Below are 72,089 nucleotides of genomic sequence, written 5' to 3' on the forward strand. Positions count from 1 at the left end.
CTGTGTATCAAGCTTAACATTGTTATGTACTAAAGGTCTCCACTTACCCAGAAGCCACGCATCACCAGCTTGTAGGTTGGTTAATTTCTGCCATATCCCTGATTGCCGGATGACGAAGGAGTCATGAGCACTTCCTGGTAATTTAGCATTCAGGGACAGGATCTGGAGGGAGGCATCACATACCACCATTACATTCAGGGAGTGATAGTGTTTACGGTTTCTAAATATTGCCTCCAGCCGTGCTGGAGGCTGAAGTGGTATGTGAGTACCATCCACAACCCCTATGATGTGTGGGAAGCCAGCTATTTGGTAAAAATTGGCCTTGGCCACACTAAGGGCACCCATATCCAAAGGCATTTTAATAAAATGATGGAGGTGCTTGAAAAGTGCCTCCATCACTGCCCTCAGGATCCGGGAAAAGGAGGATTGGGAGATGCCCGCCACTTATTCCCACCGTTGTTTGAAACGATCCTGAGGCACAGAAATGTAACACCGCCATAAATTGCGTCAGTGGTGGTATTGCTGTTGGACTGTCAATTTGCCGCTCAAGATCACTTTCTATTAATGAGAGAGTGTCTATGATGATTTTGGGAGGTAGACGGTAGCGTCTTAAAACCTCATCATCGGGCATTCCAAAAAGGGTGACACGTGTTCAAAATATCTGGGGCCTTACATGCCTACGATGCCTACGCCTGGGACGAGTTTGAGGTTGGTCGTCTTCCGGGAGCAGGGCCAGAACAATTCGCCCCAGATCTACCTGAAATTCAAAGTTTACAATGTAAGGCTTTTGAGCCACCCCAAAAGTAACATAAAACAACTTAGCTTTATGATACCATCCATAGCTGCTTACATGCCGGGGTATTGTCATGATACGTATAAACTGTAAAAAAGCCAAAAATGAGACATCAAAAATTTAGAGGGTGATTTTTTGTTTGTCAAATTGGTGCAAGCCAACACATAAAATAGGCAAAACACACATTTGGCCATCGATGAAAACGACATTGCACACCGTACGTCAAATAGGGGTCAAATGGACCCCAAAAATGGAAAAGGGAAAAGCAAAACTGGTTTACATGATGAATAAGCCTCGAAAAATGCGTTAATTAGTTCGCAAATGCAAGTCACTACACCAACAGTCAAAAATGCGTTAATTAGTTCGCAAATGCAAGTCACTACACCAACAGTCAAAAATGCGTTAATTAGTTCGCAAATGCAAGTCACTACACCAACAGTCAAAAATGCGTTAATTAGTTCGCAAATGCAAGTCACTACACCAACAGTCAAAAATGCGTTAATTAGTTCGCAAATGCAAGAAAAAAAATGGACTTACCCAACTCGAATATATAAGATTTCCAACAAAAAGGTCTTTGGGTCCGAAAGCCAAAACAAACTAAAATAGATGAAATTAGTGTAAAAAAAAATATATAAAACCAAAAACCAGAAGTAGACACCAATTGGCCACAAATTAGACTGCACAAAACTTACCAAATCAGGAAACGATGGAAAAAAATAAACCAAAAAAATGCGAACGGAAAACCAAAACAACTGTAGCAAAACAAAAAAAAAACAAACTCCGCCAAATCCTCCAACCGCAAACAACCAAATCCAAACAACTTAACCGCCAACAATCCAACAACGCAACCTCGACTCCACACACACCAAGCCATAAATAGTGTTTATTTTCCCGCACAAATTAAGTATGAATCATAGGGACGCACAATCAATGATGCGGCCGCAAACTAAGGACGCATGTATAAATACGTCACGAAATCACATTTAATTTCTGGTTGATTTCATTCTGGAAGCAGAGACATGGCTTCAGACCAGGGAAACAATGGCCAAAAATCCGGCGGTAAGGCCTTCATGCATTTTGTCTCAATGATTCTTTTAAAACATAATATTGTGCAAGTTGTGAAGTGGCTAAATCTGCATATTTACCCAAATAGGTGAGGAGGATGACATGGAAGAGACTGCTGGCCCCAGTCAACCCGCCAAAGCTGCCAAAAAAAAAGGCAGCCACATTTCACAAGCAAGGAGATGGAGGTTTTGATCCAGAAGTGCGTTGACATCCTGCCCCAGGCAGCCAGGAATATGAGCCAAAGCCAGAAGTGGAGAATGTGGGAGGAGGTCGCCGTTGCTGTCAATAGGGTGGGTGATTATGTCCGTCTAGCCCGGGATGTCAAACGGCGGTAAGTAAACACTTTCCCATCCTATAAACAAACCCCATTGTAAAACAAAGGATAATGGTTCCAATTTCATTCCACAGATGGGCAGACTTCAAATATCGTCTCAAGCAAAAACTTGCCGACAGGGCTAGGCATGCAAGGGGGACAGGTGGGGGTCCCACCCCTGTGTCATTGGAGTTGACAGACTTAGAAGAGCTGGCACAGGGGTGTGTGCAGGCTGTGGAGGTGTTTGGCGTGTCCAACATGGATACGGACATGCCAGACTTTGCGGCTCCTCATGTTGGCCAAGGTAAGTCTTGTGATGTCACCAACTCTGAAATGCTATTGTGCCAATATGTAGATTCTAATGTGAGTCTTTTCGCAATTTTCCTAACAGAGACAGAGGCGGATGAGTCTGCTCCAGAGGGGAGCCTTGGCCGCAGAATTTCTGCTGGCTCTGCAGGGGAGGAACCAGTACATCCGGCTGAGGACCCTGCAGAAGCCAGTCCAGGGCGTGCCCCCTCGCAGGCAGTGGGCCTCCTCACAGAACTCAATTTTAAATCGGATTTCCATACGGAGATTCTGCAGAGGATGGACGCCAGTCTGATACGGGTGGCTGAGGCCCTGGAGCAAAATGCTGCGGCCAACGTGACCATTGCTCAGGCCCTGGCGGAAAATACCAGGGCCAACATCCGCATCGCCGATGCCCTGGAGCAGCTCGTTCGCCAGCACATGGTGGAGCCGACCTCCCTTCCTGCCGGAACATCCGGATCCTCCACCTCTGGCACAACATCAGCCAATCCTCCAAATGTGCCTAGCCCTGTGCCTAGTCCAGAGGCCACAACATCTGCCTCTGGACAGGCCAGCCCGATGGCATCCCGGACCCGGTCTGGCGCCCACCCTCACCCAGCCAAACGGGCGAGAAAACGGTGACAGCAATGGCGACTTTGCCCACACTCCTTCTGTGCTTGGCTCATATTCCTTTCTGGTCAAAACTTCCCTCTCCTTTCTTGTGAAATTTTTTTAAATTTGGTATTTACGTTTATGTTACCAGTTATGGCTTTTTTTTTTATTTTAACAAATATCTTTGCCACAAAAAAAAGGCCAAAAAATATTAGGCCAATTTGTTTGTGTTTAAACAATAAATTTAAAACAAAAAACTGACATTGTATTGTGACATTATTGTACAAATGGGTTACATTTAATCCTGGCCCTAAAGGCAAAAACTGACCCTCTTAAAAAAAAAAAAGGCCTCTTTAAGGAACGTTTAAAAAATCACATAGCGATGCAAATTCCACAGTAAACCAAAAAAAAGGGGAGCTAATTAAAACATGATGACATTATTGTTACAATAGGCCATAACCAACAAATTGTGGCCAAAATAAAACACCCAAAATGTACGCTAATTGATTGTGTAATCATGACATTAGCAGCTCTGATTTCCACCTGCGTACGCTTTTGTGCTATCCCAATAAACTGCTTTCCAAACACATACCAAGCCGGTTTTCAATCCAACACTAATTACTTTACTGACCAGCCGCGATTAATCGCAGCACCATCGTTGAGTCCCGGGACGGAGGAGAAGGCCATCGCCAATGTGGTCGAGTAATCCTGACCCAAAGCTGTGCGAGCATTTTGAAGGGAAAGCGGATGTTCCAGTGACGTATGAGACGGTCCGAACACATTTGACGTTCGCATCTGCTAATGTATGTACGCCCCAAAAACGCCTCGGCACGCCTGCGTTTTTTCATCTCCACCCCCGTCAACACCCAAAAAAGCCCTGTTCTGTCAATCACATTTGACATGTCACTTCCTGTACGCTATTTTAGGAACGAGAGAAAAAAAGCTCGCAATCTGCCGTACGCACATGCGCAGTGTAACACCGACGCATGCGCGGTTAGTCAACATCGGAACGCAACGAGCGTACTGTTGTTAACGTGCGGCTCTGAATGAGGGCCTTATTCAATAAGGTATTGTGATTTATGGTTTAATATGACGAGGAAGAGTGTTAGACCGTTTCCCAGAATTGGTAGTTTTGATAATAATGTGTTAGTCAATGTCCGAGATCACATCAGTTTGTTGCGCTCCCGAGACAAAAAGGTCAAATATTTTGAATGTTTAAAATTGTGGCAGCATGAAGGGGATGCGTGGCTTAAAAATGTGCAAGCGACACAAAATAGCGTTGCGAGCGCATTGCCAGAAAATACATCCGCGACGCTAAATTGCAATGCGGGCGAGCCGCAAAATTGCACGCACGTGCTGCAAGGTAGCGTCGTGGAGAGTATTGCCAGCAGTTCACGCTCACCTCCCCCACCTTATGTGGATGGAGGTGCAAGTACAGTTACCAAAAATACCCATAAAAATGTAACAAGCACCTTGTACCCTCTTTTAAGCAACTATAAAGAACATGTTCATGATATGGATGATGAGCCTATTATAATGTCTGCCATTTCCCATGCTGTGCAAATGATAGATGCTGCATCACCACAATCACGGGTGGTGCCGCCATCTCCATCGATAACAGCAAGGGAAGTGTTAACACACTCTGCACCCGTAGAGGAAGTTGTTAATACCATACGTAGAAGCAGCAGATTAAACCCCCAGCCAGGTAACCAGGTCAGAGGTAGCAACGCTGCCGGTCTGCATCCCATTCGGACGATAACTGTTCCGAATGGAAATGCAGATGCAAAAGGTGTAGTGCCCACGAGGGAAGTAGTAATGCATTGTCCATGGACAAGAGCAGAACTAAATTCCATCATAAATGATTTCCCCGATCCCAAAAAGGAACTAGCCAAATGTCAAAGATTTTTGAGAAATTTGGGTAGTTCTCATGAGCCAACTAATAAAGATTGGCGTGTGGTGTTAAGGGCCTGTCTGCCACGCAATACCGACGTGACAAAATTTATCACGGATTGTGTATTGGATGGTGATGTTCCCTTAACAGACCAAGTAAACCAAGGTAACATTTCCCGAATTGTAATTCAATTGGGTATATATTTTCCAGTAGTAGTTAACTGGAACAAAATTTTCACAATTAAGCAAAAGGAGAGTGAATCTGCAGAGGATTATTGCGATCGGGCTCTGGAGGCTATCACCCAGTACACTGGGATAGAAGATATTAAAGATAGCACTCACCACAGGGGAATGATAGTCACGGTACTCATGGACGGTCTGAGAGATGACTTAAAGACTCAGGCTCAGACCTCACAGCCTGGTTGGAGGGGGCTTACAATAGATAACCTCATAGAGTCTGCCATAGAACATGATAAAAATATCACAAATAAGAGAGAGGCCCAGAGCGAAAAACTAATGGCTGTCAGTATCCAAGCTCTGGAAGGAATGACAATAACATCACAGCCAACCGACACACCTGCACCCACACACACACCTGCACCTGAACAATTACACGTCCTCACCAATCCCACACCACCGCAAACACATCCTTACCCCACATATCATACACAACCACAGGTCCCATACTCATATCCCCCACAATATCCTTACCCTCCCTATCCTTACCCATACCCACCACCTTTCCCTCTTGCTCAAATCCCACAACAATCTTTTCATCCACCCCGTTCAAAATTATGTTTTAACTGTTACCAAGTGGAACACATAAGTAAGTATTGCAAAGTGAAGAACACCACACAGGAACACGAGTTTCCCATGGGTTCATAGGTAACCCCAGTATCTTCTCCCAGGCCTTATATGACTGTTTACAATTTTTTCAACCTGCCAATGTATCTGTTCTAATGTAAAATGTGGACGATTTATTGTTGTATTTTAGGTCATGTTTAAATTATATTAAACTGTTGTGCTTTATCTCCCACTCATAGGACGCAAGGTTGCTAAGGATAAATGGCAGCCATGCCAGGCTGAGGTCGACTACTCGGAATACTATCCAACCCAGTGGCACAGACATTATTTAGAGCAGTAGCTATTAATAACAAGATTTAATTGCAGGAACCTGTATGCAGATACTATATCCCTAGAATTATTAAAAATGATAGGGGGACTTATTTTACAGGTGACGTTTCCAAGAACATGTGTAAGATGATGGGTAACAAAACTAAGATTATCCCAGACTGTCTTTTCCTTTATTTGCCCCCCCTTTGAGATACTGTTCAAACAGGCAGTCTCATGTGAAAATATAATAATGAGGTTCCTGTGCAGGGTCTCACGAAGATGAATGAGAATAACTGAAATTGAAAGTGTTATTAACTAACATATTTAATGCAAACTGTCATGATGTCAAATCTGGAAGAATTTGTTATGATCCAAATTTTATTTAGCTCAGGTTGTTTGACTGATCGGTGGAAAGGTCCGTATCTGATGATACAGCATCCTCAAAGAGTGGCCAAGGAAGATACGGGGGTCCATTCCACTCACTATAGGGAGGTTAACCAACCGGTGGAGATACAAGGCAGAGACAAGGCCTATAACGTGGACCTGTCGATTGCGAGCTTGTGCCGGAATTATTAAAAAGGTGACGGTGAGATATCTGAGCTAAAGAAATGTGTAGATCAGTGCTTCCAGCAATGGAGTGGTCTGCTGTGGTCATCCTAGTTCTTTTTTTTTCCTGAGTTTTTGTCGTGATGATCTGTTTGGGGATACTCAGTGTCTGTGATGGAGGACCGATTGAGGAAATGGTAGCTGATGGCAGTACTGATGGAGTGGAGTCAGGAGGAGGAGTGCAATGCCAATCAGGGGAGTGCCTGACCAATCTTAGTATTGTAATTGTTATGTTATTTGGGAAGAATACTTCCAGAAGTTATGACCCTCACACATGATTGAAATGCTTGGTTTAAATAAAAACACACCATCACCATATCTTCACACACAATATGAACACAGAGGCAAAAGAAATATGATGCGTCCGGTGTGTTCCTATTGTGTTGAAGTGTGGAAAATGTAAAAATAGAGTGAAATGAAAGAATGAAATCATGATGGTGGCCAGTATGAATACCGAGGTAAATACAGAACTGCATTACAACCCTGAGCTAGGAAATACCATCATTTTATGTATTATATTTAGACATGCATAGAATGTATTATTGAAATGTTATTTTTAAAACACCTCAGATAATGTAAAGTCTAAATTCCCCTTCAAGACTGCTTTTATAAGACTGGTGCATCCCCACACTTTTCACATGATCTTCCAAGATCCGCGGTGTGCGTATAAAAGTAGTTTTATGTCCCCACTCAGAGACACATTATTGATGGATTAAGAACCACCATGTGCCATCCCATAATAACACTAAATAATATGTAAATGTAAGCCTAAATTAAATTCTAATAGCAGATTGTGATAGCATGTTGTTTGCTATCAAAGGGTGGACTGTCAAAACTAGATTATTGGCTGAGACAAGATCAGTTTAAAATTGAATCTCAGCGACACCATCTTGAGACTGGCTGCAGGACGCCATTTTGCGAGATGGCCGCCTAAGCGCCATTTTAGATAAACTCACACTTTAGTACATGTGGCGATAATATTATTAGCAGGATGAGGAGATTCACCAAGGGCCCATTTCATGACTTTACGTATTATAAAGGATATATTTCAGAAATGACTTTACAGTATACCAAAATTGATTGCATTAGCTGAATAAAGCAAATGACTACGTGACAACTAGCTTGTGTAGATAAGCTTCCTGGACAGTGTTTGCCCTCACAACAGGTGGTCTGGATCGAATACACACCTACATTAGCAAGCTTCCTGCAATGACATGATTTCAAAGACTAGAGTGTCATCTTATGTCTGTCTCTTGTAGCTGGGTTATTTGCATTTCACACAAGAGACTGGAAGAATAAAAGAGTTTTTCTTTTGAAGTCTGGGACAGGTGGGGGGGACTGCTCACAGAGTGGGCATGTGGTACTATCTGGCCCAGCATGTCACACTGTTAAAATGTTCACTCAGTGAGAGTTAACTGCACCCTTCCTCATACACATAAATATGTCTTTATATCAAACCCCGAATACTCACACATTACATATTCACACATAAGGTTTAATAAGCTTTAAAGTATATGATTTAAGTTGGTTCAGTTAGTTTAAATGCTGTGAAATAAAGATATTTGATAACTAAGGTTCTATACATGTTAAGACAGCAGTGTTTGGGTTCGTACTGATGCATACTTATTTTACAGAATTCCGGTACTATCGGTGTGGAGATCGCATCATGCATTCTCAACTTATGGATCGCAGTGCCTACAAGCAACAAAATGTATATTTTAGGAACAACTGTTAAGATGCAGCATGGGGAGGCGGGAGGGAAATGACCCTCAGTTGTTAGAGGCTGGGCAAGTCTATTTGAACCAGCCTGTTAAATGCACTGTAACATATGCTTCTCCCCTGGGAACCAATGGCATAAGCAACAAACTTCTCTATTGTCCTATCTATTCTGGGGGGGTATAAACATGTGTGCTCAAGCACTGAGTCTTTAGTCTTCTTGCTGAATGCTGAATGACGACGGGTCTCTTGCTGATGCCTATCACCGGGTCCGGAAGCGCGGCGTATGTATACTGTACTTGGGGGTCTGTATAATTCCTTTGCATCTAATTGTGTCTGGATCAATAGCGTGTAACTGACTGTACTTTTTACTTGAATAATACTTTGTGCTTTGGAACCACATGTTCTAAGTCTGGAGTCTCTATTTACTGTATGACTGTGTACGCAAATTAAGAGTAATCCTTAGAGGTTTATAGTAGGATTTTAGAAGGTTCAGGCAGGGGTATATAGAGGTTCATTTTAATATTAACAAATGGGGGCTCGTCGAGTGAAGTCACTTACCTACTCACACAACACATACGTCTAGCGATATCTCAGCAAAGGGTGGAGTGGCCACATACAGGGTTTTCCTGTAACCGCTTTGTGCTGAAAGATCGCTACCCCTTTTCGTGTGAGCCAAGGAAGCTGACTAGAATCTAGGGACAAGAAAGGAAAAAGTTTGTTTTCCTTTGTTGATAGAACCTAAAGCTTAGAGGGGTGCCGCAGTATTGAGTACGCGGCTGAGATGCATTTTTGCGTACGCAGTTAAAAAGTCATTATACGGTTATGCGTTAGTCGCATTATTGTGTATGTGGCTGGTCACACAATCACTTCCGGTTCTGCTGCCACGTGTTTAAACAAGCTGTCGAGGTTTACCTTTTTCAATTATTACCAATATCTGGGTGTCACGTCTCAGACAGGAGAAGAGGACGTGGTGGGCCTAAGTTGGGGAAAGAAGCGGAGACGAGGGGCCTGGATGTACGTTCTCCTCATCCACAGGTCTTGAGTGTTGGCGAGACCTGGGCAAAGGTGCGGAGTCTAACCCACAGGATGGTGTTCGCCAGTGACCCCCCAATTGGGATATGGGCTTAGCTGCACCCCGTGAGCAGGTCGCGATCCTTTGACAAGGTACCCAAGCCCTGCAGGGATAGAGACACTACACCCATGGCCCAGCGAGGATATGCCTGCTAGGCACCAAACAGTCCCTTAAAACACTGTATAGAAAAACACCTTGACACGAGGATCAAATGTCAATAAGGATTTCAAGTGGGCAGCAACTCACGGTTACTTGAGACGTCACCAGAGATAGAAGGCACACGGGTAGAGGTGGTATACATTGTAGCACGGATGTTCACTGGAGATGTAAGGCACACAGGTGGGGATGGGAACATTGCTGCACGGGTATTCACCAGAAACATATAGGCACACAGGTAAAGGTGGTAACACTGCTGCACGGGTATTCACCAGAGACGGGAGGCACACAGGTAGAGATGGAATACACTGCTGCACGGATATTCACCAGAGACGGGAGGCACACAGGTAGAGATGGTATACACTGCTGCACAGATATTCACCAGAGACGGGAGGCACACAGGTAGAGATGGTATACTCTGCTGCACGGATATTCACCAGAGACAGGAGGCACACAGGTGGAGATGGTATACACTGCTGCACGGATGTTACAGAGACGGAAGGCACACAGGTAGGGATGATAACACTGCTGCTACAAGGAAGGTTAGGAACCTGGACCAGGAACTCACTATAGCACGCTAGGAGACAACCGTTGTTCAGGCAATTCCCTGGAACTTGTGGAACAGTTTTATACCCAGGGGAACCCTTAGACAGGTGCACAGCATCAGCTGATCACGGACCTATCAGGGAGAAGGATACAGTCACATGTGCCGACTGTCATGGCGGCGCCCATGTCCGGACTTGCGATGCCGGACACCAGCCCATCAGGAAGCCACTGCATGCGGGGAGAATACTCAGCTTCTCCCCCGCCGTCGTGCAAGCTGCCCGACCACCCAGGATGACAGGGGAAGCCGGCGGCGTGGTAAGCGGGAGCCGATCCCCGACTGAGCCCTGACACTGGGTTAACGTTTATTTTTCTGTGCAGGAAAAAGTGTGTAACAGTGTGTGTATTGTTGGTAGGGGTAATTTGTTCCCTACAGTTAAAGGTACCGTATGACCTTTAAGGGCTAAGTGCTAGTCGATCGGTAAGCAGCTTACCGTTCTATACACAGTAGCAGGTGTACATGTTGTCTTTGTTGTAGAGAGGTGCGTGAGAGTAGCCAACATATAAACTCTCATAGGTGTGGAAGTTGCCTTATTAAATCTTATCCGGGAGTGGAAGTTGCCTTTTTCAAATCTTATCCAGGTGTGGAAGTTGCCTTACTAAATCTTATCCAGGTGTGTGGGCGCCGCCGACTTAAATCGTCCACAGGTAAGTGAAAGTATCTTGATTGTCTTTCACCAGTCTAAATCTTTATTGAAAAGCGTAGGATTTTGTCCCAGAATGGGAGCCATGCAAACAGTAGAGATGTTAGACAATAATGTGCTGCTAATGGAGGCGCCGATAGGATGGGCCCGTTATATTATGCATACTAAGTACGGTACTTATGCAATAAGGTATTGTGATTTATGGTTTAATATGACGAGGAAGAGTGTTAGACCGTTTTCCAGAATTGGTAGTTTTGATAAAAATGTGTTAGTCAATGTCTGGGATCACATCAGTTTGATGTGCTCCCGAGACAAAAAGGTCAAATATTTTGAATGTTTAAAATTGTGGCAGCATGAAGGGGATGCGTGGCTTAAAAATGTGCAAGCGACACAAAATAGCGTTGCGAGCGCATTGCCAGAAAATACATCCGCAACACTAAATTGCAATGCGGGCGAGCCGCAAAATGGCACGCACGTGTGGCAAGGCAGCATCATGGAGAGTATTGCCAGCAGTTCATGCTCACCTCCCCCACCTTATGTGGATGGAGGTGCAAGTACAGTTACCAAAAATACCCATAAAAATGTAACAAGCACCTTGTACCCTCTCTTAAGCAACTATAAAGAACATGTTCATGATATGGATGATGAGCCTATTATAATGTCTGCCATTTCCCATGCTGTGCAAATGATAGATGCTGCATCACCACAATCACGGGTTGTGCCGCCATCTCCATCGGTAACAGCAAGGGAAGTGTTAACACACTCTGCACCCGTAGAGGAAGTTGTTAATACCATACGTAGAAGCAGCAGATTAAACCCCCAGCCAGGTAACCAGGTCAGAGGTAGCAACGCTTCCGGTCTGCATCCCATTCGGACGATAACTGTTCCTAATGGAAATGCAGACGCAAACGGTGTAGTGCCCATGAGTGAAGTAGTACTGCATTGTCCATGGACAAGAGCAGAACTAAATTAAATCATAAATGATTTCCCCGATCCCAAAAAGGAACTAGCCAAATGTCAAAGATTTTTGAGAAATTTGGGTAGTTCTCATGAGCCAACTAATAAAGATTGGCGTGTGGTGTTAAGGGCCTGTCTGCCACGCAATAAGGATGTGACAAACTTTATCACGGATTGTGTATTGGATGGTGACGTTCCCTTAACAGACCAAGTAAACCAAGGTAACATTTCCCGAATTGTAACTCAATTGGGTATATATTTTCCAGTAGTAGTTAACTGGAACAAAATTTTCACAATTAAGCAAAAGGAGAGTGAATCTGCAGAGGATTATTGCGATCGGGCTCTGCAGGCTATCACCCAGTACACTGGGATAGAAGATATTAAAGATAGCACTCACCACAGGGGAATGATAGTCACGGTACTCATGGATGGTCTGAGAGACGACTTAAAGACTCGGGCTCAGACCTCACAGCCTGGTTGGAGGGGGCTTACAATAGATAACCTCATAGAGTCTGCCATAGAACATGATAAAAATATCACAAATAAGAGAGAGGCCCAGAGCGAAAAACTAATGGCTGTCAGTATCCAAGCTCTGGAAGGAATGACAATAACATCACAGCCAACCGACACACCTGCACCAACACACACACCTGCACCTGAACAATTACACGTCCTCACCAATCCCACACCACCGCAAACACATCCTTACCCCACATATCATACACAACCACAGGTCCCATACTCATATCCCCCACAATATCCTTACCCTCCCTATCCTTACCCATACCCACCACCTTTCCCTCTTGCTCAAATCCCACAACAATCTTTTCATCCACCCCGTTCAAAATTATGTTTTAACTGTTACCAAGTGGAACACATAAGTAAGTACTGCAAAGTGAAGAACACCACACAGGAACACGAGTTTCCCATGGGTTCATAGGTAACCCCAGTATCTTCTCCCAGGCCTTATATGACTGTTTACAATTTTTTCAACCTGCCAATGTATCTGTTCTAATGTAAAATGTGGACGATTTATTGTTGTATTTTAGGTCATGTTTAAATTATATTAAACTGTTGTGCTTTATCTCCCACTCATAGGACGCAAGGTTGCTAAGGATAAATGGCAGCCATGCCAGGCTGAGGTCGACTACTCGGAATACTATCCAACCCAGTGGCACAGACATTATTTAGAGCAGTAGCTATTAATAACAAGATTTAATTGCAGGAACCTGTATGCAGATACTATATCCCTAGAATTATTAAAAATGATAGGGGGACTTATTTTACAGGTGACGTTTCCAAGAACATGTGTAAGATGATGGGTAACAAAACTAAGATTATCCCAGACTGTCTTTTCCTTTATTTGCCCCCCCTTTGAGATACTGTTCAAACAGGCAGTCTCATGTGAAAATATAATAATGAGGTTCCTGTGCAGGGTCTCACGAAGATGAATGAGAATAACTGAAATTGAAAGTGTTATTAACTAACATATTTAATGCAAACTGTCATGATGTCAAATCTGGAAGAATTTGTTATGATCCAAATTTTATTTAGCTCAGGTTGTTTGACTGATCGGTGGAAAGGTCCGTATCTGATGATACAGCATCCTCAAAGAGTGGCCAAGGAAGATACGGGGGTCCATTCCACTCACTATAGGGAGGTTAACCAACCGGTGGAGATACAAGGCAGAGACAAGGCCTATAACGTGGACCTGTCGATTGCGAGCTTGTGCCGGAATTATTAAAAAGGTGACGGTGAGATATCTGAGCTAAAGAAATGTGTAGATCAGTGCTTCCAGCAATGGAGTGGTCTGCTGTGGTCATCCTAGTTCTTTTTTTTTTCCTGAGTTTTTGTCGTGATGATCTGTTTGGGGATACTCAGTGTCTGTGATGGAGGACCGATTGAGGAAATGGTAGCTGATGGCAGTACTGATGGAGTGGAGTCAGGAGGAGGAGTGCAATGCCAATCAGGGGAGTGCCTGACCAATCTTAGTATTGTAATTGTTATGTTATTTGGGAAGAATACTTCCAGAAGTTATGACCCTCACACATGATTGAAATGCTTGGTATTCATAAAAACACACCATCACCATATCTTCACACACAATATGAACACAGAGGCAAAAGAAATATGATGCGTCCGGTGTGTTCCTATTGTGTTGAAGTGTGGAAAATGTAAAAATAGAGTGAAACGAAAGAATGAAATCATGATGGTGGCCAGTGTGAATACCGAGATAAATACAGAACTGCATTACAACCCTGAGCTAGGAAATACCATCATTTAATGTATTATATTTAGACATGCATAGAATGTATTATTGAAATGTTATTTTTAAAACACCTCAGATAATGTAAAGTCTAAATTCCCCTTCAAGACTGCTTTTATAAGACTGGTGCATCCCCACACCTTTCACATGATCTTCCAAGATCCGCGGTGTGCATATAATAGTAGTTTTATGTTCCCACTCAGAGACACATTATTGATGGATTAAGAACCACCATGTGCCATCCCATAATAACACTAAATAATATGTAAATGTAAGCCTAAATTAAATTCTAATAGTAGATTGTGATAGCATGTTGTTCACTATCATAGGGTGGACTGTCAAAACTAGATTATTGGCTGAGACAAGATCAGTTTAAAATTGAATCGCAGCGACACCATCTTGCGACTGGCTGCAAGACACCATTTTGCGAGATGGCCGCCTAAGTGCCATTTTAGATAAACTCACACTTTAGTACATGTGGCAATAATACTATTAGCAGGTTGAGGCGATTCACCAAGGGTCCATACATATTCACACATAAGGTTTAATAAGCTTTAAAGTATATGATTTAAGTTTTTTCAGTTAGTTTAAATGCTGTGAAATAAAGATATTTGATAACTAAGGTTCTATACATGTTGAGACAGCAGTATTTGGGTTCATACTGATGCATACTTATTTTACAGAATTCCGGTACTATCGGTGTGGAGATCGCATCATGCATTCTCAACTTATGGATCGCAGTGCCTACAAGCAACAAAATGTATATTTTAGGAACAACTGTTAGGATGCAGCATGGGGAGGCGGGAGGGAAAAGACCCTCAGTTGTTAGAGGCTGGGTGAGTCTATTTGAACCAGCCTGTTAAATGCACTGTAACATATGCTTCTCCCCTGGGAACCAATGGCATAAGCAAGAAACTTCTCTATTGTCCTGTCTATTTTGGGGGGGTATAAACATGTGTGCTCAAGCACTGAGTCTTTAGTCTTCTTGCTGAATGATGATGGGGTCTCTTGCTGATGCCTATCACCGGGTCCGGAAGCGCGGCGTATGTATACTGTACTTGGGGGTCTGTATAATTCCTTTGCATCTAATTGTGTCTGGATCAATAGCGTGTAACTGACTGTACTTTTTACTTGAATAATACTTTGTGCTTTGGAACCACTTGTTCTATGTCTGGAGTCTCTATTTACTGTATGACTGCGCACGCAAATTATGCGTCATCCTTAGAGGTTTATAGGTAGGATTTTAGAAGGTTCAGGCAGCGGTATATAGAGGTTCATTTTAATATTAAAACCTTGAACACAGCCAGGTCGTTAGTTTGAGTGACAGGATAAGGCGTTTGTGGGTGGTAACAGGGGAAGGTGCTTGAAAACGGGGGAGTGGAGATCCGAACGCAGGCGTGCCTAATTATGCGAATGGCGTTTAATGGGAGTGCATAATTAACAAAGTAGTATCATGGCACATGTGACTTGGGAGGTTTGTACACTGACTATATCGTAGTGCTTAAGAGAGGGTATGGTCAAACTTAAGCTCTACGACCAACTCCGATGGTTCCCGATGGTCGCGAATCCTTATATCCCAGGAGATGATGTGTGTTGTGATCGAGAAGGGGGCGTGATTTAGTCTTACGACCACTTCTTACCCTCAGTCGTTCAGCTAACGATCTCATCTTAGGACCGCAACTTGTGAATGCTTCATTTGCATATCCGGCCCCTTTCCTCTACGACCGTGCGGCCGCAACGACCGACTCTGAATGAGGTCCCTGGTCCCTGCCTGTCAATCACTTTGAGAAAAAATCCTTACTGCAGGCAACAATTTAATAACATTTGACCAATGCACAATGTGACTCAGACACATGCACAGGCCACAGATAATTGCTGAATTGCGATAATATCAGCATTGCGTCTATCCCTGAATCAGGCCTAGTAATAGGGAACAGCTTCACCATTTTTAATACCTCTAACCTACAAAAAATATATATTTTTATTTAGTGTTGAACACTCCACCATTCCCGGCTGAAGGCAAAACACATGTATCAGATGTTGAAAAAAGCATACTACAATATGTTGCAGGGGCTGTTTTAACAGCTTTGCTGTATTTCATTGAAGGACAACTATATTCACATTTAACAACAGAGCCTAAAGCTGACTCACAAAGGGATGAGTAATTTCCAGCAATGCTTTCTGCAAAACAATAACTGCAATTGAATATACTTTGAAAGATTTATTATTTATTGTCCTTGGAGAAAATAGCACTCAATGAAAAAGTTACATGAACTGAATCAGCATGTGCAAAGCAATAGCAGGGCTGGCTCTTGGGGTGTTTGACCAGTGCGGTCCCAATTTCAGTGGGGCAGTCCCATTTTTTAGGCACTGTCCCGCTGTTCCATCTGCGGGGCCCCCACCGCCGCAGCTCTGCTTTGTGAAGCAGAGCACAGTGGGGTCGGAGAAGTTGAATGGAAGCCGCGCACATGCGCGTGGCATCCATTCAGTGCAGGGAGACGGCTGGGGCAGTGCTTGGCTTGCCCCCAGCCTAACATGAATGGGAGGCATGCCATACGGGCACGTCCTCAAACAACGTCATCGAGGGGGTGTGGCCTAGGTTAATTAGGCCACATCCCCTTTTTGGAAGTGCACAATATTAACAGGCTCAGTCCCGCTTCTGCACAGGGTGCGGCTCCTCTTGGAGCCAGCCCTGAGTAATAGAGATGGAATCGTTGTTTAAATGGCAACTGTATTGCAGCCCCCACCTTGCAACCGCCACTGGTTTTAGGTTTGGCCAATTATGGCACCGGACATGTGATAAGATATGTAGCTCTCTTTCCTAATGGGTGTTAGTATACTAGCATAGCTGCATAATCTAGTGTTGGGGGTTTTAAGCCTAAATGCGATTCAGAATCACCCATAGATGAGCTCAGCTAAGGAGCATGCACAGTGCTAATGCAAGCAAAATCATCCTGCTAGCATGACCTGCGTGCAACTCTGAATGATCTACTTAGGGCTATGTTTAAAGCAGCCCGGCATGCTTCACATTTAATGTTAGTGCTACTTTAAATTTTAACCCAAAGCCCGCCGTGAAGAGACGATTACTTCACTATCTGGATCCCGCAGCACTCGTAGATATTAAGGGATCTAATTATTTCCGCCCCACATGCGCTGTCAGTAGAGCGCATGCACAGCAATAAATAGGCCTCTTAGGGGTAGATTTACTCTGTCCAAGTATGAAACATGGTTGACATCGCAAAAACATGAATGAGTTTGCTTCAAAGAAACTCACAAATTTACTAAGAATCGTGTTTGAATGATTCATGTCTAATGATGTATGGAATCGTGTTTGCAAGTGTGAGTGTTCAGTCGTATTTGGGCTGAACACTATAGAGCTGCCTGTGGGCAGTGTATTTAGCAGAACCATGCACAGATCAGTGAAATCCTTGCGTGCTTCTGAGTGTAAAAAAACATTAAAGTGTTCATTTAAAAAAAAAAATTATGTGGGGTCCCCCTTCCCATGTATAACCAGCCCCAGCTCTTTGAGCTGGCTCTAGTTCAGAAAATATGGGGAAAAAATGTTTAGGGGTCCCCCAATATTTTAATGTTGGCGGTTTTCAATAAAACTCCTAAGATTTAGGACAAACCATAGTCAGTTTAGGGATTTTAGACCTCCCCTAAATCGCTGTTGATTTGTTTTGTAATCACGTTCCATTAATTTTGCCCCTCAGTCTGAATTTAAAGATTCTGGTGCTGATTCAGAGTTCCTGTGATGCAAGGGGTGCAAATAAATGTATTACATTTTTTGCATCGATAATAAATACTGCCTGCTTTTACATGTAGCCCACAAATCACAGCTTTATTTTTACAGTTCAGCTAGGTCATCCCAACTCTAAATGTCTCTGCACATTTTAAATCTGCCCCACCTGGTTTTGCAAAGGAACAATCTTTTGGAAATTATGTCTGTGTACAGTTATTGATATTTCACAAGTGTTAGGAACACACGAGTGGATGAATCAAACTATGAACAGCCCAGTTACTTAACCAGGTTTATTGAAGATAGAACAACTACAGCTGTACTCATTGTTATACATATTGATGGATAGAGAGGAGCTGGGTTTCATACAGCTCACCAACCGGTGAGTGCTTGTTGCTAGCGGATAGTAGTACAGGTTGCTGGAACAGAGTTACTATCAGAGGTAGCATGGGTCTTTATACAGAGCTAAGTAGGAGACATTCGTCTACCACTATGACACTCAGCGCAGTGACAAGATGGTACCGTGCATGCGCAGTACTGTGGCCATCTTGGTACAGGGAATGAAGCCTCTCTTGAGGGACAGTAAGATGTAGTCTGTGCAGTAGCACGCTCTACTTTCAACAGCTCCCTCGCTACAAGCTTCTCCATGTTACACAAACATTTAAATTCAGCTTCTCTGTAGCAACCTGTCAGGAAAATTGGGTTAAAAAGCATGAAAAAGCATCAACATATCATATGATTATACTGTGGCCTTCTTAGAATATACATTTATCAAGTTCCTTCACTGAGAACATGGGTCATAACAACAGTCTCTCGACTCATAAACTTGGGGCTGCTTTCACTATTACAATTCTTGAATCTTTTCACACTTGTGACTACTTGATTTTGCAAAGTGTTTTTTTCTTATCTTGGACTTCCCCTTACACCAATCGGATTTTGACTTTGGCTTCTGGATCTTTAGAGGCCCACTGAATGCAATATGCAATGTTTACAAAGTCTTCATCTTAGGTGGATTGCCAATATTTGATCTTCCATGCTGATAGTCTCTGGCTCAAATACAGCTCCAACTGCTGGCATGTCCAGTGACACATATTTGTTTTGCATATCAACTTCAAGCTTTTCTTCAACTTGTGTTGTTTCTTTAAAGATAACATCTCATGATGTAACAAGCTTTTTGGTATTTGGATTCCACAATCTGTAACCTTTGCTCTCATGGCAAAAGCCAAGCTTGATGCCCTTTACTGATTTTGAATCCAGCATTTATCTTTTCTCTTTTGGTACAGGTATATGCACATAGGCCATACTTCCATGGTTCTGAGATGCCTTACATTTGGTTTTCTCTTTGACATTACTACAATTGGTGTTGTGTCCTCTAGGGAAACTGTAGGAGAACAATTCTTGAGCTAAACTGCTGTGGACAAGACTACCATCCAAAATTGCTTGTCTAGGCCTGTGTACTTTAGCAAACATCTATCTCTCTCCACTAGTGTATGGTTTGCCCATTCACTGACACTGTTTTGCTCAGGAGAAAGGGCAATGGTCAATTGATGCACTATTCCATATTTTCTTAAGAGTTGCTCCACCTCTCTGATAAATATTCTCCACCACTTTCAGAGCCTGATTCAGACCCATTTGCTAGGCTATGTTTGCACGTAGCCTGCCGATGTTTGCAATCTGCGCATGCATACAAGACGCAGTTCGCGAACTAGTCCAAGCGATTGGGATGCGTTCGCACCCTGTATACAGATGCATCGCTAGCATGAGTGATAGGATGAGCCAATTTTGGGTGGTGACAGGGGGGGTCAATGGTAACAGGGGTGTGGTGGTGCGAATGCAGGCATGTCTGTGCATCTGAATGCCATTTCAGGGGCGTACCTAATTAAGATGCATCATCAGCATACACATCACATGGCTGAATTACACACAGCAGCACTCGCAGTGCCTGTGGTAGGGTATGGTCAGCCACAAGTGCTGCATATGGGTCTGATGTTACTCGATGTTGCTGATTGTTTAATACACTTCCTGGAGATGACGTATGTTACGAAGGGAAAGTGGGCGTCTTGTGTCAGGCTGGTGGGTGTCTAAATACATACAGCGATTGCATGGCAAGACATAGTGGACGTGCTAATGTCTTGCTAGCGATCGTGGGAATTGGATACTTTGGCAGCTGATGGCTGCGTGCAAATGCATCCTAGAGAACGGGTCTGAATCAGACCGCCAGATCCTAGGGTCTTAAGCCTGTAACCTGACTGATTTTGTATAAGCATCTTGTAGTCTCCAATCTTTTTCACCACATCAGATTTTTCTCTGATGAAGTACACGTGTGATTCTTGTGTAGACATCTATAAATGTCACAAATTATCTTTATCTACTCACAGACTTTATTTCCAGTGGACCACACACATTTGAAAGTACAGATGTGTTCTTGCTCATCTAGCCTCAATACGCCAAGCAGTATGATAAGCCTGGTGCGAGTGAGCCACCAGGTCCCGTGAATCTCTGCTAGCTTTGGGTATCTTTTTGCTGTAGGTCGCAATGCGATGTGACTAGGATGCACCATGAGACTGTGCTGATTCATTTGATAAGTGACATATATCTGTGTTAAACTGAGTCTGTAAAGGGAACGGAGTGGAAAAAGGCTGATGCTGTTGAATCATAGCACTTTGCATGCTGATAGAGAGAATCAGTCGCACACAGATATACAAGTGTCCGCTCATTGCAGACGATGTTCGCTAATGTGCGCATTCATGCAGTTCGCAATGCACGTGCGCAAACTAGTATGAGCGATCAGAATGTGCTCACTTGCCCTGCCAAGACAGCCCAGTGGAATGAGTGACAGGAGAGGCCGTTTGTGGGTGGTAACAATGGCAGGGCAGTAATAATGGGGGAGTGGAGTTGCGGACGCCAGAGTGTTTCAATGCCATTTCAGGCGTGCATAATTAACAGGCAGCATCATAGTACACGTCACCTGGTAGATTTTTACACTGAACTGCTCGCAGTGTTTGCGGTAGGGTACAGTCAACCGCAAGCGCTGCGGTCAGATCCATTGGTTCCTGAAGTTCCAATGCATGTATATACTTCCTGGAGATGACGTAAGCAGGTGGGCAGCTAAAGACAGGCTAGTGGGTGTCTATAAACACAAAGTGATCGTTCGCCAAGACATAGTGGGCGTGGTTATGTCTTGCTGTGTGAACGGATACCTTGATGTCACTTAGCTGAATTTCCATATACTGGCAGCGAGCTGCCGCATCTAGCGAGCAGGTCTGAATCAGGTCCTTAGTGCACAGTGGCGGCCAGATGGCACCAGGTGAGCCTGGCAATGTACACACAGTAGGGAGAACCCAGCAGCAGCAGTACACATGCTTTATGTTTTGTACATTTCTTTTATTTACTTCCTCGGGGCATCAATTTATTATTATTATTATTATTATTATCTTTCATTTATACGATGCCACATGTGTTCTGCAGTGCCTTACAAAGTACATAACCAAAAAAGTGACTTACAGTACAATACAATACAATACAATACAATGCAGGACAAATAAATGTATAATATACATTGATACATTGGTGGCCATAACAGCTCTCATCCTTACTTGCTGCTACATCTTCTTTCCTCCCCTACCCCATTCTGTGTCACTCCTGTTTGTCTACCCCTCCCTTAAAGAATGTAAGCTCTTTCGAGCAGGGCCCTCTACCCTCTTGTGCTTCTCCCTACTGTAATTTAATTTATCTTACTTTCCACTAGGGCATCTAACACTTGGCTGCTTATGTGGGCGTAAAGGTCACTAATATAGCAATGTTTATTATCCATGTCCTGTATTGTATTGTATTGTAATGTAAGTCACTGGTTACTTATTTGTCTATGTACTTTGTAAGGCACTGCAGAACACTTGTGGTGCCATATAAATGATAATAATAATTATAATAATAACACCCAAATAAGCAACAGAGCATAAGCAACCAAGTGTTAGGTGTCCTAGTGGTGAGTAAGAAGTAGATGAAAATAAAGTATGGAGAAGCACAAGAGGGTAGAGGGCCCTGCTCGCAAGAGGTTACATTCTCAATGTGACCTCTGATGTTCTATACCTGTTCAGCTGCTTAGAAACAGAGACAGTCACCAGATCCGGAAAAAGGACCCCAGTAAAGGTGACTTGCATGACACACTCTGATAATCTGCACACAACTCTCGCCTGTGTGTTTGCCCCACTCCATCCTCTGCCGGCTCCTCGCGGCAGGGGCCACCAGTCCCTTACTTTGCCGGGGGCATTCGGACTCTTAGATACAACCCTGGTGAGGACAAATATGTACTATGTCAAGTGGTTTTGTAGCTCTGCTTGTTGATTTTGGAAATGGCTGACGACTTTGTTTCCCTGCAGTACAGCTCTCATGTAAGGGTTTCTCTGCATTAATCACTAATATTCCTGTGACCATCTGATTCTGTAGCTTCTGAACACTTTCATATTTAAGGTGACCAAATCTTCTATGCCAGGTTTCTAATGACTGTGACTCAATTGCATGGTGTCTTGGGAAAATTGTAACACTTGAACTTAAATTTTCTACAGTGTCCTTCCACAACCATTCATGTTTTAATTGCAATTTCATAGCAAACTTCCAGGTTGTATCATTTTCTACACAATTTTAGCTTGATAAACCCCATTATGGGTGTAGCTCCTGTATTCATACTTCTCACAGATATAACTGTGCAGCGTCTGTACTCTAATCAGTGTACTTATGCAGTCTGCTCAATACATGTGCTTATGATGGTGTCTTTGAGGAGACACAGGTTGCAGCCGCTGACAGGTAAGGGGGATGGGGGTGCAGGTGGCGGACCCTTCATCATGCCCTGCAAATTAGTACCCGCTCTCCCCATTATCAGTGCCCCCGGAACATTGCTCTCATCATCTATAGATGGCATAATGGATACACTTCCAAAAACTGGTAATATTAGTTTACTGCTATTTGGTTAATACTGAAAGCAGGACATAACCCCTTTAGTGCTAAAGGGATTATTTTCTCCCCAGGAGACAAGGGAACGGAGAACTGGTGACATGGAGGGCCTGATTCGGAGTTACATGCAATGCCGATGTTCATGAAGTTCATGAAGTTGAGCGATTTTTTTGTTACTGCACAAGAATCCTTAAAAACTCCTATGGCACATGCATTACACTGTATGTACACAGAGAGGTGCACTTGCATTTGTTATTAGGTATCAGAAATGTATTGGAAATGTCCAGATCATTCCTGGGCGGTGGCTGGCAGGTGGCTTCTTAGATGTATAAAAATGATCCATCCTATGTTATGAAGTAGTTGTATACACAGTGCCAGCACAGGCACACTGCAGCCCTGTTACGCCTCTGATTGAGAGATTGTCAACAATTTCAAAAATAAAAATATAGAAAACAAACTCAAATACATAGACTGGGGACAAAATAAAGTATGTAGAAAAATAACCTGGTAAAATTGTAGTTGATATTTGCAAATAAAAAGTTTGAAGGATTTGTGAAAGTTTTTTTTTATAAAAAAGGCTTGTGGACAGATATTTAGCACATGGCTAGATCTGGAATTTATAAAGCCACCATTAAATAACTTTTAATAGGTGATACTGTTAAGAATTTGTTGCTAGTTGACCAAAACAAGCCTGATGCTGAACAGTGAGATTTATAAAGGTATAGAGATGAGGAAAGTTTGTAGAAATTGGCTTTCCCTGTTCCTATTTTTATCCCAACCATATCACAGTGACATACTACAGCAACAAAAAAATGATCATTGATGTCCTAGCTCTAGCCATCCACCTAATGCAAACCTGAAAATACAGTGCAGAATGGCATTTTGGAAACTCACAAAGCAACTGTGGATTCCACTGAAAAACAATTATTTAGAATATGTTATTAAAACTAGTTTCTGCTTGTCTTGGAATATATCTTTGTCACAAATAAATGTATTGTTACGCCTATGTACTGTAAATCTTTTACATAGCATACTTATTGTTTCTCTGAATCCTGCCTGAAGGGGACATGAATTTAATCCTTTGTAGACTATTTCTTGCAGAATAATTTTATGTATGTCAGCATATCCACATTTTCGGAAGATAACTCTTTTTCATTTATAATTCTATCAGAAGCATGGAACACACAACCAGCAAATGGCAGGGAAGCATTGCAATAGAACATATTAACAATTCTATCACTAGTCAAGATTATTATGCCAATATTTCAGTGGATCACATAGATCAGGCAATTCAGGTCACAGTGTCAAAAATGGATTATTAAATAATCTGTATTATTTTCACCAAATATTTTTTCTATTATTATTAATGTTTGTGTTTTTTCTTCCCCTGGGAAGGCATTTCTGTTTCTGTGAATGCAACTACAGTGTATGCATTTTTTTCACTGGTATTTTCTTTCTTGCTATAAGGATAAGGTATAAAAAGGGAGCGCTTGTGGTACTATAATCTAGTTTAAAGCCATATACATATGCTCTGCAAACATGGTCACGCTGAATATACCAAATTTACTAAAGTGAGAGTTTTTAAAAGTGGAGATGTTGCCCATAGCAACCAATCAGATTCTACTTAACATTAAACTAGCACCTTATAGAAGATAATAGCTACAGTAGAATCTGACTGGTTGCTCTCATTTTAGTACATTTACCCTTTGCTGTGGTGGCTTTTATACACTGTGGTAAAACGAGAAAGTGTATTTTCAGAGTGTTCCTTGCTGTGCTTTTGCCTCTCCACAAAATGACTTCAGTACATAGGTATATTATGCAAAAGCAGAAGTAACAAACATTACTATAACATCTCAGACAAATAACAGGGAAAAGGTGAAACACATATGTGAAATTTTCTGTGGCTTGAAGGTGTATACATTGGTGATTCATTTTTGTAGTAGTTGAACTTGTAGGAGGTTTCCTGACTTCTGCACAGTCCCAGCTCTGGAGGTGTTTTAGTGACTGCATACTTTGTCCATGGTACTGTACCACTTTATTGATGTCTCATATATCTTTCTCCCGTAGACGTTTCTAGAATAGACCTTATTAGATTGTAAGCTCTCACGTGCAGGGCCCTCTTCTCTCTTGTGATTTTTCTTCCCTTACTTTATACCATCATCTCTTCACTGCCAACAACAGCACCAAAACTTTCAGTTCGGCCTCCATGCTGCTGATTAAGTAAGTAATGTTTATAAACCTTGAACTTGTTGGGCAATGTTTTGTACTGTAAGGCACATGTTTTTTTTGTTCACACTGTTTCTGTTTATGCAAGTTGCTTATGCAAGTTTATGCAAATTGTAAGGCACTCTGAACCCCTTGTGGCACCGTATAAATAAAGGATAATAATAATTACTATATGCCTAAGAACTGTACTGAACACAGCTTACATTGGGGTAGATGTATGAAAGCGGCACGTTAATAGCCGCTATAACGCTTCCTGCTTCGCCTCTTTACCGAGGCACAGCAGGAAGCACTACCGATGAGATGTAAGAACATCTCATCAGCCGGAGAGGGGGAGCGATAACTCCCCCCTCTGGCGCTACCCACAAGAGACCACAGCGCATCAGCCTAGTGCTGATGCCCTGTGTCTCTGTCCCGGCCAGCTCCACTGAGCATGTGCAGAATCTCGCAAGTATCGCGAGATCCCCGCGTGCAGCCTGGAGCCGGCAGCAGGGTCAGCGCTGTCCCTGCTGTGGGTATAGGCTAGCGCCAGGCTGTAGCTGTCGATAACAACAGCTACAGCAGGCCGAACGGTCATGCGGTATGCCCGTTCGTACATGGCCCTGCCGCTCGGCGCTGCTATCTTGTAGATAGCAGCGCCGATAATGACAGGGGCGCATCGGGGAGAAGCGATATCAGCGCACATAATGTGCGTTGATATCGTTTCTGGGCTTCATACGTCTGCCCCATTAAGGGTTAGGTGGTGGCTGAAAGTGAAGACTGTGTTTATATTGTTCTATAGGTTTGCACCAGGAAATTTGACATCTGGTCTCATACTGTGAAGAGAGAGGCTAAGAGTTTTGATTACATCTTAGATAAGAAATGGGCATAGCCTAGCAATCGGAGGGGACAGGACTGTGAGAAATATCTGATATGAGGAGAAAAGCATAGAGTAGAGTCAGGAATGACACCAGGCATTGTGCTTGGGAAACTAAGAAAAATAGTGGTGTAAGCATGACAGGAATTTAAGGGGAGGTGGAGACTCTGAAAGGAGGGAAGATCATAAAGAATCGGTATGAAGTACCACCGGACCTAAGCCCGGCAGATGAAATACCGGCGTCAGAAGGCCGACAGCTGAAGATCTTGACTAAGGTAAGTAACACCCCTAACCCTCCCCTGTCCCCCCCCTAACCCTAAGCCTCCCTTAGGGGTGCCTAACTCTAACCTCCCCCCTAGTGCATAACCCTAACCTCCCCCCAGGAGTGCCTAAACCTAACCTCCCCATCCCTGTGCCCTAAACCTAACCCTCCCGGGGGGTGCCTGAACCTAACCTCCCCCCGGTGGTGCCTGATCCTAACCCCCCTTCCCCTAGCCTAAACATAGTCCCTCCCGAAGTCCCTAATCCTAACCTCCCTTCCCACGGCTTAGCGCTCCTGACACCCGGCTTCCCTATGATCAGTAATCCAGGGTGTCAGGATTTCGGCATAGAGCTGATGATAGGCATCGGTATTTAGATGCCTATCATTAGTCCCATGCCAGGATTTCACAGTCGGGAAGCTGGTGGTCGGCATTTCGACCGCCGGCTTCCTAACCACAGTCCGATGATAAGCTGTGTTGGAAACATAGTGCTTTAGGTAGCATTGTGACATCCATCTGAAAATAGCAGTAAAACAGTTGGTTACAAGTGGTAGCATTGGCACCGGAACAAGGGGGCAGCTCGCCTCCCAACATTTGAGAGAGGCGTCACTAAGTGCACAAGTGCAGTGCATAATTGGGAGCTGAGTAAGTCCCATGAGACACCACAAAAGGTCAGAGAGGCATGTGCTGAGCTCTGCTTGGTGGATCTCATCACGTTTCTCTGACCCGTGGAGGAGATCAGCAGTAGCCTCATTGGAGGATTCATCAGAGCAAGGCAGCACCTGCTGCGTCTGTGTAACCTTTGCTGAGTGCTGAGTAAGCCCCTGTAATGAACAGCATCAGTGAGGTAATTACTATGTTGGATACACATATACAGCTGTAAGGAACATAACTGATTTATTAGAGGATAAAGTTTAGGGTAACTGCATTTATGTTTATTTTTGTGCATATTCACAATACATACTAGTGACACCTCTTATAGTATTAGGACAAAATGACTTATCCTACTGAAATCTGTCTTTTTATTTTAACAAGAACATTTATGTTGTTGTTGGTTTTTTGGACAAGGTGAAGTCTGAGCATGTCTTCCTCCTCTGTGTGTAACCAGCCCAGCATAGGGTGTGTAGTGGTGTCTGATAGTAATTCCCAAATGTGGCATGAATGCAATGTGTACTGCACCTATTGTGCTAAACTTAATGTATTATCTGTTGCATGAATTGCTGGTTTGGAGGGATTGGGAGTCTCTATGTCTGCATTTGGGTGGAATCTGCTGTTGTAGTCACTATACGTGCGTTTTCATGTCTTTACATAGGGCGGCCTGTTCGGAGCAAAGTTTGTAGTTTGATACAGTATGTATATTTGTTTTTCATTCTTTTTTTTCTTGTTTTATACCTACAGAATATTTGTAGTGGTGTGTGTATAGGGAATAGCACTGGGCTTGATCCTATTAGGTGTGAGTAGGGTCCTGCGAGCCATTGTCATGGCAAGCTCGCATTGCATGATGGTTTCTGTAGTCCTAGAGCGAAGTTTAGTACTCTGTAGTGATAAGCTCCTAAGCCTATACCAAACTACAACTCCAGGCAGCATGTACGTAATAGTCCTCTCTCGGTGCTGGCTGGATAAATTGTCTATACAGGGACATGCTATTGACTGCATGTGTTCCCGGAACTGCATGGTAGCGCTGTTAGTGTTGTGTCTGTGAGTGAGGAGATTGGGAGAGAGTAGTGATATTCGCATACAGATCAAAACCAAAGACCTTTCAGGCTTACTGATCTCTATCATCAGGTAGGTGGCGTGGTGGGATACTGTAGCTGCCCCTGAGGGTACATTCAGTGATTTAGGGGAACCAAAATTAAATTATATATTGGCCCCCCAACCTAAAAACATTGTGGGGCCCCTGCAAGTTGGTAAAGTAAGGGAGAAGTCTGGGGAGGAGAGTTATCAGAAAATACATTTTTACCAAGAAAACAGGTGTGAAGTACTGTTTGAGACCCAAAAAATATAACAATTGGATATATAGGACGTGAACCAGGAAATAACAGTGTCATGAAGGCCAGTGAAGGGAAGGGTGTGCAGAACACACCCTTTCAATATAGTTGAAAATGGCAGAGAGGTTCAGGAGGATGAATTAATTTAGAGGTGGAAATTGTTTTTTATGTAGGATATTCACTTCCGTACTGGGCATGCACAACCAAAATGCTTGTGCATATTGTATATCTGTATATATATTTTTTGCCTATTGTTGATTTTTGTCCTTATTCCTGAAGAGGTGGCAAGAAGGTGGACAAGTGCAGGCATTCAAAGTTTGAGTACAGTAAGGGCATGTTCATATATACTTGGGATGTGCGTCGGAACATTTTTTGCCGGATTTGGATTTGGTTCTAATTCGTCGTCCGGCTTTGGATTTGGATTTGCCAAACTGCGGTGACTGGCTTTGGATTTGGATTTGGATTTTTTTACAAAAATTGACAAAAAAGCTAAAATCACATAAATTGGTCTTTTTTTATCTTCCTAGAGTATTATTAACCTCAATAACATTAATTTCCAGTCAATTTAGAACACCTCACAGCTTATAATATTGTTTTCAACATTATTGGCCAAAGGTTGCAGTGAGCTGACTGGTTACCAAGCAACAAAGCAGCGGCACAACGACACAGACACCACAGTATAAAGCACAACTATGACACATTGCCACACAGCAGTGGCAGAAATGAAAAGTAGTGCACTCACCCAGTGGGGTACGGCCAGCAGAATCACAGTACTTGTTTACAAAGTGGGCTACGGCCCAAGGAGTCACAGTGCACAATCTTATTTACATTACACCGCACATAGGCCCTGATTCAGAGCCGGACGCTCTGACCAGAGTGCTCGCTCTGAATCAGGGCCCTCCTCCATTAATATGGAGCGTCCTCCTGGATGCTCGTATAGCTGTGGGTCACCACCCACAGCATATACGAGCGTGCAACAAGATGGTCGCGATGGTCTTGACCATCGCGACCATCGGACTTGCGAGTGAAACCCTGTGGTCGGGTTTCTCAACCACAAGCCCTGGAGTGATTTTGGCTCTATCAGAGCCAAAATCACTCCCACTGACATCACTAGTGATGTCAGTGGGGCCGGCTTCAGACGGTAGGCGTTCCCATCTGAGCGCCTCCATCTGGCAGGCACGCCCCCGGCACGCCCACCAAAGGGGGCGTGCTGTCAATCAACATCGACAGCATGCCCCCTTTGGTGCGAGACCCGGAGCGATGGAAAGTCCTTCGCTTGCCAGGTCTCGCGCATGCGCATGACCGAGCTCCCTCCGTCGTGCGCATGCGCAGTGGGGACCATCGACCCACTTGCGAGCGTACTGCCGCTCACGAGTGGGTCTGAATGACCCCCATAGTGCCCCTGATTCACATTACACCATAAAGTAGTGTCTCTTATTTATGTTACGACACACAGTAGTGCCCCTTTTTCACAATGCCCACAATAGTGACCCCTTTTTACACAATGCCCACAGTAGTGACCCTTTTACACAATGCCCACAGTAGTGACCCTTATACACAAACCCCACAGTAGTAATGCCCCTTATACAATGCCAACAGTAGTAGTGCCACTAATACAATGCCCACAGCAATAGTGTCCCTTACACAATGCCCCCAGCAGTGGTGTCCCTTACACAATGCCCCCAGTAGTGGTGTCCTCTATACAGTCCCCTTAGTAGTAGGGCCCCCTATGCAGTGCCCCCAGTAGTAGTATGCCCCCCATTAGCTGGCCCCCAGTAGTATACCCCCCCAGTAGCAGGCCCCTTGTAGTATGCCCCCCAGTAGAAGGCCCCCTGTAGTATGCTCCCCCAGTAGTAGGCTCCCCAGTAGCAGGCCCCCTGTAGTATTGGCCCCTGTAGTATGCCCCCTAGTAGCAGGCCCCCTGTAGTAGGCCCCCCCAGTAGCAGGCCCCCTGTAGTATGCTCCCCCAGTAGCAGGCCCCCCAGTAGCAGGCCCCCTGTAGTAGGCCCCCCCAGTAGTATGCCCCCCCAGTAGTAGGCCCCCTGTAGTATGCCCCCCCTGTATTATGCCCCCCCAGTAGTAGGTCCCCTGTAGTATGCCCCCCCTGTAGTAGGCCCACCCAGTAGTAGGCCCCCTGTAGTATGCCCCCCCAGTAGTAGTATGCCCCCCCATTAGCAGGCCCCCAGTAGTATAACCCCCAGTAGCAGGCTCCCTGTAGTATGCCCCTCAGTAGTAGGCCCCCCAGTAGAAGGCCCCCTGTAGTATGCTCCCCCAGTAGTAGGCTCCCCAGTAGCAGGCCCCCTGTAGTATTGGCCCCTGTAGTATGCCCCCCAGTAGCAGGCCCCCTGTAGTAGGCCCCCCCAGTAGCAGGCCCCCTGTAGTATGCTCCCCCCAGTAGCAGGCCCCCCAGTAGCAGGCCCCCTGTAGTAGGCCCCCCCAGTAGTATGCCCCCCCAGTAGTAGGCCCCCTGTAGTATGCCCCCCCTGTATTATGCCCCCCCAGTAGTAGGTCCCCTGTAGTATGCCCCCCCTGTAGTAGGCCCACCCAGTAGTAGGCCCCCTGTAGTATGCCCCCCCAGTAGTAGTATGCCCCCCCATTAGTAGGCCCCCAGTAGTATACCCCCCAGTAGCAGGCTCCCTGTAGTATGCCCCTCAGTAGTAGGCCCCCCAGTAGAAGGCCCCCTGTAGTATGCTCCCCCAGTAGTAGGCTCCCCAGTAGCAGGCCCCCTGTAGTATTGGCCCCTGTAGTATGCCCCCCAGTAGCAGGCCCCCTGTAGTAGGCCCCCCCAGTAGCAGGCCCCCTGTAGTATGCTCCCCCCAGTAGCAGGCCCCCCAGTAGCAGGCCCCCTGTAGTAGGCCCACCCAGTAGTAGGCCCCCTGTAGTATGCCCCCCCAGTAGTAGTTTCCCCTGTAGTATGCCCCCCCTGCAGTAGGCCCACCCAGTAGTAGGCCCCCTGTAGTATGCCCCCCCAGTAGTAGGTTCCCCAGTAGCAGGCCCCCTGTAGTATGCCCCCCCCTCCGTGCAGCAGCCGTAACAAACACACAGCTGCCGCTGGTGGCTATTTGTTTGTTCTGTGTAGGGCAGACCGCTATCACAGCGGTCTGCTCTACACTCGAGGAGCCCTGATGTCGGATTCTCTAGTGAGAATCCGACATCAGGTGGCCGCCTTTCGGCCCCGAACGGGGATCCGAGTCAGGCGGGGAACACCCGAACAGGGTTCGGGTGGACTCGGATCCCCTATGTTCGGAGCGGTTCGGATTCCACAGAATCCGAACCGCTCATCTCTAATATATACATAGTTAGATAATGTGGATGAGCAAATCAGTTGACAGATCTCATCAGTGGATGAAGATAAGGAAGCCGAGAGATGTCATCTATTATGATCTATTATGTTTTATTTTCCCCATTTGATGAACAACTTGTATTAGTATCTGTATGTTCTGCCAGAACATATTGATATTGGTTTTCTCTATGCCTAAACGTGTCTCCTGATGCATAGAGATAGTATACACCATTTACATCCTTTTACCTCTTTTAATGTGTCACTATGGATGCATGAAATCTACTTAGAAACATTCACCTGGCAGTTATATGTATTTTACATCCTGGCATTTACTTTATTCTTGGTCTTAAATAGAGATGAGCGGTTTGGTTTTGCTGAAAACCAAACACACCCGATCTTTGGGGTTTCCGAGTCAAACTGAGTTCCGGCTCAGATCACCTTGGCAATCCAGTGCAAACCGGCTCTTGCGTATGTTTATTAGGAGTGAACCTGAAGTGCGCTGCACTTACTGTACTATTGTTTTTAATAGATGAGCTATATTCTTTTACACTGCCATGTGCTTGTGCCGCTGCTCTGTGGCTTAGATTAGCCAGCCAGCTCTCTGCAGTCTTTGGCCATTAGTGGTGAAAACAATGTCATGAGCTGTTAGGCAGTCAAAATTGACTGAACATTAATGTTACTGATGTTAATAATACGATAGGAACAAAAACAGGTCCAAGTTACATGATGGTAGCTGTTTTTATACATGCTTAAGGAAATCCAGATCCAAAACTAAAAACAAAACAGAACCAAAACACTTGAGGTTGGTTTTGCCAAAAGATGACGATGATTTAAAATAAAACCACATCTCTAGTTTTAACAGAGAGCTTCAAAACTTGTTCCCAAAGTCTCCATACATTATGGACCTCATTCAGAGTCGGTCGAAGTGGCCGCACGGTCGTACGGGAAAAGGGGCCAGATATGCAAATGATTCCCTCGCAAGTTGCGTCTCTAAGTTCGGATCGGTAGCTGGCCGACCAAGGGGAGGAAGCGGCCTGAATACAAAAAAATACGCCCCCTTCTCGTACGCATTATACGTCATCTCCAGGCATATAAGGATTAATCAAGACCATCGAGAACCATCGGAACTGGCCGTAGAGCTTAAGGGTGACCATACCCTCTCTTAAGCTCTACGATCATGTCAGTGTAAAAACCTCCCATGTCACATGTGCCATGACGCTACTTTGTTAATTATGCACTCCCATAAACCGTATGCACTCCCATAAAACGCTGTTCGCATAATTAGGCACGCCTGCGTTCGGATCTCCACTCCCCCGTTTTCAATCACCTTCCCCTGTTACCACCCACAAACGCCTCAATCTGTCACTCAAACTACCAACCTGGCTTTGTTCCAGGAGAGAGAAATTTCTGATCGTAGCGGCTAGTTTGCGCACCCGCATTGCGACCTTTACGCATGCGCAGTATAGCAAACAACAGTGGCGTACGACCGCGTGGCCGCTTCGACCGACTCTGAATGAGGTCCTATATGTGGAAGTCCCAGCATCAGAGAGCATGTACAGTACCAGGCTGTCTTGAATCAGCTTTAGGGAGATTTGAGCACTTGATTTTAACACCCATATGACTAAAAAGAAGCAGAAAATGAAGTTAGAACAAACAGCAGCCCAACATGATGATGATGATGATGATGATGATGATGATGATGATGATGATCAGAATATTATGCTATATTTAATACTCAGTGTTTGAAACATTAGCATATGATTACTTTACCATATTCCACCCTTAACAATAACTCCATTACACAATGAATGATGATTCCCTAATACAATAATGACATAGTTCTGTCAACTCCACCAAAACAAAAACTCAAACTAATTTTATTTAAATTATTGCAAAAGATGTTTTCAAGACTCTTATGAATTTCAAGTTCAGAAGTTTATATTTTTATTTGTCAGTCTTCAGCAATTCAGCTATGCTCCTGCTGCGTATGTTTCAAATTACATTGCAGATAATTCTAAACAGCACATTTCATACTAGATTAAGTAGAAAATGATAGGTACAATAATGAAATCATATTTCAATTAAAAGGAAACTAAATGTATTTCATTTAACTATAGTCCTATCCTTGATTACTGCATAAAGACTTGCAGAGTTTTATATATTTTGTATTATTAACTTAACAGACTGTAGAACACAAACCATGTTAGCAGGATAAATACTTATTTCTCAAGCAGATATTTGGATGAGAAAGCCATGAGAACAAACAGGAGGCTATTTAGATTTAAATTAGACCAGCAGCTGCTTCCAAAAAATCTTGAGTAAAATCATGAAACTATATCCTAGTTAATGTTTCCCCTAATTCAATCTGACACACTGTACATTCGATTTACAATATTATATACCTAATAAAAATGTCATGTAACATTTATTACTGAATTGATCTTATAATCAATCCAGTATTAGAAAGCTTGGGCTAGTTACTACTGTAACATGGAGAACACATGAATATCAGTATAGGAGGTCTTGAACTGGGAAGAAGTAAGAACATTTACCACGTTTGAAGTAGGGATGTGCAGGCTCGGATTTACTCTGATTTACTCGGATCTCAAAACGGCATTTTAGTGACTATCGCCTATCATGTGTTTTGGATAGCCAATATAATAAATCCGAACTTGCGGTAAAGTGGCGATATGAACCGAGTAAATCCGAGTAAAACCGAGCCTGCACATCCCTAGTTTGAAGTAATTAACACGTTTGGATCAAGAGAGTAGCAACTTTGCACCTCCTCTCCTAAGAAGTTGCAGTATACAGTAATACACTGGCAAAGAAAATTATTTTACTCTCTTTACATTGAATTCTGTACTATTTTGTATAGATTATATACTTGATTTAGTCACATGACATTCAACTGTTGTAAACCAGTTGGATTAATATCAACCATATGGGATGGGTACAGGATACCAGGCTTGGGATCCCGGTAGTTAGAATCCCGATACCGGTATCCCGACAGGGTTAGAATACAGACACTTGTTGGTCAATATTCTAACCTTTCCCTCTCCCTACCCTAACCCTCCCTAGTGACCTACAGATGTGTTCTCTTGCATCTTTGCCGCTTGTACGACAAATCGCGGCGCGCAAGGTGCGAGTCGCGCACTGGTGAACAGGTACGCGCGCTGCCTTCACACACGCGACTCCATAGGATTGCATGGTGCGAATGCAGATTGCAGCATGGTGTAGCGTAGCGCATGTGGCTGCGGCTAATCGCATGATCACAAGATGCAAAAGGACACATTTTTAACCCTCCTCCCTTAGTGCCCAGAGCCGTACCAAGACTTTTTGGTGCCCTGTGCCAGAAAGAGCATTGGCGCCCCCCTAATTTTTCAAAGGGACATAAACCCAAAAAAGGGGAATGTATTCATGAGGAAGGGTCAGGGAAGAGATAGGGGAGGCCAGGAGATGCTGGGGATGAAATTAGAGGAAGCTACAAGTGAGAATGATAATAAACATAAATTTGATAGGCCCAAACAGCGCCCCCTGACCTGTGGTGCCCTGTGCGATGGCACCGGCCGCACTACCCTAGCTACGGCCCTGTTAGTGCCTAACCCTCCCCCAACACTAACCCCTAACACTAACCCTCCCAACCCCGCTACTTACCTTTGGGATTCCGGTGGTTGGGATGTCGGCGCCGCATTCTGAAAAGTGTCGGGATTCTGGTGCCAACGTTCTGAGCGCCAGAACCCCCAAAGTCAGGCTATTGACCGCATTCCCACCCATATATATGATTTCCTTCTAGGAGAGGACATGAAACATTGTGCAGCATGCATCTATCTAAATCCTACTGTAATAAAATCATCCATGTAGATCTGTCATTAGCTGTTCAATGCCCTAGTGGCAAAAAGAAACAAAAAAGATTAATTAGCTACAGTTATTTCTATTGTTTCATTGGATAGTGCCTAGTACTTATCTCTCACTCACTGTTCACAGTCTGATGACACACAGGGAGAAGCAGAATTTGGAACGCAATCTTACACTATCCTACTACTTTTTTTGCAACTATAGATACAAAAAATAAAGCACTACATGTACCTTATAGTAAAGAATTGATGCATCAAATCACTTAATTTTGAGGAATAGACCTTTATATGAGTTCTGGGGGTAATTTACTTAGATTCAAGTTTGGTCGAATTAGCATTTTCTGGAGAGTTTGGGCATTTTTTTCAACTCTCAAATTTACTAATGACAAACTCGGGGGAGAAATCTCTTTTGCTACTGGAAAATTCTGGAGAGTTAGCAAACTCTCTTCACTTCACCATCTGTCAAACTCGATTAACTTTTCACTAGTAAAGATAGGATTCGGGAATTTACCAAGATGAGAGTTTCTAAAATCTCATGAGAATGGACAAAACTCCTATCCAAATTCGTGAAATTGATTCACCAGCCTGTGAGCTGCGAGTTCAGCAGAAACATACACAGATCAGTGTGATCCATGTATGTTTCTGCCTGTAAGTAGTAAATGTAGGGTTATTATTTTTTTTTTTTAAATGACGTAGGTTAACCACAAAAAAAAAAAAATACCCAGCCCCGGGCTGCTCAGCCAGTCCTGGTTTCTAAAATTACAGGGGAAATAATATAGGAACATACATGGCTGCAGGGCCAGTCCTGGTTTTATATATAGGGGGAAAAAAAATTGTGTCGGTATCCCCCTATATTAAAAAACCAGCACCAGACCCAAACCGGCTGGGGTGTAATGCCACAGCCAGGGGACCCTATCACCTGGTCTCCCCAGCCAAAGTATTCACACCCCAAGCTGGTCAGCCCAAGCAGGGCATCTCAGGGAAGGTGAGCCCCCCCCAAGAAGGGGTCTCCTCTCTCCCGACACCCCAGGCTTAGTCTGAAGCCTGGTGCACTTCACCACATCCCTGGGCAGCTGGTATGGGGGTAATAATGGGGGTAATAGTTTAAGACTATTGTATTTTACAGTGGAACTACAGATGCCAGCATGCCTGCCCTGTGGCACTTTTGGAACTACAAGTGCCAGCAGTTGGCCGGCACCCATACACCCACTGTAAAATAAATAGTTAAATAACCACAAGACACACACACCATGTATAGTAAAACTTTATTACATACCTACCTAACTCATTCACATTTACTTACCTGCTGCCAGCTGTTCTGTCCCCTTGTGTAGTATAATCCAATGGGGATACCTGGAAAAAAGATACCATACTCACCTTCATCTGCTCTCCGTAGCATCCCTGTAGTTGGCAAAATAACTAAAAAGACTGACCCGATCCATGCCAGACATGTGTAAGTATATGTTGTCATGTGCGTGTATATGCGTGCCCATTATGATTAGAGTTCTTTTCTTCTTTCCTTTCTGAGTTTATAACTGATATACTTTTGCAGAGCAACACAAACTCTAAATAATATCAATAAATTATTGTCTGACCTCTATCAGATTAGTGATATTTTCCAAGTTATCGTAAGTGGGGAAATCTCCCTTTTTTTTGTAATACACAGGGGTCTATTATTAATCTGGTTATTCATTTGCTCAATCTCCCAGGCATTAATATGCCTCTGCATTGTTCCTTATTACAGCACTTTCTTCTGAAACATATCTGTTGTTTGTCCAAATAATAATATTAATTAAACATGCAAAAACCAAATGACAGTGGAAAATACGCAGTCCCTAAAAGATGGCTTTTAAGATACATCATTGACTTGGATGTAAGCAGTCAGTTGAAGGACTGGTTCTTTGAGCAGTTATAAAAGAAATGAATCTAAGTTTGATGAGTTAAATGAATCACAACTCAATTTTGCTGCCTCTTGTGAAAAACAACATTCTCAAGCTGAGATTACCATTACAAGGTCAGTAAGTGATGATCATTAAGTGATTGCGATAGTACAATTGTGAGTTCTCCCTGCTAAATGACAACATATTCACACTTTAACTCTGCAGTGATTAGTATGTTCAGATTCAATCTTCTGTAGCTGCAAATCATTTAAAAGAAAGAAAGATTTTCATTGTTCACATAATACAGCCCTTTCACAAAATGAAAAGATTAGAAAAATGTTACTGCTTAAAGTTTACCTTTGTGGACTCTAGGTACATACACACGGTACGATCTGTACCACCAACGCCTTGAAAGATATATTTTAAAGATATCTTTCATAGATATCGTTCATAGATCGTTCAAAAATATCTTTCAGTGAAGTTATCCTGCCACATCTCTGAACAGGTAAGGAGCGTACAGACTAGGGGTGAGCGGGTTCGGATTTCTGAAATCCGAACCCCCCCGAGCCCCCCCGATCCGAGTCAGATCCGAGTCAGGCTCGACTTTTCCCGCCTGACTCGGATCTGAAATCGAGGCAAAACGTCATCATCCCGTCTTCCGGGTCTCGCGGGTTTTGGATCCTATATAAGGTACCCGCGTCGGCGCCATTTTCTCACTCGGCTGTGGACAGTGAAGAGGGAGGGTGGGAGTTAGGGCTGGCTGGGCTGTGTAGTGTAGTGTAGTGCAGAGTAGTGTTGTGCTGTGCTGTGCTGCTGTTGTCCACTACTTCAAAGTCCATAGGGGCTGGCTGTGTTGTGCTGTGCTGCTGTTGTTAATAGGGGCTGTGTCCACTACTTCAAAGTCCATAGGGGCAGGCTGGACTGTGTTGTGCAGTCAGTTCTCCATAGGGGCTGTGTCCACTCCAAAGTCCTGTGCAGTGTCCCAGTCCTAAAGGGGTGCTGTAGTGTTGTCCAGGGGGTGCTCTGTCCATCAGGGGTGCTCCCCCCAAGTGCTAAAAAAAAATATTTTTTCTGTGTTTGTGAATTGTGTGCGCAGAAGCCACACGTGCATCAACAAAGTAGTGCCAAGCGTACGCCTGTGTCATAAGTAAAGGGCAGGCTGGCTTGACCGTTAAAGGGTGCTGTAACCCCCAAAGTACACTCCAAACCAAATAACAAAATATTTTTTCTGTGTTTGTGAATTGTGTGCGCAGTAGCCACACATGCATCAACAAAGTAGTGCCAAGCGTGCGCCTGTGTCATAAGTAAAGGGCCGGCTGGCTTGACCGTTAAAGGGTGCTGTAACCCCCAAAGTACACTCCAAACCAAATAACAAAATATTTTTTCTGTGTTTGTGAATTGTGTGCGCAGTAGCCACACGTGCATCAACAAAGTAGTGCCAAGCGTGCGCCTGTGTCATAAGTAAAGGGCCGGCTGGCTTGACCGTTAAAGGGTGCTGTAACCCCCAAAGTACACTCCAAACCAAATAACAAAATATTTTTTCTGTGTTTGTGAATTGTGTGCGCAGTAGCCGCACGTGCATCAACAAAGTAGTGCCAAGCGTGTGCCTGTGTCATAAGTAAAGGGCCGGCTGGCTTGACCGTTAAAGGGTGCTGTAACCCCCAAAGTACACTCCAGTCCAAACTAAAAAACTAAATATTTTTTCTGTGTTTGTGAATTGTGTGCGCAGTAGCCGCGCGTGCATCAACAAAGTAGTGCCAAGCGTGCGCCTGTGTCATAAGTAAAGGGCCGGCTGGCTTGACTGTTAAAGGGTGCTGTAACCCCCAAAGTACACTCCAGTCCAAACCAAAAAAAAATATATTTTTTCTGTGTTTGTGAATTGTGTGCGCAGTAGCCACACGTGCATCAACAAAGTAGTGCCCAGCGTGCGCCTGTGTCATAAGTAAAGGGCCGGCTGGCTTGACCGTTAAAGGGTGCTGTAACCCCCAAAGTACACTCCAAACCAAATAACAAAATATTTTTTCTGTGTTTGTGAATTGTGTGCACAGTAGCCACACGTGCATCAACAAAGTAGTGCCAAGCGTGCGCCTGTGTCATAAGTAAAGGGCAGGCTGGCTTGACCGTTAAAGGGTGCTGTAACCCCCAAAGTACACTCCAAACCAAATAACAAAATATTTTTTCTGTGTTTGTGAATTGTGTGCGCAGTAGCCACACGTGCATCAACAAAGGAGCAGCGCCAAACGTGCGCCTGTGTCCCATAAGTAAAGAGCCGGCTGGCTCATTTCTTAAAGGGTGGTGTAACCCACAAAGTGCACTACTCTCCAGCAAAAATAAAAAAATATTTTCTGTGTTTGTGTGCGCTTTAGCCGCACGTATATATCAATATAACATAAATGGAGGACCAAACTTTCTCTGATAAAAGTAAAATAGGGAAAGATCAAGAACCACTTCTTCCTAGTGCTGTTGCTGCTGCTGGGAGTTGTTCATCATCCCAGAGGGGAAGTAGGAACACCACCACTTTTACTAAACAATTGACCCTCCAACAGTCCCTAGCGATGAGGATGAAGTACGACAGCAGTCATCCTGAAGCAAAACGTATAACTGAGGCCTTGACTGCTATGTTGGTGTTAGACGTGGGTCAAGTATCCGCCATTAGTGCAGTGGGATTTAGACATCTTATTTTTTTTTCTGTCTTTGTGAAATGTGTGGGCTGTAGCCGCACCTGCATCCTTAAAGCAGCAGCAACAAGCGTGCATCTGTCTGTTAAAGGGTGGTGTAACCCTCAAAGTGCGCCCCACAAACAATAAAAATATTCTTTTTTTTCTGTCTTTGTGAATTGTGTGGGCTGTAGCCGCACTTGCATCCTCAAAGCAGCAGCGACAAGCGTGCGTCTGTCTGTTAAAGGGTGGTGTAACCCTCAAAGTGTGCTCCACAAACAAAAATATTCTTCTTTTTTTTTCTGTCTATGTGAATTGTGTGGGCTGTAGCCGCACTTGCATCCTCAAAGCAGCAGCGACAAGCGTGCGTCTGTTAAAGGGTGGTGTAACCCTCAAAGTGTGCTCCACAAAAAATAAAAATATTCTTCTTTTTTTTCTGTCTTTGTGTAATGTGTGGGCTGTAGCCGCACCTGCATCCTTAAAGCAGCAGCAACAAGCGTGCGTCTGTCTGTTAAAGGGTGGTGTAACCCTCAAAGTGCGCTCCACAAACAATAAAAATATTCTTTTTTTTTCTGTCTTTGTGAATTGTGTGGGCTGTAGCTGCACTTGCATCCCCAAAGCAGCAGCGACAAGCCTGCGTCTGTCTGTTAAAGGGTGGTGTAACCCTCAAAGTGTGCTCCACAAACAATAAAAATATTCTTATTTTTTTTTCTGTCTTTGTGAAATGTGTGGGCTGTAGCCGCACCTGCATCCTTAAAGCAGCAGCGACAAGCGTGCGACTGTCTGTTAAAGGGTGGTGTAACCCTCAAAGTGCGCTCCACAAACAATTAAAAAATTATTCTTTTTTTTCTGTATTTGTGAAATGTGTGGGCTGTAGCCGCACCTGCATCCTTAAATCAGCAGCGACAAGCGTGCGTCTGTCTGTTAAAGGGTGGTGTAACCCTCAAAGTGCGCTCCACAAACAATAAAAATATTATTTTTTTTTCTGTCTTTGAGAATTGTGTGGGCTGTAGCCACACTTGCATCCTCAAAGCAGCAGCGACAAGCGTGCGTCTGTCTGTTAAAGGGTGGTGTAACCCTCAAAGTGTGCTCCACAAACAATAAAAATATTCTTCTTTTTTTTCTGTCTTTGTGAAATGTGTGGGCTGTAGTCGCACCTGCATCCTTAAAGCAGCAGCGACAAGCGTGCGTCTGTCTGTTAAAGGGTGGTGTAACCCTCAAAGTGCGCTCCACAAACAATAAAAAAATTCTTATTTTTTTTTCTGTCATTGTGAAATGTGTGGGCTGTAGCCGCACCTGCATCCTTAAAGCAGCAGCAACAAGCGTGCGTCTGTCTGTTAAAGGGTGGTGTAACCCTCAAAGTGCGCTCCACAAACAATAAAAAAATTCTTCTTCTTTTTTTCTGTCTTTGTGAAATGTGTGGGCTGTAGTCGCACCTGTATCCTTAAAGCAGCAGCGACAAGCGTGCGTCTGTCTGTTAAAGGGTGGTGACACCCTCAAAGTGCGCTCCACAAACAATAAAAATATTCTTCTTTTTTTTCTGTCTTTGTGAAATGTGTGGGCTGTAGCCGCACCTGCATCCTTAAAGCAGCAGCGACAAGCGTGCGTCTGTCTGTTAAAGGATTACATCGGTGACAGCATCCAAGTAGGCATGTCAGACAGTCCGTACCTGTACTGGCAGGAAAAAGAAGCAATTTGGAGGTCCCTGTACAAACTGGCTCTATTTTACCTGAGTTGCCCCCCCTCCAGTGTGTACTCCGAAAGAGTGTTTAGTGCAGCCGGGAACCTTGTCAGCAAAAGGCGTAGGAGGTTGCTTCCAAAAAATGTGGAGAAGATGATGTTCATAAAATGAATTATCAACTCTTCCAGGGAGACCAGCCTCCAGAACGTACAGAGGGACCTGTGGTTGTGGATTCCAGCGGGGATGAATTAATACTCTGTGAGGATGAGGATGTACACAACACTGAAGAGGGTGAGGAATCGGAGGATGAGGACGACATCTTGCCTCCGTAGAGCCAGTTTGTGCAGGGACAGATTAATTGCCAGCTTGTTTTGTGGGGGCCCAAACGAACCAATCATTTCAGCCACAGTCATGTGGCAGACCCTGGCGCTGAAATGTTTGGTTTGTTAAAGTGTGCATGTCCTGTTTATACAACATAAGGGTGGGTGGGAGGACAATTCCATCTTGCACCTCTTTTTTTTCTTTGAATTATGTTCTGTTTGGGGCCTAGTTTTTCAAACTGCCATCCTGTCTGCCACTGCAGTGTCACTCCTAGATGGACCACGTGTTTGTGCCGCCCACTCGTATCTCTTAGCATAGTCATCCAGCTACCTCGGTGCAACCTTTTGGATATAAAAACACTATTGTGAGATGTGAGGTGTTCAGAATAGACTGGAAATGAGTGGAAATTAAGGTTTTTGAATTTAATAATAGCATAGGAGCAGAAAAACACACAAATTCTGTGATTTTAGCTGTTTTTATGCTTTTTAAAAAAAAAATACAGATCCAAAACACAAAACCCAGAACCCAAAACACGGAAGGGTGGTTTTGGCAAAATCAATCCAGATCCAAAACACGAAGAAAGATCCAGATCCAAAACCAAAACACGAAAAATGGCTGGTGCACACCCCTAGTACAGACTAGATGATATGCTCCCTGAGCGATATCGTCTAGTGTGTCCCCGGCAGGGTGTGCTCAATGACATTCATGACATTGAGCACACCCCCTGAACGATATCATTAACGATATCGTTCAGCGTCGGGCTCTCACCCCCATTCCCCAACATGCAGCAACCTGACGACATCGTCAGGTTGGCCTGCATGTTTACTCAATGAACGATAATGACGAACGACCCGCGGGAACGCACGTCGTCGTTATCGTTCATCGTTTTGATGTTGAAAATGGACGATAAAGTGGACGACTGAACGATAATGATATCGTTATCGTTCAGTCGTCCACTTTAATCGCCCAGTGTGTACGCACCAGTAAAGTTGACGATATCGTCCAGATTGGTCTGCATGTACGGATGAACATAGATATCGTTATCGTTCATGCGGGAACGCGCATCGTTGGTCGTTCACTGAATAAAAAATGACAGATATGAACGATATATTGTTGAACTATATCGTTATCGTTCATATCGTAACGATATATCGTCCCATGTGTATACACCTTTAGGTGACAATGTGTTTCAATACAATCATTCAACAGCTTCACAAACAAATGGTCAAACTTGTTATACAAGAACTGTGCATTTCAACTATACATAACTCAATCAAATTAAATAATGGAAGGAATTAAATTCAGCATGATGTGCTGCTGTGCATCAGCCAGACTCATCTTTCCTGCACACCTCTATGTATGTGAGACTTGCCATGTAGATGGACACAATTTGCCATTTTGGAACAGCAAATCGCGTCCATCGCTAAGAATGGAATGCCCCCATGCAGTAACAGGTGGTGGCAGTGACAGTAACTGTAACTGCCCACCATGTAACAAAGGGGGAGATTTATCAAAGTTTGGAGAGAGAAAAAATACCAAACAATCAGCTTCAACTGTAACTGTTATTTTTCCAACAGTTAGAACTTGAAGCTGATTGGTTGGTACTTTATCTCCCTTCAATGTTTGCAACATCTCCCCCTTAAAGATAAATTAAAATACATCTTTGCATAGCTTGACAATATTACAAAATAGAATTAATTATTGACTAAATCCAAGGGTACTGCAAGTTGGTTATATAGTAGCAGGTTATGGGACAAATATTGGGGATTCAATGCATCTTGGTCAACTCACCTGTATTCCCTGCTTGCTGTTGCCTTCAGTCTTTATTGTACGCTGATTTTTATTGAAGTGTCGATATGTGCAAATGATTTCGTCACTGCCTTACAAACTGCAATATATAGCCATAAAAGTCATAATGGCCAAATAAACATGGTTTCCAGGCTCAAAAATCTGCTCAGGTGATATAAACCACAGATATTTAATGTGGTGTCAACCAAGCTGTGACCTTCATAGAAAGCTAATTTCTTATGTCATGTTCACAAAAATAAATAATTCTAGATTCTAAATTTGATCAATTATGTTAAATGGCAATTTTCTAAATATATTTTAAAATTTTCAAACTCCATTTTCATATCTATACCTAATGATTTCACGTTTCTATCAGTATTCATTATGAGTGAATTAAAATGATCAAACATCTTTACTGGAAATACAATGCAGTTTCTATTAACCTATGGTACTTAGGGCCTGATTCAGACCCGCTCGCTAGATGCGGCCGCTCGCTCCCAGCGTATGCAAATTCAGCTAAGTGACGTCAAGGCAGGCGATCGCTTGGCAAGGCATTAGCACGCCCACTATCTCTTGGCGAGCGATCACTTTGTGTATGCTGGCGCCCACCAGCCATTCATAAGACTCCCACTTGTGCACGTCATCTCATCTCCTGGAAGTGTATGCAACCATCGGTACATCGGGGTCTATCGGAACTGACCGCAGCGCTTGCGGTTGACTGTACCCTACCGCAAGCACTGCAAGCACTTCAGTGTCTACTTCAACCAGGTGACGTGTACTATGACGCTGCCTGTTAATTATGCACTCCTCTGAAACGGCGTTAAGATGCTCAGGCACGCCTGCGTTCGCAACTCCACTCCCCCATTTCCAGTGGCCTGCCCCTGTCACCACCCACAAACGGTCTCTCCTGTCACTCATTCCACTGGGCTATCTTTGCAGGGCGAGTGAGCACGCCACCGACCCGCTCGTGAGCGCTCAAGCGCTTGCGAGCGGGTCTGAATCGGGCCCTTAGTTCAAATAAAATAAACAGTATAAGAACTAGTGATGAGCGGTTCGGATTCTGAGGAATCCGAACCGCTCCGAACAGGTGGAATTCGAGTCCACCCGAACGCAAGTTCGGGTGTTCCCGCCTGACTCGGATTCCACCTCGAGGCCGAACGTCTCCCGTCCGGCGTCGGATTCTCGCGAGAGCCGAGTGACGTTCGGCCTCTATAAAAAGGCGCGGCACCCGGCAGTCGGCGCCATTTCTCGCGTGACGCGTAGTTAGGTAGTTAGCTAGTGCGCTGTCTGTTCTAGTGTTAGATAGATTAGAGTAGGCAGTGTTCTAGCTGCTCTGTGACTTTACTGGGCATAAGCCCTTTGTGTGTGTGCTCCGTGACTGGGCATAATAAGCCCACTGTGTGTATGTGTACTCTACTACTCACTGTATTATACAAGCTCCGTGACAACTGACAGGGCATAGCCCACTGAGTGTATTATACAAGCTCCGTGTCTGGGCTTAGCCCACTGAGTGTATACAAGCTCCATGACAGGGCATAGCCCACTGAGTGTTTTGTACAAGCTCCGTGACAGGGCATAGCGCACTGAGTGTTTTGTACAAGCTCCGTGACAGGGAATAAGCCCACTGAGTATTATACAAGCTCCGTGACAGGGCATAAGCCCACTGTGTCTATTATACAAGCTCCGTGACAGGGCATAGCCCACTGTGTCTATTATACAAGCTCCGTGACAGGGCATAAGCCCACTGAGTGTATTATACAAGCTCCGTGACAGGGCATAAGCCCACTGAGTATTATACAAGATCCGTGACAGGGAACAGCCCACTGTGTCTATTATACAAGCTCCGTGACAGGGCATAGCCCACTGAGTGTATTATACAAGCTCCGTGACAGGGCATAGCCCACTGTGTCTATTATACAAGCTCCGTGACAGGGCATAGCCCACTGTGTCTATTATACAAGCTCCGTGACAGGGCATAAGCCCACTGAGTATTATACAAGCTCCGTGACAGGGCATAGCCCACTGAGTGTATTATACAAGCTCCGTGAAAGGGCATAGCCCACTGTGTCTATTATACAAGCTCCGTGACAGGGCATAAGCCCACTGAGTATTATACAAGCTCCGTGACAGGGCATAGCCTACTGTGTCTATTATACAAGCTCCGTGACAGGGCATAGCCCACTGAGTGTATTATACAAGCTCCGTGACAGGGCATAAGCCCACTGAGTATTATACAAGCTCTGTGACAGGGCATAAGCCCACTGTGTCTATTATACAAGCTCTGTGACAGGGCATAAGCCCACTGTGTCTATTATACAAGCTCTGTGACAGGGCATAGCCCACTGTGTCTATTATACAAGCTCCGTGACAGGGCATAAGCCCACTGAGTATTATACAAGCTCCGTGACAGGGCATAGCCCACTGTGTCTATTATATAAGCTCCGTGACAGGGCATAGCCCACTGAGTGTATTATACAAGCTCCGTGACAGGGCATAGCCCACTGTGTCTATTATACAAGCTCCGTGACAGGGCATAGCCCACTGAGTGTATTATACAAGCTCCGTGACAGGGCATAAGCCCACTGTGTCTATTATACAAGCTCCATGACAGGGCATAAGCCCACTGAGTATTATACAAGCTCCGTGACAGGGCATAGCCCACTGTGTCTATTATACAAGCTCCGTGACAGGGCATAGCCCACTGAGTGTATTATACAAGCTCCGTGACAGGGCATAAGCCCACTGAATATTATACAAGCTCCGTGACAGGGCATAAGCCCACTGTGTCTATTATATAAGCTCCGTGACAGGGCATAGCCCACTGAGTGTATTATACAAGCTCCGTGACAGGGCATAGCCCACTGTGTCTATTATACAAGCTCTGTGACAGGGCATAGCCCACTGAGTGTATTATACAAGCTCCGTGACAGGGCATAGCCCACTGTGTCTATTATACAAGCTCCGTGACAGGGCATAAGCCCACTGAGTATTATACAAGCTCCGTGACAGGGCAGAGCCCACTGAGTGTATTATACAAGCTCCTTGACAGGGCATAGCCCACTGTGTCTATTATACAAGCTCCGTGACAGGGCATAAGCCCACTGAGTATTATACAAGCTCCGTGACTGGGCATAGCCTACTGTGTCTATTATACAAGCTCTGTGACAGGGCATAGCCCACTGAGTGTATTATACAAGCTCCGTGACAGGGCATAAGCCCACTGAGTATTATACAAGCTCCGTGACAGGGCTTAGCCCACTGTGTCTATTATACAAGCTCCGTGACAGGGCATAGCCCACTGAGTGTATTATTCAAGCTCCGTGACAGGGCATAGCCCACTGAGTGTATTATACAAGCTCCGTGACAGGGCATAGCCCACTGTGTCTATTTTACAAGCTCCGTGACAGGGCATAAGCCCACTGAGTATTATACAAGCTCCGTGACAGGGCATAGCCCACTGTGTGTATACAAGCTCTGTGACTCCAGTTCATAGTGATAAAGTAATATGGATCACGAGAATGAACTGAGAGGAGAGCAGAAACAACATGTAAATGCTAGCATTGCAGCTGCTGGAAGTCCATCACTTTTATCTAAAGCTGATGCTCAAGGGCGTAGAGGCTTTAAAACCTTAGGGAACCTGAAATCAAAAAATGTAGATTTTACAGGGGTAAAGACAAAAAAAAAACCTCTAAAGACTACTACTATTGCAGAGAAACAGAAAATTGGCAACATACCATTCACCACACGTAGCGGCAAGGAAAGACAGGCTTTGCCCTTTATTTCTGAGTGGTGGTTCTGCAGCTGTCAGTGAGGCATCTTGTGCCTCTCGTGATGATAAAAGACCTTTTCAATCAGACTATAGAAGTGTGAAAAAATTTAAAACCAATAAGGCAGTAGAACAAACTGTGTTTTTTGAAACACAAATGTCAGAAATCCCTGAGGAGAGTCTAAGTGGGTCCACGAGTGGCATTTCTATGTGTAAGCCTGACCTTTCAGAGAAGCCGCCCTCCACAGTTTCTTTTCCATCTGTAGTTGTGGGGATGAGCAGTATTGCCGAGGACATAGAAATTGAGGATGCCACCGTGGAATTGCAAGAGGATGAGAGGAATATATGTGCAGCTGACGCTGGCACTAATGAGGATGTTGAGGATGAGGATATTATTTGTATAAGTCAGGCACCAGTGGAAGCAGCTCTTGGCCAAGATAAGAAGGCCATTGCCATGCCTGGGCATAGAACCAACAAATCCACATCTTTTGTGTGGAATTACTTTTACCCAAACCCTGACAACATTTGTCAAGCCATTTGTAGCCTCTGTGAGACCACAGTTAGTAGAGGTAGGGACGTTAAACATCTAGGAACCTCTACGCTATTACGTCATCTGCAGCGAGCTCATGACAGGTGTTTGATAACAGAAACTACTGCAAAAAAAATAACAACAAGCAGTCCAGCATTAGCTAGATGCCTTCTCTCTACTAAATCCCAGCACCTGCAATCTCCGCCGACAACACCTTCCTCCTCAATATCCTCAGGAATGATCAGTGGTAGTACAACATCCAATTTGTTAGTGCTAAGTCACGGTGACTCCTCCAATTTCCAGGGCACCTCAGAAGAAACTGAATCTTTGAGCGCTAGGCCTGCTGCTGCTGCTGCTGGTGGCTCTTCATCCCAGAAGTGGACCAAGAAGACTACTAGTAGTATACCAAAAAAACAATTGACTGTTAAAGAATCTCTTGCAAGGGGAAGCAAGTATGACAGCTCTCACCCTGTCGCACAGCGGATCACTGACGCCATGACAGCTATGCTAATATTAGATCTGCGTCCAATATCCTCAATTAATGCAGTGGGATTTACACAGCTAATTGAGGTCATGTGTCCCCGGTACCAAATTCCATCTTGGTTTCATTTAACCCGAAAAGCCATTCCTCGGCTGTACCAGGACGTTAAACAGAACCTAATTATTGGTCTGCAAAATGCTATTGTACCCACTGTCCACTTAACCACAGATATGTGGACAAGCGGTAGTGGACAAACTAAAGATTACATGACTGTGACGGCCCACTGGGTGGGTGAATCGCCTTCAGCAGCAGCAGTATCTAACAAACAACACCAGCTCATTCAGAGGCAGGCAACTCTGTGCATCACCGGATTCAATAAGAGGCATACCGCTGACAACCTCTTAGAAAAACTAAGAGATGTCATAGAAACATGGCTTACCCCACTTGGACTCTCCTCAGGATTTGTGATTTCTGACAATGCGACAAATATAGTGAAAGCATTACAGCTGGGTGAATTCCAACACATCCCCTGTTTTGCTCATACAATAAACTTAGTGGTGCAGGGTTTTTTAAAAAACGACAGGGGCGTGCAGGAGATGCTGTCTGTGGCCCAAAAAATTTCGGGACATTTTCGGCATTCAGCAACAGCGTGCAGGAGATTGCAGCACCTGCAAGAGCAGTTTAATTTGCCCTGCCATCAACTGAAGCAAGAAGTGGTAACGAGGTGGAACTCAACCCTGTATATGCTTCAGCGGATGGAGGAGCAGCAAAAAGCCATCCATAGCTATACGACAAGCCATGACATTGGGAGAGGAGGGGGAATGTACCTTACCCCAGGACAGTGGAGAGTACTTTCTGTCTTGTGCAAGGTGCTCAAACCATTTGAAGTTGCCACTTGTGAAGTGAGTGCTGACACTGCTAGCTTGAGTAAGGTGATTCCCCTGATTTCGCTTTTGGAAAAGCAGCTGGAGAAATTGAAGGATGATATTAAACAAAGTGATTCCGCAAAGTATGCTGGACTGATAGATCAAGTCCTTTTTTCGCTTCGCCAGGATCCACGGGTGGCCAAGATCTTGAAATCTGATCATTATATTTTAGCAACCATTCTTGATCCTAGGTTCAAGTCATATGCTGTGTCTTTCTTTACAACTGACCCAGATCTTAAAAGAACCAAAGCGCTCCTGGTGAGCAAGTTGGCAGCTGAAGTGACACATGGCACTACGATGACGTCTCCTCCTTCGGTTTCTCCAGCAGCAGCCAGAAAAAAATGCACCTTTTCCAAAAGACCCAGTGGTGATGCAGATAAGTCAAGTCAACATTTTGACATCTGGTCGGGTCTAAAAGATTTGCCCAACACCAGTGACACCTCTACCGCAACTCCATCTAATACGATTACCATCCAAAGAATGGTGGAGGATTATTTTCAGGACACTGTACATGTAGACATGTCACAGAGTCCCTTCGAATATTGGAAGAAAAAAAAGGCAATTTGGAGACCCTTGTATAAACTGGCTTTGCATTATTTAAGCTGCCCACCCTCCAGTGTGTACTCGGAGAGAGTTTTCAGTACAGCCGGGAACCATGTGAGTGAACGACGAAGGAGGCTACTTCCACAAAATGTAGAAAAAATTATGTCCATTAAAATGAACTGGAAATTTCACGAGGAAAACCTTTCCCACCAATCACGTCACAGTACAGATACTTCTGTAATGGTAGATTCCAGTGGGGATGAACAGATATTGTGTGAGGAATCGGATGATGTACACACTGATGAGGGTGAAGATGGCAATGATGGTGACATCATGCCACTGTAGACCTGTTGCCTTTAGTAGATTGGAAGATTTTTTTGTGGGGGCCCAAACAAACCAAACACTTCAGCCACTGTCGCTGAAATGCTTCGTTTGTTAAAGTGTGCATGTCCTTTTTAAGATCCAACATAAAGAGTGGGTGGGAGGGCCCAAGGACAATTCCATCTAGCCCTACCTTTCATTTCTGCCACTGCTGTGTGGCATAGTTTCATAGATGTGCTTTAAACTGTGGTGTCTGTGCCACTGCGCCGCTGCTCTGACGCTTGGTCACCAGTCAGCTCACTGCAACCTTTGGCCAATAATGGTGAAAACAATAATTTAAGCTGTGAGGTGGTCTAAATTGACTGAAAATTACTGGAAATTAATGTTATTGAGGTAAATAACACTCTAGGAAGAAAAAAAAGCCCAATTTATGTAATTTTAGCTTTTTTTGCCAATTTTGGCAAAAAATCCAATTCCAAATCCAAAGCCAGTCACCGCAGTTTGGCAAATCCAAATCCAAATCCAAAGCCGGACGACGAATTAGAACCAAATCCAAATCCGGCAAAAATGGTCCGGCGCACATCCCTAATAACATGACAATATGGGAATTTGACTTCATGTTACAAGACGTTACAGAGGCAGAAGAAAAGAGCAAATGCAAGAGGATGTTGAGCTCTTTCTAGCAGATGGTTATTGAGAAGTACAGTACCAGAAACTGACATGGGGGTCTATTTACAAAGCAGTGTTAGGAAACAGAGTGAAAAGTGATAAGGTGCCAGCCAATCAGCTCCTAACTGCCATCTCACAGGCTGTGTTTGAAAAATTACAGTTGGGAGCTGATTGGCTGGCACCTTATCTCCTTTCACTTTGTCTCCTAACACTGCTTAGTAAATAGATCCCATGATTAGGAATTTGTGATAGACCGTTTTAAAGAAATTAAGGGATAATGTAACATATAAGCATTATGATAAAATAATGTAATGCTCAGATGATAAGGAACTCCGGGCCTGATTCCGCAAGGAACGCAGTTGCTTATATTCACGCAATCGGTCGATTGATTTGCACTGCCCATGCATATATACCGGAGTGTGCGTGCGCGAGCAAGATGCTACGATCGGAACTGCGATAACAGAGGCTACGTAGACCCACGGCAGATTGATTGTCAAGAAGTACCATCTATGGGAAAGGGGGGGGGCTTGTCGGGTGAATGCAGGCGTGCCAGTACGGTTCAACGCCGTTGCGATCCATAGTGAATCAGGCCCTCAATCTCTTCTAAGGTGAGACAGTAGAAGTGGTGACTCCAGTACTCAGGAGTATTCTGAGTGGAGCTAAAATTATAGAGAATTCCATACATAACGCGTAAGGTAACATTCTGGCAGAGAAATTAGCTAAATTCTTCTGAACAATAATAATAATACACTTGCTTAGCTATAAGGATGTAGAAAAATGCAAACAATAACATTTTAATGAGGCAGTGGGCCAAATGTAAGGATGTCTAACTCTGTGGCCTCTGAAAATGCACAATATCTGTGTAATTGCAGATGGTGACCAATAACGCCATCTGAAATTGTGCACTTATAGAAGTACTGTACCACATAAATCATGCTCTTTGCAAATAATCCCCATTGTGAAAATATGTTGGTTCAATATAGACTTAATATACCAAAAAGACTATAAAAATGTTTTCTAGGTAATGATACCAAGCCAATATACTGTACACTTTATTAAAAAAATAATAAAGGACAGCTCTATGCAAGACGAATTATATTGTTTTTGTTGTACTGTATTTACCTGATTTGTACAGTATTTTACAGATATGCACTGTTTTCCCTTTTGTACGTTCTCCTCCTCGTCTTCTTGTACCCTTCCCTTTCTTTTTTGATTAAAACAAAACTTCAATAAAAAAATATCTTTTTTTTTAATATAAGGAAAAATAAGTCATTTAAGTTTACAAATGGCCCCAATATGCTTTGACTATGTTATTTTACATCAAAGACCATACAGTATTTAATAATTGGAAACAACTGGCATACTGGATTTTATTTTCATTCAGCACACTTTATATGATAAATCGCAACCGTGAGAATTTTTCTCTATTTTCGAGCTCTGAGATATAATTAGTAAAAAAAAAGAACTTGCTGAGAACAAAGTATTCCTCAAGGAATACATTGAGAATAGTATATTTGGAATTTTACTATTTTAAAGTATGTATTTCATATTTGGATAATGAATACTTCAGAGATTATGATAAGATAATTGACTGCTACAAAGTGGAAAAAAATACTCAGTAACAAGGACTAATCTTTCCCAATGGTAACTGGATCTGGTACTTTCAACTCTCCCACTAACTAAAATCATTATGTTATACATTAATATGCTACTCACATAAATATATGTAGATATTCAAGTAATACTGTATATATACACATATCTTCTAAAACAAAAGTGATAATTTATATAGATATAAAATATTCATAAATATGCAATTATATTGTTTTGATGGCTGAAAATGTCACAATCAAAAATAACTCTATTAAGCGCCAAATGTAACCATAGAGTTAGGACAGACACGGCAAAGGAAACACAATAGGAACTGGTGTCAAAGGAGTGTCAGGATCTGGTCTGGGATTAGCCGCGACTTACTGCGGCACCGGCTTCCGCTGATCAGCCATGCAGTCAGATGTCAGGTACGGCGGCGGGTGGCCGCATTGTCTATTCTCTCCATGGGTTGAGGACTCCAGTGTTCCCCATGTAAGGTCCAGTGGCCGCCGTCATGGACACTGCCATATTGTTTCTGTGAGCTGACCGAACTTTCCACCAAGGGAATTCCTGCTGTCAGTCAGCTGACTTCATCTACCTAAGGGTATAAAGCAGGACTCTGGGAAACAGGAAGTGGCCTGAACAACTTCTCTACTTCTAGTTGCTGTTGCACCAGACCGCTGTTCCAGGCTCCACACGGTTATATCTCTAGTATGCTCTTCCTGTTCACCGCAGATATTGTGCAGTGATACTCTCCAGGGACATTCAACATCGGTCTTTACCGATATCCTCCAGTGATACTCTCCAGTGATATTCAGCATCGGTCCACACCGATATATTCTTCAGTGATACTCTCCAGTGATACGCAGCATCGGTTCCTACCAATATCCTCTAGTGATATTCAACATCAGTCTCTTACCCTCCTCTGCCCTACTCCTCACTATCTACTGGGTACCTAACCAGGAAACCCCGACTTGCTCGTTGGGCACTGTGAAGATCATATACCCTTAAAAGGGTCACTGGTGAGAACCACCGGCGGCTTAGACTCTGTGCCTCTGGTTAGGTCTATGCCAACACCTGGTGTTAGCTACTGGTTCCTATCTATGAGAAAGTCCTATATCCGCCCTCCTCAGCTGCTGCTGCCTTCCCTCCCAGTGACCCCAACATTCTGTCCTCCGACTGAAGTTAACAAGGGCCAGGTCGTGACAGGGAGAAATGGATCTAAAACTTCTCAAAGAATGTGAAGGAAGTTTGCATTCTAACTAGGGGCTCTAATTCATGTTCTTCATGGTCCAGATCTAGGTCTGAACAGGGTAGAACCATATAGAATATGGTACATAACAACTGGAAGCCACAGAAATACAGTGTCCTACAGTACATCTGTACCCAAGTTTTGTCAGTCAAGAAGAACCCTAGGTCGCCGTCCCAGTCTTCAACATAAGGATGATCTTAGTCAAGTTTTTGATATCTCTAAATAAAAGTATATCGCTGAAGTGAGATGTAAGGGGGTCATTCAGACCCATTCGCTCGCAAAGGACACTCGCAAATGGGTCGATGTTGCCCCACTGCACATGCGCACGATGGAGGGAGCTCCATCGTGTGCATGCGCGAGACCCGGCGAGCGACGAGAAATACGTCGCTCGTTGTCTCGCACCAAAGGGGGCGTGCTGTCGATGGTGAGTGACAGCATGCCCCCTTTGGTGGGCGTGCCGGGGGCGTGGCGGCCAGATGGCGTAATCCATGGGAACGCCTACCGATTAAGTCCGGCCGCACTGACATCAGTAATGATGTCAGTGGGAGTGACTTTGGCTCTGATAGAGCCAAAATCACTTCTGGGCTTGCGGAAACGAGACCCTACTGCAGGGTCTCGTCGCAAGCCCGATGGTCATGATGGTCTTTGACCATCACGACCATCATCATGGATGCTCGCTATAGCTGTGGGTGGTCACCCACAGCTATACGAGCGTCCAGGAGGACGATCCATTTTCATGGAGGAGGGCCCTGATTCAGAGCGAGCGCTCTGGTCAGAGCGTCCGGCTCTGAATCAGGCCCTAAGACATGAGTGCTGTGAAAATGTAAACTTTTTTTGCCAGAGTTATATGGAAAGTGTCTATATGAAAGAATGTTTTGCACCTTTTCTTATAAAATAGTGTCTTGTGCAGTCTTGGTTTTCTTTAGCTCTAAAAAGCTGTGAGATTTGAGGTGTGTAAAATTTGTTGATGTGAAGGGATAGACTTATTCTGCCAGCTGGTAGAGAATGGGGAGTCACTATTCCTAAGTGACCTGAGTGGACTGACTTCACCATTCCTGAAGTAAAGAGATTTCCCACTACCATTAGTAACTGCCTGTTTCTGACTCACCTACTGCATTGTAAGAGGCTAAGTCACTGCTAGCACCAGGCTCCCACAGTGCTTACTTCTAGGTATGAGTAGTCATGGTGCTGGACTATGACTACACACACGTTTTGGTTGGTTAATTCCCCACTCACCGCTTGCTGTTGACCACTATGCTCTGGGAGCAAGCAGAGGGTGAGTTTAGAGACACTGGGCTGAACCTCAGGAGAGCCAAATGCCAGATAAGCATTTGGCAATTATCTGGTAGTCACAGGATACAAGCAGGTGCAGGACTCTTGAAGCTAGTAGACCCTTATGAGCTTCAATAAGATGTACACAAAAATACAATTATACTTAACCACTTAACTGACGTGGTCGCATGAGATGCGAATGCAGTCAACTGTGCTTCAGCTGACAAGGTGCCGCCACGCTGTGTTTTTGAAGAGGAAATCCATTCTACATATGTGCAGAACGGATCTCCTGTAACTCCCCGGACTGTCCTGCAGAATTAGCAATTTCTGACCGGTTTTAACAGAAAAAAATCATAAGTGGTTAATTGAAGGTTTTGGAGAACATACAGAATACAAGATGTTCAGAAGTCAAGCGGAAAACTCATAAAGAAAAACAAAATGAGATAGACACTCGAAGAGCCACTTTTTAAACAATTTCAACACACTTTGGTCCCATGACTTTAGTTCACATCCTTGTATGATGTTTGTACACATATTCACATTTACCATGTACTGTAGCATCTAGAAATGATGCCTCCAAAATTGGATTTGTTCTCAATTGACAGCAATCTACCATTTGCATTAATCCTTTGAACACCAATTAGGGAGGAAGACCCCCTCTGGTACATCAATGCTAAGATACCACACTTAGGGCCTGATTCAGATGTATGCTATTCCGATGTTTACACAATTGAGTGATTATCAACAATCTGCGCATGCATCTAAGTCGCACGGCGCATTATCGTAGTTACTCGCAGTGGCTATTTGAGGTTTGATTATTGATCTGCGACCAATGCTGCATCTTTGTACACAGATGCTTGGATATGAAAAGCCGCAGGTGGGCGTCTCAATACAATCCTCAGCGTCTCCAAAATGTGCATATTTTTTCGCACAGCAGCTGCGATGGCATTAGCATACATCTCTGAATCAGGCCTTGAGACAATAATATAATTACTAAACTATATGCTTCCTCAACACTACAAAAAACTTTACTGACTAAATTCTACACAGAGACAAGCAGAATCCCCTTGGTGTGCATTTCAAATTACTTATTAGTTAACCTTATGCCTTTGCTGATTCCAGGAAACAGTAATCAACATAGGACATCCCATATCACAATGTCAAAAAAGCCAATCTTATTCCCAAAATGGCAAAACCTCATAAATCAAATACATTAACTAGTTGCCTGGCATGGTTGCATCAAATTTGACCACTCCAAGAAGGGCATTCCCTGACATGGGGGCTTATATAATAGACTGCGACTTGCAGCCGCTGCGGGAGCTCTTGCGAGTCTTCCTGTATTCTTAAAGCGGCAATAATTTTAAAAGCAATACCAAGCTGTTTTTTGCATTTTAAATGATTGGCACTTAAAAAATAGGGGAAGATTCACAGGAGTTTCCGCAGCGGCTGCAAGTCGCAACCTATTACATAAGCCCCATGGACATATCTGATGTGATGTGTCAGATGGCCCACTGGCAGCTGCAGAAAGATAATCTACCATCAGTCCCCAGGCTCTGGGTCTCATTCAGACCCGCTCGCGAGCGCAGGACGCTCACAAGCGGGTCGATTGTACCCAAATGCGCATGCGCACGATGGAGGGAGCTCCATCATGCGCATGCGCGAGACCCGGCGAGCAACGGGGTAGCCGTCGCTCGGGGTCTCGCACCGAAGGGGGCATGCTGTCGATGGTGGGGCGTGGATGCCAGACGGAGGTGTTCTTGACCATCGCGACCATCATCATGGACTCACGCATAAGCTGTGGGTGGTAATCCACAGCTATGCGAGCGTCCAAGAGGCCGCTCCAAGTTTAGGTAGGAGGGCCCTGATTCAGAGTGAGCGCTCTGGTCAGAGCATCCGGCTCTGAATCAGGCCCTCTGTTCAGACTGCTGGCCCAAAGTTGAAGGAATGTCTGTCATGATGTGTGGGAAAAGATGTCCTCTGTTACAGACTATAGAAGGAAGTGAGGGAATAAGGTTTAGAGGCATAAGTGCTGGTGCAACATCAATGGGGATGTTAGCGTCACAGAGAATGAGAATGGATAGGTCAGACGAAAGAGGGTTAGAAATCCAGGTAGAGAAGTTGTCAAGCAATAGGTAGGCAGAGCCAGGGGTGGATGATGACAGTAGCATGAACACAGACATGTGCAGAAGGCGGCACATGAAGTGCCTCAAAGAGACTCCCCCCAGCCAGGTCCTGAACTGCACCAGGTTGCCCGAGTGAGTAGTCTATGTCCAGGAAGGGGAACGGTAAGCAAGAGTAGTCAATGACCCAGCAGAGGGGTGGGATCCCATTGTAGCACCACCTGTGGTGTCTCTTGTGCACACGAGTGAGCGAAGGGTGGAGAAGATTCTAATTAAGTGAATTAGAACAGTGTTCTCCCCAGAAAATTTTTCCAACCGGGTGGTATCAGGAAGTAGCCGGGTGGGGCCTTCGCAATAATAAAATGTTGTAAACCCTGCTATAATGATTTAAACAGTGTCCCCAGACTGGCCCCATATGCAGTGCCTCCAGACTGGCCCCTTATGCAGTGCCCCCAGACTGACCCCATATGCAGTGCCCCAGACTTTCCCCTTATGCAGTGCCCCCAGATTGGCCCCATATGCAGTGCCCCCAGACTTGCCCCATATGCAGTGCCCCCAGACTGGCCCCATATGCAGTGCCCCACAGCCCCAGCCCAGAACTTACCTGAACATGATCGGCGGCGGCGCTCCCACTCCCGCTGCCTCGCTGTGACTGGATCTAGCAGGCGTGCAGAGTAAACTCTTCACGTCGCGGGTGACATCATGACGTCACCCGCACAGTGCATCACTGGGAACGCTGGCCTCTGAAGCGGCCGGAGGCTTCTTTAGCCTCTGGTCGCTTCAGAGGCCAGCGTTCCACACTAGGAGGCGGTGGGTGACCGGGAATGCGGTGGGGGTAAGTGCCGGGCGGTGGGCTGTTTCTGCCAGGCAATGTGCCCGCAGAAAACAGCCTAGGGAGAACACTGTAGAAAAAGAGGAAAATGACAGTCCTGGGGCATCACAAGGAAGGCACAGTCAGAGCAAAGTAGGAGGCTGTGTCCATTACTTTGTAGGTCACCTAGTTGAGGAGAGTGGCAGAAGGAAAGACCCCCATAGGAGAGGGTCATACAGGAGCCAATAGGAGAGACAGTAATAGTTCATTGTCTATATTTAACAAGTCAAAACCTTACCCTTGCTAGTATACATTATATTATATATACATTATATGAAACATAGTCTGAGGGAGACAGGGTATGACACCATTGTAAGAGTGATAGCATTTTCTTATAAATATTTTGCATATACTGCTGATAATACAAATCCTTTGCATCTCTGTGGAGAAGAATATTCAGAAGATATTCTGAAGGGTTTATATTAATGTTCCCGCGACAGGTACAAATCTGCAGTTAACTAAAGAAACCAATTAGATATTTGCTTTCAATGTCTCTAGATAAAAGCTAATTGCAAGATTAGCGTATAGCGCTCCTTGTGTAGATATAGTATCCTTTACTAATTTAATTAGTTTGAACTCTTTGATCTAGGGGATTGTAATCATTGCTGTTATAGGAGATGTTGTGGGATTTCAGTGCCCAGTGAACCAATAATGTTTGGAATGTTCTATGTAATGTCACCAGTGGCATTATTATTGATGACATTTGTCATGTAACTTTAATGAATGGTGTCATAATAAAATTCCCTGACTGTAGGGTCAGTTTTGGTAGAGCACAAACGTAAATCCTGTTTTCTGTGGTTTTAAGTTTTGGACAGAAACTTCAATGTACTTTAAACAAAAGTTGTTGTTTTCTTTAACTTAATTTACTATTTAATGGGAAACATAAGTTTAAAACAGGACATATACGTTAAACATGGGCCCAATTAGGGCTAAATTATTTACAATAATATATTTTAAACTGAGAGGATGCAATGTGTATTGTGATCAGAGAGAGTAATGGCAGTCTGATGGTGGAGGTCTGTCACCACATAGAAAAGAGTCTTGGGGAATGCCATTCCAGGACAGCTTATTAATTAGGCCCAGAAACGCAATAATGAAAGCAATAGTTTCACCAAAAAGCAACATTTATTTTGTGGCACAAAACTGTTTTCTGTCACCGAGCATCAGTTTGTGGGATAGAATAAACTTTGGTGCTTTACAGTTTGCAGCATAAAAAGAGCTCCCTTGCTGTAATTCAAGGAACGTTTTCAAAGGATATTTTTATAGAATAAAATCAATGATATAATATAAAAATATAGAAACATACAGTAATTGTTGTGCTATATACAGATGTGTCCACATAAAGTACAACTATCCTCTGTTCGGTACAAGTTGCGTTACACATAACGCGTGAACACCGCCAAGAATCCCTTAAATCATTATTCACATTGCAATAAGAATAGGATGCACAAGCAGCTTCTGCTGATTAAAATGATATGCGGCATGCCTATGTTCTGTGTGCGATCGTGGGTGTAACTGCATGCAAAACACTACGTTATACTGTTAGTGGATGTGACACTGTAACGTAGCATTTTGCATGCAGATGCACCCACAGTCACACACAGAATATAGGCATGCTGCATATTATTTTAATCAGCAGAAGCTGCTTGTGAGTCCTATTCACATTGCAATGCGAACAATCATTTAAGGTAGGGGTCTTCAACCTTGGCCCTCCAGCTGCTGTGGAACTACACATCCCAGCATGCACTGCCATAGTTTTAGCATGCTCTTAGATCAAAAAGGTGGCAGTGCATGCTGGGATGTGTAGTTCCACAGCAGCTGGATGGCCAAGGTTGAAGACCCCTTATTTAAGGGATAAAAATCACATGAAAAAACACTTGGCGCTACCGAGCCACACCATGACATGACGTGACTAGAAGAGCTATTTAATAGAATAGAATATAAAAGCATACTATTTTAGAGTTGTTAATTAACCCCATGTTTACCTGTTTATATTTAGAACAAGTGAAGTAAAGGGAAACTATGATAACAAAGCAAGGAAAACCATACATTCAATTCCTCTTTTATATTGAATCACAAAATGACAGAATTTGATAGCTTCTGTTTTCTGTGCAGATTAAAGCAACTGCATTAATAATACCTTCTTGCTCAGGAAGAGGAGAAAGTAAAGGAATACTCACTTCAATTAATATACTCTAATATTAGTTAACTTTCAACTTCATGAGAATATTTATACAGTGCAGAACTATCGCTGGGGCTGTTACATGAGCACACATACAGTACATTATTAAAACTGGAAAGTAATTTGTAATAGAAAAACTAATACAAAAAATAATTAACTTTCTTATTATCTGCACAAAATAAGAGGATGTACAAAGAAAGTCTATAAAGTGTACTTTTTAAATAATATATATTTTTCTATTTAATGAATGATCCATAATAAAGATTAGATTTATATAGAATTAGGACTTGTACAGACTTTAAAAAATAATGTTAGGTGAATGGCAGTTAAAGTGAGAACAAGTTGAATCATCTTCATAGAATTGCAAACATATCCCAGAAAGCTTAATGATTATACTCCAATGCCCATTGCCTAGCCTCAACTTAAATATAAATGAGACAATTGACTCAATTCGGAAATTTTCCAAAATTTAGCAATTCATTGTGCTCATCAAATTAGATTCTCCCAAAATGTTCTGAATATTTTATACTCCCTGGAGAATTAGACCAGTTACAGTGCATCGAATATAAAGGATCCACAAAGCTGGCATCCCCTCTAGCTCTCATTCTTCTTCGATTACTTTGGAAGTAACCTGGGAATGCCTGTGAGTGTGACTTGAGCTATGATTAATCAGAGGCCCAGTCTTTAATTATTAATATTTATCTTCACTTCTGTTCTGAGCACGCTAGGTACATTCAATCCCCACTCAGTTAGCCCTATACTGTAGTTATTCACAATATATTGAAGTCCATTAATCTGTGTTGGTTTTTTTTCTATCATTCAAATTGCCCACACCTTCACATTCCATTCACATTCATGAACTACCAGAATATGATCACAAAATATCACATATAGCACAATGTGTAGTGAGACTTATCCAGAGCCAGAAGAGGGAAGACGTTCAGTTAAGGTAACATGATAACAGATGACTGCCTTAACACTTATACAATGACAATTTCATCTTTCATGTCTTCTCCTTCCACACTTTTTCTATATACCAACCATGCCCTAGGTCAGTTATACACACAGAAATGCTGGTTGTCAATAACTGCTCCAATAACTGCTGTTATATTGGTGGCTGGCACAGTAGCCACATACATGTTCCCCACCAGCAGTTACAATGAATTACTTGCATTACTGGTTAATCAGGTCTGTGATGTTGCAGCCCACTTTTAGCCATCAAAAATTCACACATGAAAGAAGTGACTGAGCGCCACCAACTTTCCTAATATACGGTAAGAAACTGTAGGAGGCTATAATGAATTCATATTTGAAAACTTATTCTCATGGATAGAAAACTGCTGTACTCAACAAATGGACAATATAGGAAAATCTGTTCTCACTAATAACTATATCTGTGGGGGAATAAACAAAATAACAACTAGTTCTAATGAATTATCATTATAAAACTAGGTGAGAAATCAATTTTCAACAATGATCAGAGGTACTGCTTATATAAATCTGACCTGCTGAATAAGACTTCTTAGGGGAATAAGACAGCCTGATATCCTGATTGGTAATGTCTGTTGGGAATATGCAAAACTTATAGTAATTAGTTCTAACAAATTAACATTCGATAACAATTCCCAGGTCCAGAAATCAACTGTTAATAATTATCAGAGGGACAACATAGAAAATCTGACCTGTTGTTAGAATGAGCTCTGGGGAAATAATATAGCCTTACTATATTCAGCACTAAAGCTGGTTAGCTTAATTATTGATTAAGAGAAAATAGAATATTGGGGAATACAATGAAACAACATAGAATCTACAATCCTAACACCCTCTCAAAAAGCTTATCCTCAGGGCAAACTTTAACTCTGGAGAATAAGAAAACATATATAAAATAGAAAAACAAATGAAAAGAGCACAAAACACAGTATATAGACACAATCTTAAAAGACTGAGGGCCTGATTCAGACCCGGTCGCTAGATGCGGCTGCTCGCTCCTAGCATATGCAAATTCAGCTAAGTGACATCAAGGCAGGCGATCGCACGGGAAGGCGTAAGCACGCCCACTATATCTTGGCGTGCGATCACTTTGTGTATGCAGATGCCCACCAGCCTGTCTTTAGCCGCCCACTAGCAAACGTCATCTCCAGGAAGTATATACAACCATCGGTACATCGGGTTCCATCGGAACTGACCGCAGCACTTGCGGTTGACTGCGAGCACTTCAGTGTATTATTCAACCAGGTGACGTGTACTATGACGTTGTCTGTTAATTAAGCACTGAAACGGCGATAAGATGCTCAGGCACACCTGCGTTTGCACCTCCACTCCACCGTTTCCAGTGGCCTGCCGCTGTTACCACCCACAAACGGCTTGACCTGTCACTCATTCAGCTGGGCTGTCTCTGCTGGGCGAGCGATTGCTTCCCGATTGCTCGGACTAGTTCCCGCACGCACACTGCGATGCATACGCATGTGCAATTGCATAACATCGGCCAGGAACGAGTGAGCGGCTGCTTGCAAACAGGTCTGAATCAGGCCCTGAGCCAGTTAAGAGTATTAAAAATTATGGAATGTCTAGGAGATTGGAGATCTGAAGTCAGTTCCTACTAGGGCGAGCAGAGGATCAGACTAAATAATATCATTGTAATAATGCTTTAGATTTGGTGCACCACTGAGAATATAGGGTGAAGTACAAGCAAAAGACAGCAAAATGGCACCCACCATTTTTTTGGGTTGGGTATGAAAAGACAACGACCGAGAAGCCATCTGACTAAATCCCAATGCCGCAAGCCCGAATGCTGAAGATCCCGACTGGGGCTGGTAAGTACCCTAACCCTCCCCAATCCCCCCCAAACAATCCCCATCCCCTAGTGGTGCCTACCCCTATCCTCCCCCCAGTGGTGCCCAGGGCCACCATCAGGGGAGGACAGTCAGCTCTCCTGCACCGGGCCCGGACAGCTGAGGGGCCCGGCCAGTGGCAGGCAGGCAGAGTTAATTGCTAATGTATCACCCTGAGGCTGCTAAGTGCTGGCTGGACTGGAGAGTTCTATGAATGAGTCATCACACACAGCTCAGCAGTGTGTGATGACTCATTCATTAATGAACTCTCCAGCCAGTGCTGCATGATCATCGCACACATACCCGGCACAGTGTCTTGTTTAATCAGGATCAGCTGCAGGAGGACTTACAGTACATGATAAAGTTAGGAGCACTGGGCCCCCTCTATCAGACAGAACCCCATCAAATACTGTATGTTACTTCACCAATCACCTCAGCCTCCATAGTTGCTGCACCCTCAGCTCTCCTTCTCTCCTCCCCCCTGCTCTGATTGGCCAAATATTGTGTGCACTGCACTGAGGAAGGAAATGTGGAAAAACTGTGCTGCACACACAGAGTTGCCTCTCGCCCATCCTATACTATCGGCCCCACTGTCCCCTGTACTATGCCTGAAGCCTGCATCTGCCACCCTACTCCTCCTATACAATCTTCCCCGCTGTCCCCTTTACTATGCCTGAATCCTGCCTCTGCTCCTCCCCCTCCTATACAATCTGCCCACTGTCCCTTGTGCTTCTCCTGAATCCTGCTTCTGTCCCCCCTCCCCAAATCTCTATTTCTGTACTCTCCCCATATGTGTCTCCATATCTGTGCGCCTGTTCCCCCATACCTGTACCTTTGCCCCCTCTCAATATCTCTTGCTCTGCCCGCATCCCATTTTTGACTTTGCTCCCTTCCTATCTGTGTCTTTGTGTCCTTTACCTTAGTGTGCCTCTCCCTATATGCACCTCTGTCTCTTTTACCAAGGTAAGCTCTCCCCATGTTTGCCTCCGCCCCTTGCCATATCCATGCTGTATTCCACACCACATAAAGTAACTGAACCTCCGGATGGCAGGTAAGTACAGTTTTCTGTTATAAATCATTAAGCTTTTCACATTTAAAAAAAATCCTTTATTCCTTTTTAATCTTTAAAGGCAAATATTCTACATTTCTCAAAATCTACTGTTTAACTATGTATATATACATACACACACATTTCCAGAGCTCAACCCCACATCTTTGCATCCACCCTGCCTTTTTCATTGGTACCGGGCCCTATGATTTATGATGGCAGCCCTGGTGGTGCCTAACCCTAACATCCCCCGGGGGTGCCTAAACCTATCCTCCCCTCCCTGCACCCTTAAGATAACCCTCCCCCCCCTCGTGGCTAAGAGCTAACAATGCCCAGCTTACCTTCATTCGGGAAGCCGTCTGTCTAGATTCCGGCATTGGAGTGTAGATGGGCATCGGGATTTCGAAACCTGTCTTTAGTCCCGCATCAGTATTTAGACTAGAGATGTGCGCAGACCCCCATGTTTTGGTTTTGGTTTGGATCTGGATTGGTTTTGCCAAAACCTCACCTCCGTGTTTTGTTTTCGTGTTTTGGTTTTGGATCTGGATTTTTTCTTAAAAAAAACAGCTAAAATCACATAAAATGGGCCTTTTTTGTTCCTACGGTATTAAAAAAAACCTCAATAACAGTTATTTCCACTCGTTTCCAGTCAATTTTGACCACCTCACAGCTCACAATATTGATTTGTTCATCTAGTTTAGGCCCAAAATTTGCACCAAGATAGCTTGCTGACTAGGCTGAGCTGCAGCAGTGGGTGGCACAAACACATGGCAGTTCAACTTCAAACATGGTACATCAGGAAACACTTTTATTATTCAAGTGAGGCCTGAGGGAGTTGGAGTTTGTATGTAGTTGAAGGTAGGGCAGGGACAGGAAGGGTTGATTGGTAGTAAATTTAACTTAGTTTTATGATTCAAAAGAAATTTTGAGGGAGAAGGGGAGGGGAGGAGGCATTTACAAAAAAATGTGATACAGTACATTTACATCAGTCCTTGCCTCAAAAGAATCCTTGAGCATGGCTGCTGCTGCTGGGAGTTGATTTTCTCATCCCAGAAGGGGACCAGGAAGAGTGCTTTACAAAAAAAAAATAAACAATTGACTTAAATAATGCTTTGCAAATCGTCTATAAAGGCATTTCCCAACCTGTACAGGGACATAAAAGAAACATAGTTAGTGCCTTCAAACTGCTGTTGTTCCCACTGTCCACTTAACCATATAAGATATGTGAACAAGCGGAACAGAGCAGCAAATGCAACATTTCAGATTTAAGGTTTAAGTCTTACGTTGTGTCTTTCTTGGGAATTCTTTCTTGAGCGCAATGTCTGCTTGCTGGGAGTGGATTTTTTTCATCCCAGAAGGGGACCAAGAAGTGTGCTTTCCAAAAATATATAAACAATTGACTTAAATGATCCTTTGCAAACCTTCTGTTCTGTAACGAAATTTCCCAACCTGTACAGGGACATTAAAAAAAACAGAGTTAGTTAGTGGCCTTCAAATTGCCATTGTTCCCACTGTCCACTTTTTAGATATGTGAATATGTTAGAATGTTAGGATGTAGAAGGCCAAAAATTGGGTGCACCACACATGGCTGATTGATCAACCATGGCAACTGGATTAGTGTCATAAGGGAGAGGAGGCTGCAAAATGGATGTTATGTTATGAGTTGGCCTTATGGGGTATGTTGCTGTTAAGGGATCAGGCTGGTTATCAGTGGACACATTATTATAGTTGTTGTTATTTTGGGTTGCCATCTCCTAAAGGGTGTTTACCAACAGACAGAGACTACCTACCTATCAGCTCAGGCATAGACACTTTATGAGGAACAAAGCTCTGTTCTCTGGAGGGAAGCCAAATAGGTGGGAGCACCTGTTCTAACATCTGAAGCTCTTATCTCTCCACATCATCTATCATAGATGAAAAAAAATGTCATCAGGGACATCTAGCTCTTCTTTCTGTACCCTGCTCACCCTTTTTGGAGAGGAAGTCCAGGATGGATGGTTTGGAAGAAGAAGACCTAGCAACAGATGGGGATGATCATTATCAAGACCTGGTCCCCCCAGTGGGTGTAGTCTGCTATGTATTGGTTGGCATGCAGGCAGCAGAATAACAAAGGCCTCCATGTTGTCTGTGCTTACTATTCCATATTTCAGTTTGCGATTTAGTTAGGAATAAAGTCGGCTACAGAACACAGTGACAGAATTACTGGATGTCTTAGTGCATTCAGGCCAAATACGATCAATGAATTCCCAGACAGATTCCGGACATATGCTTGTAATAATCTTTGGTAATTCCTGGCAAAGATGGGTGTTATAGCCAGACACTTTGAAGGCTGTAACTTTGAACTGCTTTATAAAAAACATGTGAATGAAACTTTCCTCACTGCAGAACATGATGGAGAAATCCCTTGAAGTTCAGCACCTAGAACATCTTTTTTCATGTTCTCTGAGGCCTCTCCTGACTTTTGTTTACATTTTTGATTAGAACAATTTTAGAATTTAGGATGTCTACTCTATATAGGTTGGTAAATAAATATAGGCTTTAGTTTTTTAGAGCATATAACTTTATAAGCTGTTAGAATAACATTTCAGCTATGTTTAAGATGAAAAAAAACAACTTTTTGTAACCCAATAGCTTAAAAAAAAAAGTTTCCATTGCAATATTCATACATCCCCTTGACAAACAGCAGCACAGCAACCCTGCGCAGCTACGCCGATGACAGGTGTGGCTAACATGCACACAATAAAAATAGTTTATTTATTATTTTGGGCAGCAGCCCCTTGACAGACAGGAGCACAGCACCCCTTTGCACCTACGCCAATGACAGTGACAGCCAGGTGTGGCTGATATGCACACACAAAAAATTTGACAAAAAAAAGACAATTTATTTTCTATTTTTTTATGCTCCAGAACTTGGGCCCAGAGCACTGATTGATCAAGACTGGAGTCAGGCAGCACTAGGTTGCAAGTTGCGTTGCTGGCTGGATACACGCACACACAGAGACAGTTAAATTTAAAGATAAAAAAAAAGACAATTTATTTTTATTTTTTTTATGCTCCAGAACTTGGGCCCAGAGCACAGATTGATCATGACTGGAGTCGGGCAGCACTAGGTTGTGTTGCTGACTTGCTAGATCTTGTGCGGCTAAGCCTAACATGCACAGACACACAGACAATTATTAGAAAAAAAGACAATTGATTTTATTTTCTTTTATGCTCCAGAACTTGGGCCAAGAGCACAGACTGATCATGACTGGAGTCGGGCAGCACTAGGTTGCAACTTGCGTTGCTGGTTGGATCTTATGCGGTATTGCAGTTAAGCCTAACATGCATGCACACACACACAGAAAAATATAAATGACACTTTTATTGATTTTTTTTTGACTATATATATATATATATATATTTTTTTTTAGTTCAGAACTTGGGCCCAGATGGATACAAGGCCAACCCAGATGTATCTGCAGTTCTGCGCCAGCCCAGATGGACACAGCAGACAGCAAAGCACCAGCCCAGAATGGATCAGCAGCACCAGCCCAGGACATAGCAGACAGCACAGACAGCCTAGATGGATTAACAACAGCCCAGATGGACACAGCAGACAGCACCAGCACCTCTCCCAGCCCTACACTACCCACCCTCCCTGTTCAGTCTCCACAGCTGGAGTGAAATGGTGTCCGTCGTGTGGTCCCTTATATACTACATTGATCATAGAGATGAAAGCTCGCAAACCGCAAGATTTCAGACTCTATAGTTTTGCCTCGATTTGAGATCCGAGTCAGGCAGGAAAAATCGAGCCTGCTTGGATCCGACTCGGATCTGCTAAATTCGGGTGGGCTCGGATCTTTGAAATCCGAACCCGCTCATCTCTAATTTAGACGCCGGGATTTAGTCAGACAGCTTCCCGGCCATCTGCATTTTGACTGTATCCCATTTTTTTCTTTTAGTTTATTGTAGGGGTGTGCACCGGCCACTTTTCATGTTTTGTGTTTTGGTTTTGGATCTGGATCTTTCTTCGTGTTTTGGATCTGGATTGGTTTTGCCAAAACCACCCTTCGGTGTTTTGGAGTCTGGGTTTTGTGTTTTGGATCTGTATTTTTAAAAAAGCATAAAAACAGCTAAAATCACAGAATGTGATGATTTTTCTGCTCCTATGCTATTAACCTCAAAAACCTTAATTTCCACTCATTTCCAGTCTATTCTGAACACCTCACACCTCACAATAGTGTTTTTATGTCCAAAAGGTTGCACCGAGGTAGATGGATGACTATGCTAAGCGACACGAGTGGGCGGCACAAACACGTGGCCCATCTAGGAGTGACACTGCAGTGGCAGACAGGATGGCAGTTTGAAAAACTAGGCCCCAAACAGTACATAATTCAAAGAAAAAAAGAGGTGCAAGATGGAATTGTCCTTGGGCCCTCCCACCCACCCTTATGTTGCAGAAACAGGACATGCACACTTTAACAAACCAATCATTTCAGCCCCAGGGTCTGCCACACGACTGTGGCTGAAATGATTGGTTCATTTGGGCCCCCACAAAACAAGCTGGCAATTAATCTGTCCCTGCACAAACTGGCTCTATGGAGGCAAGATGTCGTCCTCATCCTCATCCACCGATTCCTCACCCTCTTCAGTGTTGTGTACATCCTCATCCTCACAGAGTATTAACTCGTCCCCGCTGGAATCCACCACCACAGGTCCCTCTGTACGTTCTGGAGGCTGGTCTCCCTGGAAGAGTTGATAATTAATTTTTATGAACATCATCTTCTCCACATTTGTGGAAGCAACCTCCTATGCCTTTCGCTGACAAGGTTCCCGGCTGCACTAAACACTCTTTCGGAGTACACACTGGAGGGGGGGCAACTCAGGTAAAATAGAGCCAGTTTGTACAGGGGCCTCCAAATTGCCTCTTTTTCCTGCCAGTACAGGTACGGATTGTCTGACATGCCTACTTGGATGCTGTCACCGATGTAATCCTCCACCATTCTGTCAATGGTGACAGTATCATATGCAGTGACAGTAGACATGTCAGAAATTGTTGCCAGGTCCTTCAGTCCGGACCAGATGTCCAAACTTGGTCCTGCCTGCCATGCACCACCACCAGCAGGTTGCTTAGGATACCTAAGTTTTTTCCTGGCAGCCCCAGTTGCGGGAGAAAATGAAGAAGGAGCTGTTGACATGTCACGTTCCGCTTCAGCTGACAGTGTTTTCACCAGCAGGTCTTTGCACCTCTGCAGGCTTGTGTCGGCCGGAAAGAGAGACACCACATAAGCTTTAAACCTAGGATCGAGCACGGTGGAAAATATGTAGTGGTCTGATTTCAACAGATTGACCACCCTGGAATCCTGGCAAAGCGAAAGAAGGGCTTCATCCACAAGTCCCACATGCCGAGCGGAATCACTCTGTCTTAGCTCCTCCTTCATTTTCTCCAGCTGCTTCTGCAAAAGCCTGATGAGGGGAATGACCTGACTCAAGCTGGCAGTGTCTGAACTCACTTCACGTGTGGCAAGTTCGAAGGGCTGGAGAACCTTGCAAAATACGGAAATCATTCTCCACTGTGCTGGAGTCAGGTGCATACCCCCTCCTTTGCCTATGTCATAGGTGGATGTATAGGCTTGAATGGCCTTTTGCTGCTCCTCCATCCTCTGAAGCATATAGAGGGTTGAGATCCACTGCGTCACAACCTCTTGCTTCAGGTGATGGCGGGGCAGGTTCAAGAGTGTTTGCTGGTGCTTCAGTCTTTGGCACGCAGTCGCTGAATGGCGAAAGTGGCCAGAAATTTTTCGGGCCACCCAGAGCGTCTCCTGCACATCCCTGTCGCTTTTCAGAAAATTCTGCACCACCAAGTTTATTGTGTGAGCAAAACATGGGACGTGCTGGAATTTGCCCAGATGTAATGCCCGCACAAAAATTGGTGGCGTTGTCAGATATCACAAAATCCCCAGGAGAGTCTAAGTGGGGTAAGCCACTGGGCGATGATTTCCCTCAGTTTCTCTAAGAGGTTGTCGGCGGTGTGCCTCTTACTGAAACCGGTGATACACAGCGTAGCCTGCCTTGGAACGAGCTGGCGTTTCTGAGATGCTGCTACTGGTGACGCTGCTTGTTGCTGCGTAAGGTGATACATCTACCCAGTGGGCTGTCACAGTCATATAGTCCTTAGCCTGCCCTGTTCCACTTGTCCACATGTCCGTGGTTAAGTGGACATTGGGTACAACGGCATTTTTCAGGACACTGAGGACACTTTTTCTGACGTTTCTGTACAGTCTCGGTATCGCCTGCCTAGTGAAGTGGAATCTAGACGGGATTTGGAACCGGGGACACACTACCTCCATCAATTGTCTAAATCCCACTGCACTAATGGCGGATACCGGACGCACGTCTAACACCAATGTAGCAGTCAAGGCCTCAGTTATGCGTTTTGCTTCAGGATGACTGCTGTCGTACTTAAAGGACTGTTGGAGGGTCAATTGTTTAGTAAAAGTAGTGGTGTTCCTACTTCTTCTCTGGGATGATGAACGACTCCCAGCAGCAGCAACAGCAGCAGTGGCAGCAGGAGGCGTAGCAATGCAGGATCCTCCGGAGGAATCCCGGATAGGAGAGTCAGTCATGCCAGTGACATGGCCTGCAGGACTACTTCCGATCCTGACTAAGGAGGAAATTGACGAGGAGGGAGTTGACGGTGTGGTTTGCAGGCGCTTGGATACAACAGGACAACGGGATTTAGATGTCTCTGGACTGCTTACGGTCTTAGCCAAAGTTTCTGAACTTGACAGTAACTTTTTATGAACGCGCTGCAGGTGCCGTATAAGGGAGGATGTTCCTAGGTGGTTAACGTCCCTACCCCTACTTATTTCACCTTTACATATGGTACATATGGCAAGACAGTTGTTGTCCGGATTTGGATAGAAATATTGCCAGACCAAAGAGGTGGAATGTTTGGTCTTCTGCCCAGGCATGACCGTGATGGGCTTTTTCATCCCACGGACAACAACTGTCTCCCCCGGAGCCTGATTTAAACAAACCACATCACCATCAGAATCCTCCTTGCCAACTTCCTCCTCAGCGCCAGCTACACCAGTATCCTCATCCTGTTGTACTTCAACAGTGACATCTTCAATTTGCATATCAGCAAGTGGACTGTGGGTGCTCCTTTCAGCACTTGCAGGGGGTGTGCAAATGGTGGAAAGAGCCACCTCTTCCCATCCAGTGCTGGGAAGGTCAGGCATCGCAACCACCACCACACTTGGACTCTCCTTGGGGATTTGTGATATCTTCTTAGAACGCACAGTTCTTCACTGTGCTTTTGCCAGCTTAACTCGTTTGATTATTTTAGTGGGAGGAGGGCTTCCATCATCATGTGAAGCTGAACCACTAGTCATGAACATAGGGAAAGACCTTAGCCATTCCTTGCCACTCCATGTCGTAAATGGCATATTGGCAAGTTTACATTTCTCTTCAGATGATTTAAATGTTTTTTTCAAGGTCATTTTCCTGAACTTTGTCATTTGGGATTGTATGTGCCCTCTACTATGACATTGGGCATCGGCCTTGGCAGACGACGTTGATGGCATGTTATCGTCTATGTCATGACTAGTGGCAGCAGCTTCAGCACTAGGAGGTGGTTCTTGATCTTTCCCTATTTTATTTTTATCGGAGAAAGTTTGGTCCTCCATTTATGTTATATTGATATATACGTGTGGCTAAGGCGCACACAAACACAGAAAATAATTTTTTATTTTTGTTGAAGACTAGTGCACTTTGTTGGAGACTAGTGCACTTTGTGGGTTACACCACCCTTTAAGAAATGAGCCAGCCGGCCCTTTACTTATGGGACACAGGCGCATGCTTGACCCTGCTCTTTTGTTGATGAACGTGCAGCCACAGTGCACACAATTCACAAACACAGAAATTTTTTTTTTATTTTGTTTGGAGTGCCCTTTGGGGGTTACAGCACCCTTTAGTGGTCAATACAGCTGGCCATTTATTTATGGGACACAGGCGCACGCTTGGCACTACTTTGTTGATGCACATGCAGCTACTGCGCACACAATTCACAAACACAAAAAAATATATTTTTTTATTTTGTTTGGAGTGCCCTTTGGGGGTTACAGCAC

This window comes from Taudactylus pleione, unplaced genomic scaffold, assembly GCF_031769625.1.
Source record: "Taudactylus pleione unplaced genomic scaffold, aTauple2 ptg000026l, whole genome shotgun sequence".
Taxonomy (NCBI): domain Eukaryota; kingdom Metazoa; phylum Chordata; class Amphibia; order Anura; family Myobatrachidae; genus Taudactylus; species Taudactylus pleione.